Source organism: Polyergus mexicanus, unplaced genomic scaffold, assembly GCF_030449975.1.
Source record: "Polyergus mexicanus isolate NDT 795.1 unplaced genomic scaffold, iyPolMexi1.0 SCAF_17, whole genome shotgun sequence".
NCBI classification, from domain to species: domain Eukaryota; kingdom Metazoa; phylum Arthropoda; class Insecta; order Hymenoptera; family Formicidae; genus Polyergus; species Polyergus mexicanus.
This window is the reverse complement of record NW_027223337.1, coordinates 2,269,850-2,334,349: the sequence shown is the minus strand read 5'-3', so window position 1 is coordinate 2,334,349 and position 64,500 is coordinate 2,269,850. Positions and strand designations below refer to the sequence as shown.

Below are 64,500 nucleotides of genomic sequence, written 5' to 3'. Positions count from 1 at the left end.
GTGTACGGCGAAATGAAGCCGGTATTGTCAATTTGGATAACGTCGATGGTTCCGGTACTCATTGGGTTGCGTATGCAAAGAAGGGAGATCGTGTAGTATATTTCAATAGTAATATATTGCAAATATAGAATACGATCACACGGCCTATCAAAATTATAATCAAAGTATTTGTGGACAATTGTGTCATCGATTTCTTCAAACGGTCGATGATCGATATGAATTTAAAGCTTGACAATTCACCCTTCGCGACTCAGTATTCGTTTGACAGTTTTCCAGCATGTCACTCACACTTACGTTGACCGGCAAGAGTAGCGCGCTTGCTATAAGCTACTTCTCGGCTATAGATTTAAACGATGGCGATTACAAGCTTGGTTTAACGGACTTTGAAACGTATCATACGATATCGAACGTGAATTCTTGGAATAATAAATTTTATTTTGATAACGACGATAAGGAAATTACGATTCCCGAGGGATCGTACGAATTGCACGCTATAAATGAATATCTCCGACGTGCAATTTTACAACATCGACGCGTGGTTGATACCAACGATATTGTTGATGGCGAAGAACACGATGAATATCCAATAATGCTTCGCGCTAATCATAATACGCTAAAAAGTGTATTCAAATGTGTCTATAGAATAAATTTTAGTAAACCGGGCAATGTTGGATCGTTGTTGGGATTCTCGTCGAATCGTATATTACAGCCTCGGAATGGCACGAATCGGATGTACGGATAAATATTATTAGCGCAAATATTATTCGTATAGAATGCAGCGTAACCACTGGCGCGTACAGCAATGACAAACGTGTACACATGATACATGAATTTTCACCGAGCGTGCCGATATGATATCGGAAACGCCAGCACAGATCATGTATCTACCGATCGTCGCACGGAGCATTACTGATTTAACGATACGCATTGTTGATCAAGAAGGACATTTGCTCGATTTTCGAGGAGAGGAAATTACCGTAAGATTGCATATACGGCGGCGGCAAAAATAAAGCGTTTGACAAATGAAATGTTTGTGTTGAACGAAAGCACGGAGCACGCGAGAGACAATATCTTTGCGAGGGACAATATTTTTGCGAGAAGGCGAGTGACTGCTGTATCGGGTGACAATAATCAGATATCTGGTTACGCTAAAAAGAAGCTCAGCGCGTTGAATCGCGAGTTTTTAAAATCATTGGGATTCGTCGTACGAAATACTTAACAATGTGATTGACATCTTGAATATCGGAGGTGAGCCGATCTTTGACGACCGTATCATAAGATTGAGACTCATACGTACAATCCATACGCCAACACAACGCTTGGATATAGCGACGAGATACGGATACCGATACAACATCAAAATTTGTACACGTTACCATGTGAAAGTTTTCTATACATCGAAGGAAAGTTGATGGTGCGTAAAGTAGCTGAAGAGGGAAGAGTGGTATTGGGAAACAATTGTGTCGCGTTTATGTTTGATGAACTTCGATATGAACTCGACGGTGTGGAGATTGACCGCAACAGAAACGTTGGAATAACTTCCACGATTAAAAACTATATCTCTCTAACAACCGAGAAAGGTAAAATCTTGGGGAATACTACCGCCTATTGTCTTATTTTGCACGATCGCGTTGTCGAATATTGCCCATTGACCAATGTAGTTCGTAAAATTACCTAAATCAGCAAATATCTCCTCCAATGTCAAAATATATAAAGATTGAGATTTTGACGATCGGCAACAGTCGTACATCGTTCTTGCAATCGTACGGTAGTATTATCAGCATGATCGCGCCAACGTTTGTGGATCTGCAGGGATTCATTACCGGGAGAAACTTTGTCGTGAAGGAAGTAGCGATATTGAGAAATGGATCTGTTCTCTCTCATTACTTTTTTGCAAGTCCCGTACCATGGCGTGCGCTTACAAAATCTAAAAGATGCCAAGCTTCATGGTTAATCGGACATCACCATGGACTTCAATAGGAGGATGGAAACGTTTCATACAGCCTCGCTAGGCGTTTGATTACGAGAGCTGTGATGGGCGCGACGGAAGAGGAAGATGGAGCATCTCCTTTCGTGTACGTTAAAGGATGCGAAAAACGAGAATGGCTGGTCGATATACTTGACGATGATGCGAGAAACGACGTTATTATTGAGACCTTGGATGCGGACTATGAAGATATCACTTTGTTAAATAAGCTAGATGTTACTAATACTATACGCTGTGAAAAACATTTAAAAAATTGCGCTTTACAAAATGTATTTAAAATATTCAATTGGTGGACGAATCATCATAAAGATTCATCCAAACATTATTTAGAATAAACTATTGTTAAAATCTGTTTTATTCTCTTTTATTCTTCCCTTTTCCTCTTTCATATCCCAGTACGTGAGTATTAAATTTCTGTACGTGATGTTAGATAGCGGCGTCAGCTAGTTAATTAAAATATAGATGTTACATTTCAGTACATGGACATAGACTTTAAATATTTCAATTGTGTATAAATAATTGTTTTGTCGTTCAATAACCGTTCGATAGCCGTTCAAAGCCGTTCGATAGCTGTTCAAAGCCGTTCGATAGTCGTTCAAAGCCGTTCGATAGTCTTTCAAAGCCGTTCGATAGTCTTTCAAAGCCGTTCAAAAGTCGTTCAAAGCCGTTCGATAGTCGTTCAAAGCTATTCAATAGCCGTTCATAGCCGTTCGATTGCCATTCGATAGTGGTTTACATATTATAATAATATATTATTGATATTTAAAACACTTTAGATATTTGTTCGTGGAAACATGCTAACTTTTGTCTTCTTATCATGTACAGAAGGTAAGCGTTTTTCGTAAGTGATACATCTCCCATTCTAAAATGTTTGAGACAATGTCTATCCCGGTATGTTCGTCACAAAGTGTTTGACAGCGAACAGAGAAGAAGTCTATTAAGTGTGTTCCAAGTGAAGTTTGAAAAATGCCATCATTGATTGAAGCCGTGTTGTGTCGGGGTCGCTGAAACGCGTCATGGTGGGCGGAGGACCTGGCGATGGGGCTGTTGAGAGCTCTGTTGAATTTGGTGGTTTTCCAAAGAGTAAGTAGCATTTTTTATTTTATATCATATTAATTATTTATAATATATTATTATTCAATTTTAATTTAATTTATAGTATCAATATACGCGCGATATCCAGATTCCCGGATTCGTGAATATCAAACAGCGGCGATTTGTGAGAACGCTGCGACGGCACGAGCGCGAGTTCCGCGAGGACGTGTGGGAGGATAACGGCCCCGACGATCTTCATTTAGACCTAAGACGTCTCTTCGGGCTCGAACCTTACGAGGAGGACGTAGAGGAATCGTGGGACGAGCTTCCGAACAAGAGGTCAAAGAATTAATTGTAAGTATCTTTTTAAGATTCGTAATATATTAAATATTAAAAATTAAATTTATATTAATATAATGTTTTTCTGTTTTAGAAGGAGCGCCGCCTATATATATATTTTTTTATTATTATTATTATGTTTTATTATTATATTATTATTATTATTTTTTTAACACACACACACACACATTGTATTATAAACACAAGTATTGAATAAACTTATTATTATTATTATATTAAATAAATATGTCGATTATTTCTGCACCTTCTTCTTTCCTTTTCCGACATGCATGCAAACGCTCTCTCTCTCTCTCTCTCTCTCTCTCTCTCTCTCTCTCTCTCTCTCTCTCTCTCTCTCTCTCTCTCTCTCTCTCTCTCTCTCTCTCTCTCTCTCTCTCTCTCTCTCTCTCTCTCTCTCTCTCTCTCTCTCTCTCTCTCTCTCTCTCTCTCTTTCTCTCTCTCTCTCTCTCTCTCTCTCTCTCTCTCTCTCTCTCTCTCCCAAGTGCATGCCTCGCGCTATCCTTTTCCCACATGCATGCAATATCTTCGCGCCATCTTTTTCCAACGTGCATGCAAACGCTATCCTTGTCTTACGCTCATATAGAAGCCTGGCGCTATCCTTCTCCCACGCCCGTAGAATATCATTAGCGCTATCTTTCTCACACCTCGCGGACGCCTCGCGCTATCTCCCCCCTCTCCACGGCCCCCGCGCCTACCGTTCCGCTGCGGTCCCCCTCCCTCTCTCCGCGGCCCCCGCGCCTACCGTTCCGCCGCGGTCCCCCTTCCCTTTCTCCGCGGACCCTGCACCAACCTTTCCGCCGCGGACCCCGCGCCAACCGTTCCGCCGCGGACCCCGCGCCTACCGTACCGCCGCGGTCCCCCCGCGTTACGTCATCCTTCACCCCCCCTCAGAGGACCTGAGTTAGAACTCTCATAGCTATACTACTCACAGCTTTAATTTTTTTTAAATTTATATATACTGCATATAAAAAAGTACTCGAGTAAAATACTCGAAGATTAAACATTATATTAAACATTTCATATTTTACATACTGAGAAAAAAAATAATTTGATTGTAAAAAATATTATTTTATTCAAGAAATCTATTTATTCGGTGAATTTTAATAACATTTTTGTTTATAGTTAAATCTTTAAGTTTCTTAAGTAAAATATATTTATTTAGTAAATATATTTAATATTGAATATATTCTTCTTATCAAAAACAATATCTAAATTATAAAAAATATTATTTAAGTGAAAAGAAATTATACAAAGATAAAAAATAAATATTGTTAGAACAAATCAAACAATTTTTGTTAATAATATACTGAAAGAATAAAAATATATATATTATCCCAGTGAGAAAACACAAGTCGAAAACACGGCTATTAGATGTCTATAGATGTTTATAGATGTCTAATAGACATCTAATACACGTTTTTTTGATCGGTATTTCTCACTAGGATGCCAGTACTTTTATATATTTAAATAAAAAAATATATATTAATTAAAGCAGTATTGTTTTACTGTAATAATATATTTTCTTATAACTCTGGTATAAATATGTAGTATCAAAAGACTGTAAATTTATTTTTAAATTGGAGAAATAATATTTGCAATTGTAAATATATTTACAAAGTATTGGGGTTTAACTTAATAAAATAAATAATAAATTTTGGAAATAGTTACAAATTTCATTCATACAACTCGAGATATATAATTTATATGAGAATTAAACTCCTACTTTTTGTGCTTCAAACAAACAGTTTACAAATATTTTATCGTACTGAATTCAATCAGTTTAATATTCTGAATCTGGTGTTGAGCTTATATCAGATATAATCAGAAATTAAACTGATTGAACACTACTACGCTTTAAATGTTATATTACTAGCCAAACCTTGCAGACTTTATATTCATTTGTAGGAATGCGAGAAAATATATCATGTAACGAAGAAATTAGTAAATCGTTCACATATTTAAATGAAATTAATTGATTTTTAATAAGAAAAAAATCTAATTTTCTAAAATACATATTTGATTAAATATTATATATTGATTAGTATTATGTATTTAGGATGGCTTTAGATAATAAATGGCCGCACACCCGTATACATTCACGCGCTTATATACTTGTATGCTACATGCACACACGCTGACATTTGACGTACACATGCGCACCTATGTATATTCTTCATTGATGCGAATTCACAAATATCTTATACATCCAAGCGCTCACATCCATAGATTATACACTCACACACTTGTTATACACCACACACTCACATCTTAAAACTCAATAGATTTTTATCGATCACTGGATGCCCTAAGGTCGGAGTGATATTTTTAGAATCATTGCTTTTATTAATATTGGAAATTGAAGTTTCAAAAGGATCATTGGTCGTCTTATTCCCTCGGGCTTCAATGACATCGCCTGGGATCATGGATCCTTCAAGCACATCCACAAAGTCAAAATCTAGTAATTCAAAGAACGGATTTTTACATTATATTCGTGTTTAGTAGTATTGAAGTAGTATAGTTTTAGTAGTATTCAAAATAGGTAAGTAGGTTTTACCCCTAAAAGGATGTCTGACTGTGCTTTTTTACCGACAGAATACGAATATTAGTTAAAATGCAAAATCTTTTTGATAATTATAGATAGCAACAAATCCTTTTCCACAATTAAAGTATACATAATAACAGAGTGCGGAGTTTACAATTTCATATGAAAAGTGAAAAAAAAATGAAAAAATTACGGTTTTGTTATTGGATTCTGTCATCACATTTACTTAATATAATAAATTTGTAATCTGAATGTGCCTAATCAGTAAACCCGCACTCGGCATTTCATCAAAGAGTATAAGTGAACTTAAAGAAATGAGTTTAGAAGCTTTATAAAAAAGAGTTTTACGATGCAAGACTTTCGTGCATATGTGTGTGTGCGCGATCAAGGCTCAATGGTAAAACAGAGCAGTAGATTAGTTGCGTGATGTCGCGATAGACGGAGCTGTAATCTCACATGACAAGGACAGATATAATCGTTTCATCTTTGTCTCTTTCATGGATGTGAGAGTAATATACATGTACGCACTAACATTATTGCAGTATCTTTTCTCTCTCGATCATACGCTCTGTCTCTTTCTAATCACTCGCTCGCTATCTATTACGTATCGCGTATCGTTTAACTTCATGCTTCTCGCATATTCACTTACGCATTCACTCGCGCTTCTCTCTCTCTCTCTCTCTCTCTCTCTCTCTCTCTCTCTCTCTTTCTGCTTGTTCATTATTATATTCTTTTATTCATTTATTCCCATTATTATATTCTTTTATTTGCTCAACTGTTATTCTTTCTATTCTCGCCTCCCTACATGAAAATAAATAAATTTATTTATTTATTTTTATTTTATAAAGCATAAATGAGATACATAACAATAAGTTATTTTCTTTTTCTATTTAAATATAATTAAATACAACACATGTACATACAAAAATACACATAATTAATTACTTTTTCTATTTATAATACACAATATCTCATTTATATTCTATAAAATAAAGATGAATAAATTAATGATTAAACTAATAATTATTATTATGTAGGAAGGCGAGAATAAAAAGAATAAAAGTCGAATAAATAAGAAAATATACTAATGGAAAAGAAAGAATACAATAAAAAGAACGAGCAAAGAAAGAGAGAGAGAGAGAGAGAGAGAGAGAGAGAGAGAGAGAGAGAGAGAGAGAGAGAGAGAGAGAGAGAGAGAGAGAGAGAGAGAGAGAGAGCGTGAATGAAGGTGTAAACGAATGTACGAGGAGCATGATATATATATATATATATATATATATATATATATATATGTATACATATAATCTTTATGACAATTTATTATTATTTATAGTTATATTTAGTAATATATTGTATAAATGAGAAAAGAAAATTTGATATATTTTATCCTCTTATGTTACCAAACATTTGCATATTTGTATAAGCTTGCCTATATTTATAAAAAATAAACTTTTTTTAAAGCAAAAATTTAGAAATTTAATTACCCAGACAGCACAAGGATGTCCTTAGGACGTCCAAAGGGCATCCAGGACATATATGTAGGATATCCTCAGGATATCCCATTGTAATCCTCAGATCTCCTCTGGATGTCCTGAGGAAGAGTAAATGATAGCCGTATATTAACCTCTGGAGAATCCAGGGAGATCCTGTGGAACATCCTAAGGATTTTTATAGGATGTGTTAGGGATATTTTTCGTATGTTTCAAGGAACAAATTTTAAAATTTAAATATAAATTAAAATTATGTTTTGTTATTTACTGCCAATATTAAAAATCTATTAAAAATAGTTTACCGTTCTTTAATATTTGAGGCTTTCGTGCTGTACATGAATATTTTAGGTTTGGCTCCCGGGTTTGAGTTGTGTAATATTTTCTAAACGATCCAATATCTGAATTCCCTATGTTGGGATTGCATCAGAAATTGAACTGATAGAAAATAATTACATTTGTAATTTGCTGTCAGTTGCTCTTTGCAAGCTTTATATAATTCTCATGACCAAATCTCAAATACGAGTTCGCGAGTCGCATAGCGGTAAACAAACGAACTAGCGGTTGAATACTATTGTTTGTAAAGTTTTTGGAATGTTGCGAACAGTAACATTTCTCATGAAATATTAAATAAATAATAATTTTGGATATATGAAAATGTGCGCATCAAATTCAATTATTAATATTAAACGAAATTAATGTTAACAATTAATTGCACATGTATATATCCTCTGGAAATCTAAAAGACATCCATTATAATGGACAGGGCAGATATATCCTACGGACATCCAGGGGTTATCCACTGGACATTTATAGGACATTAATACTTATTATAATACTTGAGATTTCTAAATTATATTAAATAGCCGACACAACTAAAAATAATTATGTATGCATATTAAATTTTTATAAATATATTTATAATAATATCTTAAAACATCCTACAAATGTCCTGAACCGTCCTGGACATATTCAGGATGATCCTGAGGATGTTTTGTGCTGTCTGGGTATTGTCGTAGAATATTTATGAATAATGGTTTTATATAGCGAATTAATTTTAATCAATATGAACATAATTTTTTTATTTGGTTAGAGAATATTCGTTTATAAAGATGCGCATTTGTTTTTATTATTACGCGATATTTGTAGCATGCATGTATGTAAGTTTGTATGTATGTATATATCGGGGAATAAGTCGACTGTACCATGCACACACACATGCAGGCAGGCACACGCGATCATATCAGTGCGCGGCAGTACTCAATCGCGCGTATTGTGTACATACGCGTAACAAGAGATTACCGCAGAAATACGCTCAACTGTTATAACGCGTTATAACGCGTTGAATTTAAAAAATGAGTGTTATGTTTTTGTAGTGTGGTTTTAATAGTGCGTCCACATAATGGGACGAAAATATAATTTTCGAGAGATGCTTGCCCATCTTTGCCCGCAGATTTTCTTTGAAAAAAATAAGGATCAAAAGATTAGTATATTTCATAATTTTAGAAGGAATTGTTTTAATGTATACTATATGTTGCTAAATATTATTTAATTTTATTTCCGTCCAGTCTACACAAAAATATAAATATGATAATGTAATATTATATAAAAATATAATATTCCAAATTTATTTTTTTAAATTATATCTTTAAAGAGCAATTCCTAAATAGAAAACAACATAAAGACTTTTGTATAAAAAATTGAAATATAAAATTGATCTTCAAATAGAATTTAGAATGAATACTCTATACACATAAACATATACATTATATATGATGCACGTTTAATACTCATATAGTATTTTTATTATAAATAAATGGACAGATGTGGGCAAAAAAAAGAGGAAGAGAATCAGAGAGAGATAGAGAGAGAAACAGAGAAAGAATAGGAATGAGTAAGCGAAGAAATAGCTGTAAAACAATATATCGATTGATAATTCACATTAGTCATTAAACATTAATGAGCATAAAGTATTGCTACCGAGAAAGATATAAATATTTCCTTTTTTTTCTTACTTTTGGCACTTGTACAGACACTTGCTCAGGTACACTTATATCTTCTTTCTCACTTTGCCCATTCTTCTTTGTCCATCTCGTTCTTATCCGAGCATACTATATGTGTGTTATATATTATCTATATGTATGTATATGTTTGTGTATATGTAATAGTATATAATAACTTCAAATTTATTAAAATATCATTAATCTTTTGCTTATTTGTATATTTCGCTGAAAATTATATTTACGTTGCAATAGTAATTGTGTCACAGTAGTTAGTTAGCCAGAGGCAATACGTGAGATGGTTGTTGAAAGAAATATTTCTCACCAAATACGTTTTGCATGTGCGGTTTAGTTAAAGAATATATCCCAGAAGCGATCAATTCGTGAGCTGGTTGTCAAAAGAAATATTTCCCATCAAAAACATTTTACATGTACGCTTTGATTGAAGAATGTATTCCAGAAGCGATCAATTCATGAACTGGTTGTTGAAAGAAATATTTCCCATCAAATGCGTTTTGCATGTGCGCTTTGGTTGAAGAATATATCCCAGAAGCGATCAGTTCGTGAACTGGTTGTCTCTCTTTCTCTCACTCACTCACTGACTCTTACCTTGTATGTAGAGATTCGTTGCCCTCATACGACTCAATAAGTAATATTTCCGTGTGATACAACAAGTAACTAGCAAACTTTTTTTTACTCACAAATTGTACCACTTATTAAACTTTTACGAATTAATCCACGCACTTTATCGATAAACTGAATTTCTTAAAAAAAACGATGTTATTATATTTTCATATTTTATAGTTTCATGTTTTCTAACTATCGGATTTACAATGTCGGAGGATCTTTAGCCGATCACAGGACACATGATAGCATCCGCGTCGATCACGCGTAATGAGATACATTCAGTCGTTCGGCAGCCGGCAGTCCGCAACGCTAATACCGACATAACTTGCTTGTTGTCGTCGCGCAGTCTCCGTATCGAATAACGCGTTTCTTTCTTCGAGTTATTTTAATAATTAATCGGTAGATTATGATTAATCGTTATAATCGTTAATAAATTCAATTTATCGATAAAGTGCGTAGATTAATTCGTGAAAGTTCGATAAGTGGTACAATTTGTGAATGAAAAAAAAGTTTGGTAGTTACTCGTTGTGTCACACGGAAGTATTACTTATTGAGTCGTATGAGGGCAACGAATTACTACATAAAAGGTAAGAATCAGTGAGAGAGAGAGAGAGAGAGAGAGAGAGAGTGCGTGTGTGCGATCAGCTGTTTGCTACACGCGATGGGTGTAAAAGAGAAAGACAGAGAGAGACAGAAAAAGAGTGCGTGTGCGCGATCAGCTGTTTGCTACACGCGAGGATGTAAAAGAGAAAGACAGAGGAAGAGAGAGAGAGAGAGTGAGGGAGGGAGGGTGGGAGGGAGGGAGGGAGGAGAGGGGGAGGGAGGGAGGGGAAGAGAGAGGGGGAGAGAGAGGAGGGAGAGAGAGAGAGAGGGAGGGAGGGGGGAGAGAGAGAGAGAGAGAAAGAGAGAGATTTTTGATTGATTGATTGATTGATCTTTATTAGCTTTCTCAGCTATTTGTAATACAAATCTAGTTTACATTAATTACAATATACTCCTTTATCATTCGCTTAAACGGCACAATTCTTTCATTCCGTTTTATTTCAGCTGGCAAGGCGTTATACATTTTCACTCCTTCGTAAAACATACTCTTTTGCGCACTCCTTGTTCTGCGATATTTTATTGCAATATCCCCAGCTTGTCGTGTTTGCCTTTCACTCTCATTTTCCACAATTTCTAATTTATTTCTTAATTGCTCCGGTAACATATTCCTTAAAATCTTAAAAATAAATATACACACATTATAATATAGCCTCTGTTTTATGGACATAAACTGCAACGCTTGCAGCATACGCTCCACTTTGGTATGTTTATCACATTGCAATATGATCCTCATGGCCCGGTTTTGTGCTTTTTGCAATTAACTCAGCTGTGTTTCTCCCATATCAATTAACAGCGTCGCACAATACTCAAAGTGAGGTTCTATAATTGTCTTATATACAATACATCTAGTGTATGACGATATATAATTATCTATTCTATTAAAAAAACTCGTTTTTTTCCCTATTTTCTTTAGCATATAATCACAGTGGTCCTTAAATCGTAGTCTATCGTCAATAATTATGCTTAGGTATTTTATTATTTCCACACGTTCAATCTCAATTCCATCCAAACATTTCAATGTTATATTATCTCGCAGTTCTTTGCTTATACTTCTAACAATCATATATTTCGTTTTTCCTGCATTCATTTTTAACTTATTTATATTAATCCACTCTTCTACTATAGTAAATGCCATATTCATTTTGCCCTCTAATTCCGCGCTGCTTTCTCTAGTTACATATATTAACGTATCATCCGCAAACATTTTTATACTACATCCTTCTGGACAGATTTTTATTATATCATTTATATATATTGTACTATAAATAATAAAGGTCCTAATACAGATCCTTGCGGTACTCCATATTCTGTGGTCATTAATTTAGACCATTTATTGTTAAATTGAACCTGCTGTGTTCTATCCTTTAAATATGATCTTAACCATTCTATAACCATTCCCCTAATTCCATATTGATATAATTTCTCTAATAATCTTTCTCTATCTATTGTTCCAAAGGCTCGCTTAAGATCCATGAAAATTACCCCTACCATTTTTGCCTCACTAACTATCAATTTCCATTCATCAATGAATGTTGTTTGAATCGCTGTTTCACACGAATACTGTTTTCTAAAGCCCGACTGATGTTCTGTTATAATACAATTATTTTCCAAACACGTTTCAATTTTCTTTTTAACTACTAATTCTAACATTTTTTCAAATATTGGTAACATATTTATAGGCCTCAATTCACTTGCTTTTCTAGCTTTCTCTATTTTTGAAATCGGTATTATTGTAGACGTTTTCCAACCTTTTGGACAGCAACCTTCCTTCAAAGAATTATTTATTATATCAACAAATTGCTCTTTTATTACGCAAAATGCTGCCTTTAATATATCGCTAGTTATTCCCTCCTCTGTACCTTTCTTTTTCGGTAGTCCCATAACAATTTCCTGTAAATGCTCTATACTAATCATTTCAAAATTTTCCATAATTCCCTCGTTTTCAATAACATAAATAATTCTTTTACATGCATTTCCAGTTTTACTCCCATTTATAGATTTTACTATACTATTAATACTTTGTATATAATATAAATTAAATTTATCTGCTATATTGCATCCTTTAGTGCTGTCTAATATTTCAAAATCTATATTCTCTATTTCCCTGTTACCTCCTGGTTCGCCTCTAATTATTTCTTTTAGTGTTTTCCATGTAGATGTCGGATTTTCTTTCTTAAGATCTATCATATTTTCATAATATTCTTTCTTCTTTGTCTTAATTTATTTAACTACTGTATTTCTTTCAATTTTAAATTGCAACCAATTTTGTTCCGTGTCATCATACAATGCCTTCTTATATGCCTCATCCCTTTTGGCCGCTGCTTCTCTTATTTCATCCGAAAACCACTTTTTCCCTTCCCATATTCTCGGAATTCTAAAATTTTTTCTAGGTGCTGTAGCGTCCAACGCATTTACTATACTATCAACAAATTTCTTCGCTCTCACACTGATATTCATATCTTGGTTTTTCTCTAATTTATTTTCCACTAATTTAATAAATTCATCTATATTGAATTCTCTATAATTCCTAACACTAAGTTCTCTGTATTTATTATCAAATTTATTCACATTCAGTTCAACTTTTAGCCACGCATGGTCCGTTATTTTAGGTTCATGCATTACCTGCACTTCTATTTTATTATTAGCAAAAATTAAATCTATAATTGTTTTACTATCTTTCGTAATTCTCGTCGGTTTATTTACATATTGTTTCATGCCTAAGCTCAACATTGTCGTTTGTAACTTCCTTGTATAAAACGAATCTAACATAATATCTATATTAAAGTCTCCTATTACCATACATTCTCCCCGTATTATTAACTCTTCTATTATATCCTCCAGAAATCTCATGAAATCACCATGCGATGCACTCGGTGAATGATATATTACCATTATTATTCCTCTATACAATTTGTCTTTCACCTCAATCGCAGCACACCAACAATTCGATTCTAATTTTTTTACTAATACTATTTCATATTTAACATCATTCCTTATATATAAAACAACCCCTTCTATATTTCTATTTTCAGCATCGCATCTAATTATACTATAATCTGGCACGTTCACTTCACTGTCTTCAATTTCAGCGGTCAATCTTGTCTCTGATAACGCTATGAATGCCGGATTTACTTTCTTCATAATCTGATGTTGTATCTCATCTTTATGCGCCATCAAACTTTGCGCGTTTGTATACAATATTATTTCCGCTTCCTTCTGTAGTTGCTATTTCGCATCTTCCCAGCCGGCTCTCCTCTTCTCCTCCTGTATCGCCCTTTTAAATGTTGGACATTCTGGCCTAAGGGCTTCGTGTTCATCAATTATCTTCAGGTTGTATGTTCGAATTTTAAACATACAATTTACACATTTTTTCTTTGTTGCCGTACATTCAATCGCTTTATGATTTCCCGCACATTTGTGGCATGTTTCATCTCGCGTACAGTTTTTTGCAATATGATAGTATCCCCAGCATTTAAAGCATCTTTTAACATTAATGTGATTGAATATAGGACATTTTCTCCATCCTACATTTAGTTTCCCTTTTTTTTTTACATCAATTCATGCGTTTCTTCATCTACTTCAATTATTATCGAACCTTCTTCTTTTTCTTTTCTTCTAAGTTGATTATTATCATTTCTTTTTTCTTTAACTATTTTCTTCACTATTCGCATTTGGAATCCATCATTTATTGCATCAATTCTATTCTGCTTCTTGATTGTAGTTATTAAGTCATCATCATCCAATCTCATTTCTTTTTCGCTTACATTGATAATTTTTATTTTAGGCTTCATCTGCGGTGATTCCGTAACTTTGAAATTTTCTCCTAGTTTGTCCTGCACTGTGGCTTTCAACGTTTTCATTTCTTCTCCAGTTTCACAACCCATGATCACTGTTCCCTTGCTTCCTTTTTTTAGCTTCGTTATTCCCATCGCCATGTTTTTGATATCTACCTTTTCTTTTATCAATTTTTTTGTAACTTCACTCTCTTGTTGAATCTTGGGTTTGATAATTATAACATTCTCTTTCTTTTTCTCTTTAACCGCTTCACTATAGCTTCTTTGTATTCCTCCTGTTGATCCACTTACTTCTCCCTGTATCATTCTTTTCAGCTCTTCTAGCAGTTCCTGCTTAACATTTCCCAATTCTTCACGAACTATTTCCTTGACCATCATTTTAATTTCCTTCTTACATGCTGTTTCATCCTTTATTTCTTTTACAACTTTTACCAGCCAATCTATTTTTACGTCAATAGTCGATGATCCACTCGCTCCTGATATTCTATTTCCACTACTTGGCGTCGTAAACGAACCTGTAGATCCTAGCCTGTCCCTGCCGCCCCCTGCCACTGCCGATGCCTTCTTCATGTCTGCTTCACTTTCAATTGTAAATCTGTCAAATGGGCCAGAACACGGTACCAATTCTTGATTTTTATCGTAAATCCTATGCTTGCTTACACATCCTGGATGATAAAACAGCTTAATACGATTCACCTGATAGCAAGACTTGCATGTCACCACCTGATTTTTTATTGTCTTTTTACATGCCGAGCATCGATATTCAGCATATTCATCGTCCATGCCGATAATTATCGGCCGAAACCGCTAATATCAGCGTAAGCGATCAGTCACCTCTGTTCCATTGTCACACGTCAGCACTTTTGTGTCCACCTTTAATGTCTACCTGTCGTGTGAGACTTTGGTATCCCAGACAGGAAACGCACTTCTCACGCCCACAAATCAGCATATCCCGGCTAGATAACACTCATGGCTAATGCCAGTCTATGCCGCTATGACTTGAATAACTTTCTATCACTTCCTGTAACTATTTAACCGTTTAAAAGTTATTATTTTTGCGGAGCGATGTTTAACACGTCTTCTCCACGGAGAGAGGGGGGGGGGAGAGAGAGAGAGAGAGAGAATGTGTATGTGTGTGTATACGCATATACCTTCTCTCTCACACATAAATTCCATCGCATATAGCAAACAGTTGATCGCAGCGAGCGCCTCACGTTATTACCAACATCGGACGGAGAGTTGCGCCGCCCCTGCTTGCCTCGCGTACGCGACTCGTAATTCGTTAACTATATTTTGGCTTATAATTTAAAAACTAAGCTTCGGGAAAAATTTTGGCAAGGAAAAATCGTCTTAGAATAGTATCAAGTATATGACATTGTAAGGACAGAAGGTTGTTTTGAATGGGAGTGGTGCACTTGGACACAGTATAATTGGACACGGTGCAAATGGACACGTTACAAATGGACACGAGATTTTGCACACGGTTCAATTGGACACAGTGCATTTGGACACAGTAATTTTGGATACAGTAGCTTTTGGACACATAAGAAAATACGCATCGTTTACTTGGACACCGCTCAATTGGACACTGTTCATTTGGACACCGTTCGTTTGGACACAGAAAGATGCGCACCGTTCATTTGGACACCGTTCGTTTGGACACCGTTATTTGCCCACCGTTCGTTTGGACACCGTTCATTTGCCCACCGTTCGTTTGGACACCGTTCATTTGCCCACCGTTCGTTAGGACACCGTTCATTTGCCCACCGTTCGTTTGGACACCGTTCGTTTGGACACCAAAATTTGATTTAAATTATACGACGTAATCCACACCAAATTTTTGTTTTAAATAAGAAATAGGTTTGGGTTAGGTTATATCTTCCGGAAGTGGAGCCCCCCCGCAGGGGGGGCGGAACCCACTGTATCCATGCATGACATCCAAATATGCGAAAGGCTAAACAAAGTGCTAAAAGCAATGTAAAATTAATGACATCAGTATCAGAGATATATAAGTATGAATATATTTTATTTTGACAGATATTATAACCTTCGAATGTATCTCCTTTTCACGATTGCATATTTTCCATAGATTTACCAGTATAAAGTGTTATAAGAATACTGATTATATTTTCCCAAAATGATTTTTATTTCTCTCCATCTGTTACATATACAAACAAACAGTGCGCATGTTTCTGTGTACAAATGAACGGTGTCCAAACGAACGGTGGGCAAATGAACGGTGTCCAAACGAACGGTGGGCAAATGAACGGTGTCCAAACGAACAGTGGGCAAATGAACGGTGTCCAAACGAACGGTGGACAAATGAACGGTGTCCAAACGAACGGTGGGCGAATAATGTTGTCCAAACGAACGGTGTCCAAATGAACGGTGCGCATCTTTCTGTGTCCAAACGAACGGTGTCCAAATGAACAGTGTCCAATTGAGCGGTGTCCAAGTAAACGATGCGTATTTTCTTATGTGTCCAAAAGCTACTGTATCCAAAATTACTGTGTCCAAATGCACTGTGTCCAATTGAACCGAGTGCACAATCTCGTGTCCATTTGTAACGTGTCCATTTGCACCGTGTCCAATTGTACTGTGTCCAAGTGAAGGCCACTCGCGACGCGCGCTATTGGGAAAAGAAACGCAGATTTTCTTTTTAGCACACGTCCCAATAGCACACGGCGATATGTGCTATCGGGATGTGGATTATCGAGAAAAAGGAAGTCAAGTAATGTGCGCTATCAGGACATTATGTTTTTTTTATTGTGTGCTATTGGGATATTGCGCGTTTTATTTTGTGCGCTATCGGGATAATGCACCATTTACTTTGTGCGCTATCAGAATGTGTGCTAAAAAGATGTGAGCTGTCGAGAATTACGTTAATTTTCATGTGTGCTATCGGGACGTGGGCTATCGAGAAAAAGAAATTAAAATAATGTGCGGTATCAAGACAATGTGTTTTTTTATTGTGTGCTATCGGTATAATGCGCGTTTTACTTTGTGCACTATCGGGATAATGCGCAATTTACTTTGTGTGCTACGGGGATGATGTGCCATTTACTTTGTGCGCTATCGGGATGTGTGCTAAAGAGATGTGGGCTATCGGGAATTACGTTAAATTTTTTGTGTGCTATCCCGTTAAACTAAAACTCGCTTACATTGAGCCAGGATGGAAAAACATAACTATTATTTTTAATTACAGATGTGTTGGCAACGAATTACCATCCCAGAACAAAAAGGATCATTACCCTCATTAAACGCATATCACCATCTGCGTTTTGCATATTGTGCTAAGAACCTGGGCTATCTTCCCATACAGCACAGAATATTGGAATTACATTGCAGCAATGTTACAATCTTGCAAGTTGCAATATAATATTGCAGAAACATTACAGGAATATGTAATTGTAATATTTCATGTGAAATGTTACAACATTACAGAAAACAATATTCAGTATTCGCTATAGTTATTCGTTCATTTATCGCTATATGCGTCGATCTTACAATTCCTGTTAGATCCAACGCATCATTGTGGGATAAGACAGCGTCATTGTTCTGCTAAACGCTAGTTATCGAAATCGGTCATGTGATTGGTGACGTACATACTCACGCATGCGCATGGAAAGTTTCGTCTGAGAGACTTGTCCTTTCATGCTTTCATTTTCCGTTACTGTTTTGGAACTGTTCCGGTAGCGATATAAATTTTTTTTCTGGCATTCGGTTAATATAAAAAAAGTTATAATTTGATAAAAGTGATACTGTGGAGTACGTGTTTCGGAAATTTACATTATCTATATCTTAAAATACAAATAAAAATTATTAGAAATAGTGCAAGAAAAGAAGTTTATTTCCCTAGTACGTAGCAATCAGTAAGTATATTTGATTCACAGAATTGTATCTATCCTCGATTATAACTGTATTCTATATATATATTACTTTTTTATTTATTGTGACAATTATTTCTTTCAGCTTTGCTCACTATACTTTCATTTAAAATATATCCAGTACATATTATAATATTGCATTGCAGAGGTATATGCACGCGTACGTACTGCGAAAAAGAAAAAATATTTAATCTAGAGAGTATCCAAATAAAGAAACATGTTGGGATGGGATGGTTTTCCCGTGGAATGCAGGAGTGCAACGGCCGACGGGAACACCCGTCAATGGCAGGGAACTCCCTACCACTGGATGATCGCCGTTGCACTTAGATGGACGGATTTGTTTGAGGTGTCGAGAACTCTCGACGGAGGTTGAGTACGTCCAACCCCGTTTCCTCTCTGTGCGTAAAGTTGGATGGATCGCTTTTAGAGATGTCGCAAACTCTCGGCAAAGGCTGGGTATTCCCAACCCCGTTTTCTCTCTCTTTAAGCGTGTCAGGATCGTTCGGGATTGTTATTTAATCTTAATAAGTTGTTATTAAATAACGCTTTTCGTGCTTTCCCTCCTCGTCTCTTCGTCTGTATCGCCACATCGATGCCGTTTTTATAAGAGTTCGTCTGTGTGGCGATGCTCGATTTTTCGGGTGTCCTTCGCAGAGATGATATCAGTGGTGGAGGGAACCACGGGATCGGAGGCATGAAACTCCTTGTTCGTTCAATGTCTGGAGTGATCGGTCGATCCCTCTTGATTGTTATTGGCGGCCGAGCGCCGGAGGCTGGAGGCGACTGAGTTCTGGAGGTCCGAGTTGGCTGCGCGCCGAAGGCTGGAAGCGACTGAGCGCCTGCGGCTGGAGGCGACTGAGCGCCTGCGGCTGGAAGCGACCGAGCGCTGGAAGCCGGAGACAGCCGAGCGCCTGAGGCTGGAGGCGGCTGAGCGCCTGTGGCTGGAGGCGGCCGCGCGCCTGTGGCTAGAGGCGACTGAGCGCCTGATCTTCTTCGTTTGGCCGAGGTTAAGCTCAACAGTGTTGGGCGAGTCTTGCGCCGTCGAGTTATCTCGGCCAAAGTTGGCAGCGTGCTAGCGCTCTGGTGTTGTGACGTCTTGACTGGTGGTGCGGCGACTGGCGCCGTTATTTATTCCAACGTTTAATAGCGACTTGCGCTTAGAAGGTTGGCGACTGGCGCCAAGAACTATCTTCGTGACTTTCTCCGCAGGTGGTCTGACCTATATTTCGGCCGGACGGCTTTCCACTTGCAAGTTGGCCCGGGCGCCTTGCGTCGCCTAGCAGTGCCGCCCGAAACTACACGCGGATGGGCGAGCGCTTTCGAGAAACGCTGATATTCGAGCGCTTTCGAGAAACGCTTATATTTCGCGAATATCGCGCTGCCGTAATTTTGTGGTTGCCGTAGGCCACCACACACTTATAAGAATTTTCAAACCGGTTATTCTATTTTAAATAATATTCCGGGAATTTTCCTATAAGTAACACTCCGTTAGACTACATACATCTTATATGTTTGGACGTTGTTAAAATTTAATACTGTTCAGAAAATTTCGCGCCTTTTACGCAATCTCCTCAACAGCATCTCACTCACTCTGGTCCTTCTCTTTAGTGTTCTCTCTTTCTTGCTTTTCTCTCTTGTACGCGACCTTAAGCCAATCCCGAAGCCTGTCCTATCAATCTAACCAGCATCGCGCCATGCTATCACCCAATCATAAGCACGCTCTCAAGACCTTATCCGCGCTCCTGCGTCGATATCGACCCTTCCGGAGTTTCTCGATCATTCCGTGAATACCCGTCTCTAGCAACAAGTGGCTGTTCACACCGGCCTACGTCCCGGATTAATTAGCGGTTCTTTGTTCGGATCAATTATATAATTCATCGGTTCGGTTCTTAGCGTGATTCATTATTGTTAATCATCATCAATCTGCATCGAAAATTTCTCATTTGGTAATGAACGAATATTATTAGTAACAAAGACAAATAACGGGTTATTGGTGCAAGTCATTGGTTCGAATACTAACAGTCTTCCTCTCTTCGAAAATCTAGTATTGCTCTCGGATTTATCTTATCATGCTGTGAGTACCAGTCTTTCGTGACGCACGTCGCGTTTGGAACAGTTTACAAAAGCTCTCGGAGTTCGGTTTTGTGATTCGGATCGGATCTAGTGATCAATCTCCCGGTGTTCTCAAGGTTTTCGGGGACCACAAGGAATTTATTAATCGAAAATCGATCATCGAAATACGTTTGAGTGAGAATATTTGCGAAGTGCGGCTCGGACCAGAGTGAGTGCGCGTGGATTCTAACTGTTCTTCCCGACACCCCCCGAAACCAGAAACTCCTCGGGTACTTTATCAAACAAATACTATTATGGATAAAAGGACCGCTTTCTATACGTTTAAGCAGGACAATTAATAAAATATATTTGTTAATTTTGTTGAGATGTACTACACCAAGTGATTTTGTCAGAAAACCTAGATCTCTAAAAGATATTAAGCAGTGGAAAGCTGTCGAATTTAGGAACTTTCTTTTATATGTAGGACCTGTCGTATTGAGATATACATTAAAGAAAGACATGTATTATCATTTTCTTACACTTCATACAGCTATCACAAATCTTGTTCGTCCACATTTATGCCAAAAAGAGTTTATAGATTATGCTGAAGTTTTACTAAGAAATTTTGTTCTATCTTTTGAAATATTGTACGGTAAACAATATATATCATATAATGTCCATAATCTTTTACATTTATGTTCCGATATGAGAATATTTGGTCCATTAGACAACTTTAGTGCCTTCCGTTTTGAAAACTATATGATGACCATTAAAAGACGATTAAGAAAGAATGAAAAGCCATTGCAACAATTAATTAAAAGATATAGTGAAAATGAAAATCTTAATTTTCTATTACCAAAGCCTATTTATAATAATCAACCTTTATATTCGCTAAAATATGTGCACAATAATGGACCAATATCTCATGATTGTGATAATGTTCAATTACAATATTTACAATTATCAACTGAAAAATTCAATATAAATTGTAAAAATAACAATAATTGTTGTCTTTTATAAAACGGACATTATATTATTATTTTAAGCATAATAAAAAAAAATGAAGATATTTTTGTGATTGGAAAAGATGGTACATATGTAAAAAATCTATATGAATTAACTTGTAAATCTAGCGAATTTGGTATCAAAATTGTGACAATCAATAGCGAAGAAATTTTTTCCTATCCAATTAAAGATGTGATACATAAAGCATGGAAAATTCCTTTTACGAATCAAACAAATATATTTGCCATATTTCCCTTAAATCATACAATATAAATTTATTATACATATAATGCTTTAGACATGTTTTCAATACTTTTTAATATATACACAAGTATTTTGCATCCCCCACATTTGATTCTTCAGAAAAATGGATTATAAGGTATTTATAATAGCGGAATTCAATGATGGTCTACAATTGATATCAGCATTATGGTATAATGCAGATAAAAAATCATGCATTTGGCCCAGTCATTTTAAAAGTAAATTTCGAATTAATAAAGCCATAATAACAGGAGAGATGCTACAAAATAATTCAGAATGGGACGAATTAGCGATTAAGAGAATTTTTAGTAAAGCAGGTAAAAAAGTTGTTATATTTGAAATTTAAAGTGGATAAAAGAAGTATTTGCACATTAAAGTACAGTGCCAAAAGTATTGGTTTAATTTTGTTGAAATAATTTTGCCCAAACACAAAATGTATTGCTGCATAATAATGATTTATTCAATATATACTAATACAAATAATAAAAACAATATTTTAGTAAGATACTTTATAATAATATCTTTCTGCTTTGTCTAATATTATTTCAAACAAGATGGGACGTGTAAATGCATTTTAATCTATATATATATATATATATATATATATATATATATATATATATATATATGCTACAAGTTATTATTTGTTAATTGTAATTTATTTTATAATATTGTTTTAAATGATTAAGGTACTTATGAAGAAGGAATGGGCAAATTAGTGCTTGCGAAAGACACATCAAATATTGATATGTCTTCTGATGAATTACGCGAACAAACGAAAAAAGAAAGACGTATGAAAGCGAAAAAGATAATCTCATCGTCTTCAGACGAAGATCTATGTTTAAACAAAGATGAAAACAATTATGTGAGATCAAATAAAATCCTGCCTGATTATTCACAAATTGGAAATTTTATATCATCTAATAAATTGCAATTTAACCAATCGGTACATAATAATTCTACAAGTACATTATGCAAAAAAACTTATACATTGAGTAGTAATGGCGGTGAGTAGTGATTATAATTTATAAGAACTACATATAATGTTTAAGAAAAATAATTATTAACTTTTTTACTCTTTATATAAAGATATTAACATTCCAGTTTCCACAAACATGGGAAGAAATCTTACAAAAAAACCTAATGGAGATAGCGACATCGAAAATATTTATACGCGCGGTATGTTTTACAAATATTTATAATTTTTAGATATTTTATGAATAAAGTAATATATTTACTAAGAGATAACTAAATTTATTATATGATCCTACATAGTAAATAGTAGCATTATTTGCAATAATTAATAAATTAATGTATATTTTTTTAGAATATAAGAAATTAGTTCTAGGAAAATTGAATAAAGTCCTATATAAACTTAATACTATTGAAAATAAATTTAATATATTCGAGCAAAAAATGCAACCATCCAATTGTTTGAATCAAAAAAATGATATCCAATTGCCTATATCTACGTTCCAGGAGTTAATAGATTTTGAGGAGCAATTGCACGAAATGGAATTCAAACAACAAGTGGTATGATATTATATATATTTTAATTATTTCCTTTTAGAATACTTCTAATACTTGAAATTTAAATAAAGATATACAGTAAAGTTTTTTTATATTACAATATTTTCTTTTATTTTTTTATTTATTATTTTTATTTTTTATTTTATTTTTTGAGTTGTTATATATTATAATTTATGTCTTTGCTGCATATTAATAGTAATAATTAAAAAGTAATATTCTCTATAAGAACGGATGAAAAGAGAACTTACGGAAGAGAACGGCTGCTTTAATTTTATATTTTAAATAAATTATATAAATTACTAGTGTAGTCTACTAATAGTTTAATATTCATCTAATAATTTACTGATAATTAATTTAATTAAATTATATGAAATCTACATTAGACTGATATTTATTAACTTCTATATTTTTCAGCTTAATATGTTTAAACTCGTGGGTGGACATATTGAGCATGTTATGATACGTAATATACTAAAAAAAGCCCTAACAAATACTTTCGCACAAAATTTTAGCTCGGCTGGAAAAAAAGGGAAGAAAAGCTTCCAAAACTTGAGTCTTTCACAAATAATTATACGTAAGTTTATTATTAATATAACTTTAAATTGAATTAAATAAAATTAATGATTTATCTAAACATGCGTATTTATATTGTAATGCTTCGAATAATTTTTTGTCATATAGAAGCTCTTCGTAAAACTTATGAACATATGACTGATAATGAGAATCCGTTTCAAAGTGGCTTGCTCAAGCTACTTTAAGGGTTCAGAGAGCCAAGCATGTATTTATATGATTTTAATTTGATTATATTTTATATATACTTTTGGTAATTATGACTTTTAATTCTTATTCGATGATTTTTAATTTTTTGCAGATAAAGTCAAATGAATTAATAACAAAGACTCATATCAGTAAAAATAATATAATTTTAAGCTAAAGATAAGCATTGTTATTTTTTCTATTAAAGAATATAGATAGATATTAACGTTACAATATATATTTTATAATATATTTTCAATATTTACGTACAAATATGTGATTTTAATAGATCTCCAGAGATAATATATTTTTTTTATTAATTAAGGATATAGATAACACTTTATTTAATGTTATATTTTATTTTTGTTTTTCTATGCATTTGTACGTATTATATTACTTACAAATATATGTGATAGATATATGTGATTTAATGGATCTCTCAAATTTTTTAATAAAGATATGTAATTTGTAACGGCGGGTCCGTTACTACAGACCATGTACCGGCCAAATATATAAATATATACACCCGCACGACTCGCTTATTGCACCCGGCTCTGCCTGACCCGCTGCCGCCGTCTTGCTTGCCGCACGCATGCGGTCTCACTTTCGATATGCGCTGTCTCTTTCGGCATGCGCTCTCGCTCACCAGCACGCGCTATCTCTCTCGCGGGGTCCCCTTGCGGCACCAACTCTCACCGCCGGACCGACGGCATACAGTGGGGGCCATAGGCCGGGTATATAAGCCCGGCCGGCCGAAACATCGAGACCAGATCCTATCCCGACCTGCTCCTGATACCGATCTCACCACTACCGACTGCCTCTTAAGGCTGAGGCTGATCTCAGCTCCGTCGGGTTGTACCGACACCCGACACGCTCTACCTGGAGTCGAGGCTGTCCTCGACCCCGCCGAGTTGCACCGGCTCCCGCCTCTACCTGAGGCCAAAGCTGTACTTGGCTCTGTCGGGCTGAACCGACTTCCGTTGCTCAGACAGTGCTCGACGTGACACTCGAGCCTGCCGGCAATACCTAGCCGCCTACCATGACAGTAGCTTATAAGTGCATGTACAGACCGCGCTGTAGATATTTGCCGCATGATATATATAAGTCCGATAGCTATAACCGCGATAGTCGATAAGCCGCCTGTAGATATCACACCGTAATCTTAAGCCCGTTAACTATAAGTCCGCTAGTTCTAAGTCCGCTAGAAATAAGCCTGTTAATGATAAGTCCGCTAGAAATAAGCCTGCTAGTCCTAAGAGCCTGCTAGTTATAACCGCGCCGTAATCTTAAGCTCGCCTGTTAATAGAACCGCCGTAGAAATTAAGCCGCGTCCACTTTGCACTACCGTCGCATGCCGCCTTGCGTTTCTCGCCGCTTACCGCTTCGCGCCCGCCGCTTTGCACGTCCGCTGCACATCGCCCCGCGCCTGACACCCGCTTTTTGCCTACCGCATGCTCAACATCGCCTGGCCCTGCACGCTGCTTTGTATATATTTGCTCCTAACTAAAATAAACTATCTTTTCTACCTATACTGTGTTCTCGTAAGCTTGAGTCTCCCCTTCTCATGTAACGCGGTCACCTCGCTCGACGCTCGGATCGGCTCGTCGGTGTCCGAGTTCGAATGCCGTTTACAAATTAATTCTAATTATATATATAATACTTATATATTCATACCTACCCTACCTATATTTATATTTAAAAAAGTTCTCATAAAAGCGAAATGAAAACCATCTGTATATATTATATATTATTATAAATATATTTGCACGGTAATGCATTGCATTATTACAAGTATGTTACATAGTAAGATTACTGCAATGTTACATTGCAATATTACAAAAAGCGAATATCTTAACGTTGCCGCAATCTTATAGCAATAGTGCAGCAATGTTTCGTAACCAATTTGCAATATTGCAATGTTTCAATGAAATTATTCTGCAATATGTCTGCAACCTTTCTGTGCTATATGGATTAAGACGGATTACGCTGTCCAACAGTCTTTTGCGAATATTGTTCAAATTCTGCGTTAACACTACGAGCCCTGCGCGAATGTAACGATTGTATTCTGGAACATTTACAATTTATAACTATAGTAGAGGAAACCGGAGAAGATATTAACGATTACGAGAATCCAATAATAATACCTATTAGCGGTGAACAAATACATTTTTCTTAAAATGTGCATAATTAAATCCCTTAAACGTAAAATACATCCTTTATTAAAATATTTTCCAATACGACATAAAATGTGTACGGATAATATGTTACCAGAACAAAGAAAGCAATGATAAAATTTGTATATTTTGTTATGCACCTAGAGCCTAGAAAACTAGAAATTTATAAATTAGCAACAAGCCACGGATTTTTAGATGAAAATCCGAATCTTTGTAAATGCTTGAATTGTGGAAATGAAATAATATACACATGTTCAATTTTGCGATGCGATAGATGCTTTAGCTCATACGTTCGATTCATGAATAACTATAGAGAACATTATTCTAATGATATCGCATTAATAATGTTTGACTAGTGTCTTTCCAGGATTGGGAAAGTTACTTTATAAAAGTAACTCGTTACCGTTACCGTTATTTTTTCTAAAAAGTAACTCGTTACCGTTACAGTTACTAAAAAGTAACGAGTCGTTACAATTTCCGTTACTTTTTTACAATACAAACTAATAAATTATTTTGCATAAGAAAAACTTTTAAAAAATTGCAAGCAAGATTTCATTCAAGGTTTATTACAAAATAAATGATTAAATTTTATCGAAATTCTTTATTAATTTTTAATAAAATTTGTTGCTCCATAGTATCATCATTTAAATGCCCTCTTTGTGGTGTTAATACAGAGCCACCGATGCTAAACATTCTTTCTACAGATGCACTGCTTGGTAGAGCTGTATTATATTTAATAAAAAGTTTTTTAAGTTTTGGATAGTCGTTTAACATTTCTATATTACAATTATTTGATTTTAAAAACCGTTGCAATTCTTCTTGTTCAGATTCATTTTGCACCGTTTTTTGCTCAAAAATGAAAAAATCATCGTGATCGTCAGATTTTCCAGCTTTTGAAGAATTTTCAGTTGATCGGATTCCCAATAAATCCTCCAAGTAATTTTCAGCACGTTTTCTTTTTTCTCCGGTTAACCAGTTTAACTTAAATTTTGGATGTAAACATGCTGCTATTATTAATTCTTTTGTTTCAAATATTGTAAGAAATCTAAAATCAAATATAGTAAATTAAGCGACATTGTTTGTTTTATTGAAATTAATACTTTTGAATTAATAGTTTAAAATAAAATAATATTTTTCGATTAAATCCTTATTTAAAATTAAATAACATATGTATTAATCAAATTAATAAGTTACCTTTTATTTAAACCTTGCTGAATAGCTTCAACTAATGAATGGCAATCTATAAGGTCAGATTTATTGAGATTTTCTAATTTTCGTTGCAAGGTACTTAGAACTGGTAGTAAATGAGAGCTCTGCTTTTCCGAAAAGATAAAGCTCTCATTGGATATCGCGCGTCGCGTCATCGCACTGGTCTGCAAGAGCCATAAGTTGATCAATCACATTCAAGCATTTTTACAACATAATAAGAATGCTAATTGGTCGATTTGCTTACGGCTTTACGGTTAAGATAAAAATTTTATCACGCACAATAGCAAGAATAATATTTTAAATAAATCAAAAAATTTGAAAAAAGTAACGATAAAAGTAAATTCGTTACTCGTTACCGAAAAATGTAACGAAGTTACTTTTTTCGTTACAAATAAAATTTGTAACGCCATTACCGTTACAGTTACCGAAAAAAAGTAACTGTAACGGTAACGGCGTTACAAGTAACGCGTTACTTCCCAACCCTGTGTCTTTCCATTTATGAAGATGAACCCCAGCTTGCATCGCCTGTAGAATTAAAATCTTAACACTTTAGTATCTCAATACTTTATTTATATTTCTTTTAATATTTTAGCTTTACTCGTTATATAATCCACAATCTCACATATAATCATTAGTATTACTTTCAGATAATAAAATTGAGATTGTTAATGTCTAGTCTTTTATATAAAAAAGAAACTGTAGATTCTAAGTATATACTTACGTTCCTTTTAATAGTTTGTAGGTATTTCTCTTGTTAAAACGACTGATATTGTACATATATATATATATATATATATATATATATATATATATATAACTGGCAAAATTTAATTTTTTTACTAGTTATATTTAATCCTAATTTTATTTAATGAAAAACAATATAATCTATAGAACTTATCACTAACAGTAAATAAGGAACATGAGATTTTTGTAAACTCGTGTATTCATATATAAAAAATATATATACAAAAATGTAAAAAGAGAAAATAATAAAATATATATATATATACAGGGTGTCCTAGACTACCCATACACCCCTTTTCTTTCAAAAACTAAGCATTTTAGAGAAAAATTGTTTTGAACAAAAATTGTAAGGTTTTGAGGGGAATATAAAATGGTGTCATTGGTTTGACTTTGGATGGCATCGTTAAGGTCAAGTCAAGGACACCTTTAATTTCTTAAATGGAACTCCCTATTTTTCATTACATATACCCAGCAAGCAAAATGATGCAAACTTTGCGCAAAGTTTGCAGCAAACTCGAGCATGCCTTTACAGCAAAATTGTGACAAGGTGTGTCCACAAAAAGCTTAGCTTTTGCTGGCAAGTGTTGTCGCAATAGTGTGACGCACATTTTACGCAAATAATAGAGCAAACCTTGCGGTGCACGGCATGACACCAAATTTGTGGCAAGAACAGGACAAACCTTGCTGTGCACGGAATGACAACAAATTTATGGCAAAAATAGGGCAAGCCTTGCCAGGCACGGCATGACAACAAATTTGTGGCAAGAATAGAGCAAACCTTGCCGTACACGGGATGACAGCAAATTTGTGACAAGAATAGAGCAAACCTTGCCGTGTACGGTATGATAGCAAATTTGTGATAATTCTCTGTATAGGATGATTCAGAAACTTTGCGACAAACTCTGAGGAACGATAAATCTCGCAGAAAGGAATATTTTTTGTGAAGCAATCCATCATGTTTTCTGACGCGTCGTTTAAGAATATGCGACCGAGCAGACAAGAGTCTTAGGTGGCATTTATTATAATTATGAGATGATGATAATATATGAATAATTGAAAATGAATTCATAATATAATGAATATATGAATTTTATATATATATATATATATATATATATATATATATATATATATATATATATTTACATTTTAAGTAAACAATAAACGGATGATTTAAACTTTTTTAGACATTTATCTGCCCGATCTAAGAAAGACGATCAGTCCAATATCTTAATTCTCTATGTTTGGGATTGTATCAGTAATTGAACTGATAGAAATAATTATATTTTTAATCTTCTGTCAGTTGCTTTTTGCAAGCTTTATATACTTCTCATAACTAAAAATCAAATACGAGATGGATGCATATAGGGCGTCGCATAACGATGAACAAACGAATTATCGGCTGAATACTATATTTTTGTAAAGTTTGTAATAAAGTAAAGTTGTAAATTTGCTGTCATACCATGCATGGCAAAGTTTGCTCTGTTATTTGCGTGAATTTTGCATCTCGTTGTGCCAGAGTATACTTTGTTCTGTTCTTTTCGTAAATATGTTATCATATTGTGTACAATAAGGTTTGCTCTATTCTTGTCGTAAATTTGCTATTATAGCATGTATAACAAAATTTGCTACTAATTGATGTAAAGTTTGTGTTACACCATAAATAGCATCATACGTGCTCTTCTTTGCGTAAAATTTACGAGCAAGCCTTTTTCTATTATTTACAGCATCGTAAGACAAAAAATTTTGCTTCAATTTGCTTCAAACTTTTTGACAAACCAAAACAAGACAAATGTTTGCTAGACAATTGTCAAAATTAAAGCACATCTTGTCGCAAAGCATTGGCAAAACATGATTTTAACATTCTTGGCTATCTGGGATTCTTGTAGTTTATCTCGAGAGCTTTCCAAAACACTATAATAAAATATGTTTTGATTAAATACTTTTTGAGTTATTTAATATTTTAATCTGACATATTTTGATATAAAAAATAAAATATTTCGTAAAATATTCAGTTTTCAATAATCTTACCGTTATACTTTTATATATATATATATATTGTGCTTATCGAAGGAACAATATTGAGACACAAAGGGGAATATGTAAAAACTTATGCAATTTCTCTCTGTTCTTATCTCTCCGCTGAATCCAAAAATTACATCCAGAAATGAAGATATTTACTACAGAATTAATGACTTTAAAAGATAAAATTGCTAAAGACGCAGAAAAAGAAAAGCATCTATTTTTACTTAATTACTTACTTTTATCATTTGCATTTATTAGCACCTATATTTACTTAATTACTTACTTTTATCATTTGTTTTTGTATCTTTTGATGGATTTCTAGTATTTTCAACTACACCTAACATTTTGCGATATAGGTGCTTATCTTTTTCTACATATTTAGCAATTTTATCGTTTAAGGTCATTAATTCTGTAGTAAATATCTTCATTTTTGGATGTAATTTTTGAAATCAGTGGAAAGAGAGAAAGAGATTGTATAAGCTTTTGCATATTCCCCTTTGTGTCTCAATATTGTTTCTACAATACGTACAATATATATACACACATATTTGCATTGCTCCTATGATACGCATAATATGTATACACATATTTGAATTTTCTACATATAAAATATAAATCAAGAATATATGAAACTTATTTAAAAAGATTAAAGATAGTAAATAAAAACAAGATTAGGATTTTTGCAATAGCTTTTCTAAGTAACGCTTTAACATTTTGTAGTCAGCACCTTCATGTTTCACATTTTCTAAAACTGCACCGTAAGCTTCTGTTTTAATCAACGCAGCTGCCAAATTATTATAAACTTTTATACGTTCCTATAATAAAATCTGCATTTTAGTATCATTAATCAATTCTTCCTCCTCATTTTGATTCAAATTTGAATTACTTTTTGTTGATGATAGATATTTTAATGTTCACTGATAACATTATATTGCAAAAGGCAGTTCTATCCAAATAATCAATTTCCACGTTTTTCATTGTTTTAAAAAATTCAACCATTATATCAAAAAAAGTTAAATAGATTAACAATAAGTCTTGTCCCTAGAGAATTTAGTCTAAGAAATTTAATAACCTTTATTATATAATTTATAATCAAAATTATTACCTTATTTCTCTTCTTTGACTAATGCTTAACATTTCTATTTCAAGCTCTATGACGCTGTAACTGTGACGCTTTCAATTCAACTGTATATAATGTAATATTTTTGATAGAATTCCCAAGATTTATTTTGCTATATTAACGTAGATATGCAACTCATTGTTTAGCCATTTGTAAGTAACCTAAAAATATTAATTATGCATTAAATACATTTATATATAAAATATAATAAATAAACATTTACATTTTCAGAACCAAAAATAGCGAGTAATTCCAGATGTCTGATGAATTCGCAAAATGTTTGTATACACTATAGAAGTGCTTCGATATGGTTTTATCATTATTATTCTAAAGCCAAATAATAAAAATATGTATTCAATACTGTGGTTTCTATGATATTTTTGATAGACTTCTCACAAGATTTATATTGCTATATTAATATAAACTCATTTCTTTTAGCCATAAGTTAACTTAAAAATATTAATTATGCGTTAATTACATTTATATATAAAGTACAAATAAACATTATATACATGAATGCGCATTCGCGCGTATAATTACCAGCTTATCGTTATCAAAAACATGGCCAGCCAAAATCTCCAAATATTCCTTCGATTCATTCATAATCATTTTCCAATAATGTATTTATCACAAATATGTTATAATTGATAATGCACAGATTCACTCCACTGTAAGTATTCGCTCAGTTTTATTAATGTAACCTATAACCAAACTTTGCTCGATATGACATCGATTAAAAGAAATTACTTCTCTTCCTTACACTATTAATAGTGTATAAATTTAATATTTTCTTTTCACTTTATCACTTCTCTTCGTTGTCGCATTATTCTGCGATACTCTTATCACTTTTCGTTCCATTATTCCATATATACTATAATTCATTTTTTATGTTGTCCGCGCGATATATACTCTCATAACTTTACATTATTATCTTATACATACACAACATTGTCTCTCAAGGCATGTTTGCATACTTAAGCGAATAATCGTACATGAATGCTGCAAACGCACCTTGAGGGACAAAATCACATTGCGTGGTGCGTGCGAGCATACGTACGTGAGCGACTGAATCTGAACCTGAAAGAAAAATGAGAAAAAGTGTCACATTTCTGGTATACGATTAACATTCCTCAGGATTGACTGCACCAATCTTATTCAAACTGGTCGCAATCGAAAGCTTGCATCCACATTGTATCAGAAAAGCGCAGTCAGATTTTTGATTAATGGCTTGATTTCTGAGGAATTTTAATCGAAAATTTATTAGATGTAAAACTCCGGATAAGCTACTTGGTAGCGTCGCGGCCCCTGTACATAGGCAAACCGTTGACAAGATAGAACGAATTTTTTAATATACTTGGCGTCGCGACGCTGCCGCGTCGCTTGATTAGTTTCCGATTAACTTAACAATTGCGTTTTTTCCAATGATACTTGGTTTCCATTGTGCTAAGTCTGCTTAATTGTGAACAATATGAGATAGGCTAGATTTTGGTTTTTTCTTAAATATTATATTGATGAATGCCCAAAAAAAGGGTCGAAACGTTTGTAAATCGATTAGTCTTTTATTGTAATAAATCACAAATATTGTACGCGCACTATCTCCCGCGCTCACTCTTAATTGCCACTCGACCATATTATTATTTATTTTGTCTAAAATATTAAGGTAACATTATTGCAAAATAAATAATTTTATGAGAGATTTTATTTCATAGTTTATGTACAATTATGTCGAAGTAAAGTAATAAAATAAAATATCTCGTAAACTATTAAATTTTTTGCCATTATACCCCTATAACTTTCTATGTAGAATATTGCAAGGAAACGATTTATGTAAAAGAATTGAGATGTTTCCATTTAAAAAAACAAGATTGACATTGAAATCTCCGAAGCGCCTCCACCCAAGGTTAAACTAATGGCACCATCTTATGACTCCCCTTAGAACCGAACAACTTTTGTCTGAAACATTTCTTTCTATCTTGCTTTATTTTTTAGATATTTAGGTGTCTCAATATAAATGTCCCACTCTGTATATTAAAAACCACTCGCACACACTTACCATGGTCAATGGTTATCCATTCCCTCAGTTATCCGCATCTAAATTCCATGGTTCCTCCATTTCTATTATGACGGGGTACGGCTCCATGCCGAATAAACACTTCAAATTAAAAATATCATCTCTCTCTCGAATCACCCTACAAGTCTTGAAGATTTTCGCGCTCATAGCGGCGCAACGCCTTGACCCACTGACGATTTTCAATATTTATAAAGGCGGTAATCCCTATATCACTGAAATATTAAAAAGAGAGACAGGAAAAATGAACAATGATTTGAATACAAAAATAAATATATATTGGTATATATATCAATACATAGAAGTCATTTCTGAAACAAAATATATTAACATATACAAATATATTAGATAAGGAGAAATTAATGATATGTAACGTGTGTAATACATATACAAGATGGGACATTTATATTGAGTCACCTAAATATCTAAAAAATAAAGCAAGATAGAAAGAAATGTTTTTAATATACATATATCTTTCTATATATATATATATATATATATATATATATATATATACATTATGATAAAATCAAAAAAGGTAATATGAGCAATATTATAGGTTTGTATTCAAAATGTGTATGCGACACAAACAGATGTCTGTGTAAAGTCGTTGCTTCTATGAGACGATAAAACAGAAATAGAGTAGAAATCCAACATATTTTCTGTCTCTACATTTTTAATACAATGCGAAAAGCTTGTATTTTATTGCTCTTTCCAAAGTATGCACGTATCCTTGACTCCATTACTCTAACATAATGATATCGGTAATGTAATTATAAAGCGTTGTTAATATACTGACACTTTTAGTTACACTTAGATGAGAGCGTTCAGCCGTCGGAGTTCGCCCGTCGCTCCACCGGAAATAAGTTGGTGCTGGAAGTTCTTATTTTTTAATAATTAATAGCTCAAACGATTGCTCCTTAATTGCTCCATCAGAATCCACAATTGCTCCCCTTTTAAAATTAATAGTTATTAAAATATTTACAAAAGACGTAAAATTTATCATTTTCACTAGAAAATATATTTCCAATAGTTTTCTGCAATTATATCCAGCATGAAACGATTGCTCCTTAATTGCTCCATATTGCTCCATCATTAGTTTCATGATTTATTGCATTCTTTATAGAAAATTAATAAATTAATCATTTCCCAAGCGACGCCGTCACCACCTATTAGCTGCCTATCGGACCTATATGGCTCAGCAGCCAACGGCGAGAATATTCAAACATAATATAACAGCTCTACTGTTTATAATTATATCTCAAAAAGTTTAATCAACGTTTCTTATTGATTTTTTGATAGAATAATTGCACTTCGCTTGCTCTATTATGATATCCGCGATCGCTCGACTTGTATAATTAATCTTTTTATGATATATTAGCAAAAGAACCAATCATTTTCTTGTAAAAACATATTTTCCATAGTCTACTGCAAATATATCCAACATAAAACGATTGCTCCTTAATTGCTTTATATTTAAAATCGCCTTAAGCCCGTATCAGACTACGCATTGAAGATTGAGATTCAAGATTCAAGATTGAAATTTGACCAATCAGAACAAAAAAATTTTAATCCTTTTTGTTCTGATTAGTCAAATTCTAATCTTTGATCTTCAATCTTTCATTTTCCATGCGTAGTCTGATACGAGCTTTAAGTGTGGTCTTGGCTCGTCGTTATGCCCGTAAATGCCGTAAGCTCGTATCAGACTACGTATTGAAGATTGAAATTTGAACAATCAGGATAAAAGAAACTAAAATATCCTGGTCCTGATTAATTAAATTTCAATCTCAATGCATAAGTCTGATACGAGCTTAAGGCATTTGCTGGTCTTTCTTGAGCAATGCATATAGTTTTTGATGTCATATGCGTACTCTTTTGAAGTAATTAACATTAGCGATTAGCTATCGAATAGAGAATTTCTAGAGTCTCTATCGAGATATCAAGAATTCTCCATCTGATTGCCAATTAATATATCCGACACAATCATTTTATCGTATAAATGTAATATCAGCCTTAAAGCTCGAATCAGACATTGAAGATTAAGATCGAAGATTGAAGATTGTGATCAATCAAGACAAAGAAATTTTAGTTCCTCTCTCTCTCTCTCTCTCTCTCTCTCTCTCTCTCTCTCTCTCTCTCTCTCTCTCTCTCTCTCTCTCTCTCTCTCTCTCTCTCTCTCTCTCTCTCTCCCTCTCTCTCTCTCTCTCTCTCTTTTATTCTAATTAATCAAATTCAAATCTTTAATCTTTAATTTTCAATCCATAGTCTGATACGGACTTAAGACCATCGCACGTAAAAATTTTAGCAATAATCGTAAAGCCGTAAGCAAATTGACCAATCACAGTTCAAACATTCTTATTACATTTTAGAATGCTTGATTATGATTGGTTGATTGGCCTTACGATTACGATTAAAACTTTTGAACGTGCAATGGTCTTTACAACGCGTAAAGCCCGTATCAAACTATGCATTGAAGATTGAGATTCAAGATTGAAATTTGACCAATCAGGACAAAAAAATTTTAATCCCTTTTGTTCTGAATAGTCAAATTTTAATCTTTAATCTTTAATCTTCAATTTTCAATGCATAGTCTGATCCCATACAGCACCGAAAGATTGCAGAAACGTTGCATAGATCTTGCATTGAAACATTGTAATATTGCATGGAAATTGCGAAATGTTTCTGCAATGTTACTGCAAGTCTGCGGCAACGTTGAAATGTCCGCCCTTAGAAATATTACAATGTAATATTACAGTAATATTACGATGCAATGTATTTGTAATATTGAAATGCGTTGCTACAAATCTGCAGAACGCTTTAAATTTGATAGATAAACTTTGAAAATATATAAAGACATCCAAGAGAAATAAGAAAAAAAGATTGTGAATTTACGCAATTACGAGTTTTTTCCCTCTTGGATGTCTTTATATATTCTCGAAGTTTATTTATTAAAATCTGAAATATCGTGCATATTAAAAAATTATTATCAAATTTTTGGTTTTATATAGGAATGGAAACTATTTAACAATTTCCTGTTATCTAATTAACATCGCTATTTTATAAATAATTTACAAGTTTAAAAAAATAGTAATGATTAAATAATTTCATTCATAAAAGTTAAAATTTTCCTTATATAGATATTAGACTCTATTTTACATCTTAAATAAACAATTAACGAATAATTTTAACTTTTTTGGATATTTATATATCCGATTACTGAACAATCAGTTCAATATCTGAATTCCCTGTGTTGGGATTGTATCGGATAAATTAAACTGATAAAAATAGTTACATCTTTAATCTTATTAGCCGCTCTTTGCAAACTTTATGTAATCATCGTGACTGAAACTTAAATGCGGGATAGATAACGCAACGCGCGCCGCATAGCGGTAAATAAACGAACTAGCGATTACCGAAAACTGTTTTTTGTAATGTTTTTGAAATGTTGCTGTAACATTCTCATAAAATATTACAATTATATGTTCCAATAATGTCTCAACAATATTACATTGCAACTTGCAAGATTGTAATATTACTGCAATGTAATTGCAATGTTCTGTGCTGTATGGGATACGGGCATAATGACGAGCCAAGACCACACTTAAAGCCCATATCAGACTACGCATTGAAAATGAAAGATTGAAGATTAAAGACTGGAATTTGACTAATCAGAACAAAAAGATTTAAAATTTTTGTATTCTGGTTGGTCAAATTTCAATCTTGAATCTGGAATTTCAATCTTCAATGCGTAGTCTGATACAGACTTAAGACGATCTTAAATATGAAGCAATTAAGGAATAATTGTTTTATGTTGGAAAAATATATTTTTACAAGAAAATGATTGATTTTTTTTGCTAATATATCATAAAAAGATTAATTATACAAGTCGAGCGATCGCGGATATCATAATAGAGCAAGCGAAGTGCAATTATTCTATCAAAAAATCAATAAGAAACGTTGATTAAACTTTTTGAGATATAATTATAAACAATAGAGCTGTTATATTATGTTTGAATATTCTCGCCGTTGGCTGCTGAGCCATATAGTTCCGATAGCCGGCTGATAGGTGGCGACGGCATCGCTTGGGAAATGATTAATTTGTTAATTTTCTATAAAAAATGCAATAAATCATAAAAATAATGATGGAGCAATATGGAGCAATTAAGGAGCAATCGTTTCATGCTGAATATAGTTGCAGAAAACTATTGGAAATATATTTTTTAGTGAAAATGATAAATTTGTCTTTTGTAAATATTTCAAAAACTATTAATTTTAAAAGGGGAACAATTGTGGATTCTGACGGAGCAATTAAGGAGCAATCGTTTGAGCTATTAATTATTAAAAAATATGAGCTTCCAGCGCCAACTTATTTCCGGTCGTCGCTCCGGCATCTTCTTAATGAGTATTAATTGGATGATCGTCCGTGGTTGGTTATTTGATGTTGTATTACATGAGTTGCGGTTAATTTTCCTTCGGGAATATGAAATCGATCCTGATTGTTTTTTATTAATTTTATCACGTTTTCTTGTTCTTTTTATTTAAGTGTTCTAATCGCAGAAAATCTATAATTTTTGTAAATCTATCTTCTTTCGTTTCTTCGGATATTATTAAACAGTTATGCATCTCTTCTTTTCCTTTGATATTCTTTTTCGTATAAATTTGTCTATAATTTGCTGAGATTTATGCAATAAAGCAGTTGAAATTTTCGAAGACGGTTTATTTTTACATTTGATTATTTTTACGTTTTGATTATTTTTGATACTTAAATCTTTAATATTTAATGTATATTTTTGTGCTTCTTTAAGGAGATCTTTTATTGTAACATGAGAGGATTTATTATTATTATTATTATTTTCCGATGATAATCAAATCACTTAATATCCAGCGGGGTTAAGAAATTTTTTTTTCTGTGGGATTAGATTGTGTCGAATTGCGTAATGAGGTTTGGTAATTTCTCTCTTCGCAATCGACAGAGCTAGAATTTTCTGTCAAAGTTTGGAAACTTTCCTCCAAAATTCTAGAATTAATTCTTTCTAGAGAGGTTTGATAACTTTCCGCTCCATCGGTTTTAGAATTATTTTCCTTTCGTTTTTAATCTTTATTTTGTCTTCACTTATATTTTTATTCTCACTTTTATTTTTCTCTTGATTTAATATTTCGTCTTTGTTTTCGTAATTGATTTTCTCAATAATAATAAATCTTTGACCATCTTTATTTTTATTTTGGGTTTCTTCAAAAATAATATCATCATTGCTTTCATGATTGTCTCTCTTTATCTTAATGCTGATTTTTTCGATGCTCATGAATTTTTCTGAACTTGGAAAATTCTCGCGATTATTGAATGTCTTTCAATTCATGATTATCAAATAGTTCATCTAGTGATTTCAAGTGCAATGTTGGTACTCTAATTTCCATTTCTTCGTTTATAATATTCAAATAAACTTTTCCGGAATCGGAATAAAAAGAATAACTTTCTACTATAGTATCTCCCAAATAAATTCCATGTTCTATTTTCAATTTTGGTATATTATGTCCTATCTTTATCTCAGGGTTTCCTACCCTTACGGAGAATAATGACTCGGATCTTGGTGAAACTACTATGGTTTCCGAAGAAAAAAAAGATACGTTAATTCCAAAGATATCCAGATGCTCTTCTGCGTAGTCAATTTTCGAAAAAATTTGTTTAAAGAAATCATTTCCTAATATTCTAGATTGTGGAATCGCTAGATACAATGTGAAAGGACACAGGCGGTTCAAAAAGAATCAAAGTAATTTCTCCCAGAGTATAAACAGGATAATTATTTATATCGTTTAATTTTAAAATATTGGCGAAATTTACTTTATTATTTTTAGGTACAAAATTTTCTTTTATTATATTCGGTCCTGATCCTGTCTAGCATAAGAGTTATGTGAGTTATTTTGTCAAGATTGACCTGTACGGTTGGCGACCATGTTTAGTGAGGCTTGCTGTCACGAGCCGTACATCTGGTTTCTGTCGGTCTACTTGACCTCCCGTGGAGCAGACGAGTATGAAGTCCGCTCGGGCCCTTGTTGCACACCTCGAGGGCTCGTTGTAATTTCCCTGGTCTTTCTATTTTCGGCGATTATTGCTCGCAAGTCTGAACTGACAATTTTCGAGGAAATGGCCTTCATCTTTACAATATTGACAGAATAGATTATTTTTAGATGCTGAATTTGAATTTGTTCTTGAGCGACAATCTTTGGCGACTTGTCCGATTCTGTCGACAAATAATTTTTTGGTTATTTTACAAATTACGTTCTTCATTTTGTTTTTTCCAGCAGTTATTGACTGAGTGGCCAGGTTTGTCACACTACTGACAGATTAAGGATGTTTTATTAATTTGGTTGTTATTATTATTTTGTCGACATGTTTTTGCATTATGTCCCGTTTTGGAAAATAATAATTGGCAAATAATAGTTCTTTCTTGAACTACATTTACTGGTTGTTGCGATTGAGGATCGCACAAACAGCATCTATCAGCACTATGTCCTTGTTTTTTGCAAATTTGACATATTAAAATTTCGGTTTCCAACCCCGTTTTATTAAAATTTTATAGGTGAGGCTGTGTGAGTTTTCGGCAATTATTTGCTATATGCCCATTTTTAAAACAGATTTGACAATTTTCCCGTCCCCGGTTAATGGTTTGTGTCATATTTTTACCTGCGTCGGCTCTTTTTCCTACTCCATAAATCCGTCATTGTCCGAAACTTTTTTTCTATCCTTAAAGTATCGGCAACCGTATTTTGTATATCCAAATTCTTTGCGATTCTTTGTTCGATTTCAGGTTTTAATCCTCTTATAAAACATTTACACATATCCTTTTCTAAAGAAGTTTTAATTTGTTAATCGGGCAAGGTGTTTTCGAGTCCTTTATAACCCTTCATATTTTAACTCGACTTGCATAAGTGATTACATCTTCTCCATTTTTCTGATAGATGCAACCCAATTCTCCTTGTAATTAGTAAACATTTTTAGAGGGTCCGTAAACTTGTTTTAAATAAGACGTTAATTCAGATTTACATTTTCGAAATTTCTGTCTTGTATGGTTCAACGAGCTTCACCAACGATTCTAGTTCTTATTATTTTAGTGAATTGCGATTCAGCTTTTCTAGGTAACATAGATTTTACTTAATCGCATCCTTCTATAAAGTAGTTTAACAGAATATTGTTCTTATCAAAGAAGGGAACGGCTTCAACCGCGCATTTTAAGGTTGCAAACGGATTATTAGCCATTATTTCAGATTCGTCTAAATCGCTCCCTAGGTTTTCAACAGTAATATGATTGCGTTAACTTATTTAATAATAGTAACGTCTTGAGAACCAGAATCTGGCTCGGACGTATTAGTGGTCTTGGCGAAAGTTTTTTCTAGGGTTTCGAATAAATCAAAATAAATTTGTCTACCGATTGATTTAGCAGGTAATGTCGGTGTAGATGTATGTATTGTAGTTGATTTGGATTTGGATTTAGATTTCAATTTATTTTTTTCTAGAGCGAGTTTATAAAATCTTTCTATTTCTTCTTTATCGCTTTCTCCTCTAGTACTCCAACTCATTTCCGTTTTTTGAAATCGTACATAACAATCCCGGACGAGCCCCCAAAATTTCTTACGTATTATGGAAACAAGAATCAGCGGGAGGGCGTAACCTGCTTCCCTCTAGACAAACGCTAGATGATGCGTGCCTTAGAGTTGAATGAACAGACTAGGGCCCCAGATAGATCAACGACTGGAAGGGTCGCTCTTACTCTATTGAAAGGCCGTTCGCTCGGCGGTCCCTTTTTGGTAAAGGAACTGAATTCTTATTACTTGGGACGGGACCTTGTGCGATTCCGGATAACAGGAAGAAGGTCGGATTAATAAATTACTCGAATTTAAAATTTAACGTTACATTTATTCAAAGAAATGAAAATGAATGATTTTTTAAAAGAATAAAATTTAATACTGAAACATTTAGTTCGATTTATGAAATCTCATTTATAAAATATTTAAATTAAAATATTTAAATATTTAAATATTTATATTACATAATACATTCTCTTAAATTCTAATGTGTAATTGTGCGTATTCGTGTGCGTATGTGCAGGTAAAGGAAAATTATATTTTCGCGGGTGCTACAATAAATACGGAGGACATCAACTGGATTTAAACGGGGGAGCTAACATTTAAATTCCGGTTGGAAATTTACAATATATGATTTAAAAACTAATATAAATTATAAAAAGAAAGAAAAAAATTGAAAGTAGGGAGAAAAGGGTAGGAGTATTATTGGAGATTTTGGAGTTGTACTGTGGAGGGGGAAGGGAATTTCATCCGGAAAACCTCGATAGGGACGGCGAAAGGAAATCGGAAATCTGGGACAAAAAATGGAATTATCGAACCAGGTGAAATGGTACGAAGGATGAGATAGAATTGGTCAAGGTCCACTATATTCGGACCGACGCGATAATCCTCGTCTGTAAGAGGGACTGGGTAAGGAGAAAACTGATTTAGGAGATATCTGTACCAGCTTTCCATATCCTGGTCTTCAAAAAGAAACTCCGACTCTCCTTCGGGATCGGAAGATTCCGGTTTAAAATCTCGCGGTTCCTCTTTGAGACCGGGACACTCTTCTACGAAGTCCTGGAGAGCCTCTTCGAAAGCACGCGACACTTGTAGGAGGCAGTGATGCCAATTTCGAGACGCCGCCACAGCCACAGCGTGTGGAGGGAATAGCGCACACAAGCGTGAATCATATACATGTAATGCGTAGAATGCTCTGCGCATTGCATCTATACGGTTTATACTTGTGTATACGCGTATACACACACACACACACACACACATTTTCTCTCTCTCTCTCCCTCTCTCTCTCTCTCTCTCTCTCTCTCTCACCCATTGTGTGTAGCAAACAGCTGATCGCACACGCTCTCTCTCTCTCTCTCTCTCTCTCTCTCTGTTTTTGTCTCTGCCTCTCTCTCTCTCTCTGTCTTTTTCTTTTATACCCATCGCATGTAGCAAACAGCTGATCGCACGCACGCAATCTCTTTCTCTCTTTTTTACACCCATCGCGTGTAGCAAACAGCTGATCGCACACACGCACTCTCTCTCTCTCACTTACTAACTTCCTTGTATGTAGGAATTCGTTGCCCTCATACGACTCAATAAGTAATATTTCCGTATGATACAACGAGTAACTAGCAAACTTTTTTTCACTCACAAATTGTACCACTTATCAAACTTTTATGAATTAATCCACGCACTTTATCGATAAACTGAATTTATTGACGATTATAACGGTTAATCACAATCTAGCCATTACTACCGATTAATTATTAAAATAACTCGAAGAAAGAAACGCTTTATTCGATGCGGAGACTGCATAAAGGCAACAAGCAGGTTAAGTCCGTACTAGCGTTGCCGGCTGCCGGACTAAATGTATCGCATTACGCATGATTGACGCGGACGCTATCATGTGTCCTGTGATCGGCTAAAGCCTCTGACATTGTAAATTCGATAGTTTCGAAAATATAAAACTATAAAATATGAAAATATAATGACGTATAATAACATCGTTTTTTTTAATAATTTAACTTATTACTCGTTTTGTCTTTTTTTGCAAGCAAGACATGAGAAAAATTATTTTTGTCTCTGCGAAGGTGTTCCACGTAGAAATGCGTTGGTCGCTCTAGAAAGAGTGGATTGTCCTTGGTCGCTCTGAAAGAGCAGATTGGTTTAAAGTCGAAAAAATTTTATAATAGATGCTCAAAATGACCACCATCTATCCTAACGCAAGCTCTCATGCGTTTTAATAAATTTTTTTTGACGTTCTCCATTATTTCTTCGTCAATATTCCAAATTGCATGTCGCAATCTTGTATGTAGATCATCGACATCCTCGGGAAGCGTTTTGTAAATAACTTCCTTACAATATCCCCATAAAAAAAATCTAATGGGTTGAAATCCGGTGATCTTGCAGGCCAACGTATTGGGCCATACCTATCCATCCAACGTCCAGGAAACTGCTCGTTTAAATGGGATCGTCTCGATTGCGCACATTACCGATCGGACACAGACCCAATCGGACACAGACTCGATCGGATACAGACCCAATCGGACACAATTCCGGTCGGACACATATAGTTGCAATCGGACACAGGCTCAATCGGACACAGCCCCGATCGGACACAGTATATCAAAAATATATAGTTTTGGGTTAGGTTATATCTTCCGGAAGTGGAGCCCCCCGTAGGGGGGCGGAACATACTGCCTGCACGCATATACTTTTTAATGCGTAGTAAGTTTCCACATAGGTTTACAACTTTCCACGCGAAGGGGGAGGAGGATTTTGATGGCGCGGGGGAATGACGTCACGCGGGCGGGGGAGCTTATCGCGGGAGCATAAACAGCGCGGTGTATTACAAAGGGCGAGTGCCGATGTCCGGCTGCTCGAGAATTTATAAACATTATAAACAAATATTGTCTCACACTGCACTATTGCACGTGCGGCATTATTGAATTTCGTAGAAAGATGATAAAGTTAGCGCCGATGTCCGGCTGCTATAATTTATTATAAACAAAATAAAACCATCGCGGCGGTCTCTTCATTTTTTCCAGGAAGAGCCGCTCGCGCACTATTGCGCGTAACATTAGAATTAGATGATAAGATGAGCGCCGATGTCCTGCTGCTATAATTTATTATAAACAAGATAGAACCATCGCGGTACCATAACGCGATAGATGAAAAATATATAATGAAGAACGAAGGGTGTCAAAAACTCAGTATGCGATTTGAAAGCTTGCGGTCCGTATATCGATTGAAAGAGGTACGGCGGATACTTGTAAATTTTGTGATTGAGATATATGACGCGATAAGTGGCCGGTCCTGCTCCAATTGCAGATTTCCGGCGTATCAGATCTTTCCATGCAATATGTGCCCAATTTGCACACAGTAAAAAAACATTGGCATAAAAAGTGTGAAAAAATAATAATAATAATAAAAAAACATGGAAAACACCGAGCAAACCGAACGCGACCTGTTGGAGCTGTCGCGTCGAGTCGCTACCTTGGGCGAATATCTCGCGTAGGCGCAGCGATGCGAGGAATTTATCAAACAGCTCGAAGAACACAGTCATGTCAAGCGTCCGCGACTCTCGATCGGAGTTCGACAATCTTTGGTGGCTAGAATCGCGCGACTCGAGGGTGCGAGGGCTCGATTAGAGAAACGGTTTATACACAGCGGTGGTGATTACAGTGGTGACAATACCGCGGAAAGACTCGTTTGGCGAGAGATCGATACCGCGTTCGAAAACCGTATACTGACCGGTGCGGTTAGAAATCATAATCACATCGAGCCTCGCCAATTTCTCGAGGACGCTAAAGACATCGTACTCGAACACATGCAAAAAGTTATGGAAAGACATAATAACGTGAAAGTGAACACTGTGTTCAACGGTGAATTCGTGTCGGGTGATAAGAGCGCAAATAAAAGTGTAAATACCAGAAACTATGAACTCTTTCGCACGTCTGATTTACACGAGTGGTACAAGCGACGCCTCATCGAGCCCACGCTTACCTCGCTCGAAAAATTTCAAGAACACGACAGCGGGTGGGCTTTGACGCAAATTCTCGATTTAACTGTAAATATAAATAAATATAATCCAATACGCGCGGGGTGCCACATTAAATTACCGCGAGAAATAATAATGAAGAGAGCGGTAATAAACGTGCAATCCAAAGACAATGCGTGTTTCGCGTGGGCAGTGGTCGCCGCTCTATATCCAGCTGAAAGAAACGCGGAACTGGAATCTTCGTATCCACATTATACGACAGTGCTAAATCTCCAAGACATTGAGTTTCCGATGACATTAAGTCAAATTAAAAAATTTGAACTTCACAACAACATTTCGATAAATGTATACAACATCGAGGAAGAAAACAACATTGTCCCGATACGTCTTTCGATGCAAAAGAAGAACAGACACGTCAACTTGCTGTACATGCAAGATTCGCAAGACGTCGGACATTTTGCGTGGATCAAGAATTTATCCCGGCTCGTGAGCTCACAATTGAGTTGTGGCAAACGAAGACAATATATCTGCGATCGGTACGTATATTTAATAAAAATGCAATATATAAAATATACGAAAGAAAAATTAAATATTTCTATTTTTTTTACAGATGTTTACACTATTTTGGATCGGAGGACAAGTTGCAGTCGCACATTGTAGATTGCCGAGAAATGAACGAGTGCGCCATCCGGTTACCGAGCGATAAAGACAAGTGGCTCGCGTTCAACAACTACAACAGAAAGGAGCGACTTCCCTTCGTCGTATACGCCGACTTGGAGTGCGTGCTGAGGAAGATCGACGGTGATCCGATGGCGTCTACACGATTCAGCATCATCAAGTATTTAGCGTAGCTTATTATGTACATTGTTCGTACGACGAATCGTTATCTGCGTTTTATTCTCGCCGTAGTACCAATTGCGTTTCGTGGTTCGTGAAAAAATTAAAAAATTTAGCGCAACGCGTAAAGATTATTTTAACCACGAATGTCCCCATGATAAATTTAACGCGAGATGAGCGGGAAAAGTTTCACAGCGCGACACACTGTCACATTTGCGAAAAACCGTTCGCGCAAGACGACACGCGCGTACGCGATCATTGCCATCTTACCGGGCGGTATCGAGGTTCCGCGCATTGCAATTTAAATTATAAAGACTCTTTTTGCATTCCCATAGTATTTCACAATTTATCCGGTTACGGTTCACATTTTATCATCGGGAAAATAGCTACCGCGTTCGAAGGCTCGATCAACGTACTACCGATAACGAAAGAAAAGTATATTTCATTCACGAAACACGTTAAAGATATCGCCGAAAGATCAGATTGGCGAAGCGATATAAAGTTACGGTTTATCGATTCGTACAAATTTCTCAGTACTAGTCTCGAAAAATTGGCATCGTTTCTAAATAATGATAAACTTCAAATTTTTAAATCGAAATTTCAAAATTTATCGATCGAAGAGTTCAATTTATTGACGCGAAAAGGAGTCTTTCCATACGAATACATTGATTGTGTCGATAGGTTGCACGATACGTGTTTACCGCCGCGCGAATCATTTTATAGTTCCTTGACTGGTGACACCGTATCCGAGAGCGACTACGCGCACACCGAAAATGTGTGGGAGCGGTTCTCCGTTCGAACGCTGGGCGAATACAGCGACTTGTATTTAAAAACGGATGTCTTGTTATTGGCCGACGTTTTTGAAAATTTTCGCAACAAATGTATCGAGAGTTACGGGCTCGACCCCGCGTATTACTATACTCTCCCCGGATACACGTGGGATGCAATGCTAAAACATACAACTATTACATTCGAATTACTTACTGATATCGATATGGTTATGTTTATCGAACGGGGAATACGCGGTGGCCTGAGCCAATGTTCCGGCAGATACGCGCGAGCCAATAACAAGTACATGCCGTCTTACGACCCATCGAAACCATCGTCGTACATGATGTATTTCGATGTAAACAACTTGTACGGTTGGGCGATGTGTCAACCGTTGCCTTATGCCGATTTTCGACGACATCTCTGACTTTGACGTTAGCGCGATCGCTTCGGATTCGCCTACAGGTTATATTCTCGAGGTCGATCTGGAGTATCCGCAACATCTTCATGACGCGCACGCTGATCTACCGTTCTGTCCAACGCGCGATAAGCCGCCCGGCAAGCGGCAGGACAAGCTCCTCGCGACTTTATACGATAAGAAGCGTTACGTCATACACTATAGCAACCTGCAGCAATGCACGCGTCACGGCCTTCGCATCGCAAAGATACATCGCGTATTACAATTCGCTCAATCCGCATGGCTCCGCGATTACATCGAACTCAACACCCGGTTTAGAACGCGCGCGACAAACGATTTCGAGAAAAATTTGTACAAGTTAATGAACAACGCGGTATTCGGTAAAACTATGGAAAACGTGCGCAATCACGTCGATGTAAAATTATTAACAAAGTGGGACGGGCGATACGGCGCGGAGGCGATGATCGCAAAACCAAATTTTCATAGCAGGAGCGTCTTTTCGGAAAATTTGGTCACCGTTGAACTGCGCAACCTCGAGGTGAAATTCAATAAACCGATCTATGTCGGTATGTATACACTTGATATATCGAAAGTGTGTTTATACGAATTTCACCACGAGTACATGTTATCGTTATATCGCAAAAATTGTAAAATAATGTACACCGATATAGACAGTTTGATTTATCACATCGAGTGCGAAGATGTGTACGAGAATATGAAACGCGATATCGCTAGATTCGACACGAGCGATTATCCGGCTAACAACGCGTACGATATACCGCTCGAGAACAAGAAAGTGCCGGGTTTGATGAAGGACCAGAATAACGGTGCGATCATGACTGAATTTGTTGGGCTTAGAGCAAAAATGTACGCGTTACGAGTAAATAGTAAAAAGGATACAAAAATGGTTAAAGGTGTCAAGCATAACGTCGTAGCGAGAACGATAACGTTCGACGATTACACGCGGTATCTGCGCGATGAAATTGAAATGACTCGACAACAATCCTGCATAAGATCAAAATTGCACGAAGTGTACACAATCAGCGAGTCAAAAATTGCCTTGAGTCCGTACGACGACAAGCGATATATCGTACCTGACCGACACCCTACCGTGGGGACATTACCGGATACCCTTATAATGTAATGTAATGTAATGTAATATAATGTAGTGTAATGTAATGTATGCATGTATGTACGCATGTATGTACGCATGTATGTACGCATGTATGTACGCATGTATGTACGCATGTATGTACGCATGTATGTACGCATGTATGTACGCATGTATGTACGTATGTATGTACGCATGTATGTACGCATGTATGTACGCATGTATGTATGTAATGTATGTATGTATGTATGTATGTATAAGTAAAACAAAAGAAATATATATTTTTATCTTTCTTTTTTTCTTTTTTATATTTCATATTTTATATGCTGTATACATCTTACATATATTTTTTATATTTCAGATACTTTATATGTATTTATATATTTACATATTCTTTATATGTTAAAAATAAAATACAGTTTGTACGAATTAAACCACATTGTCCTTGTGTATCCAAGAGTTATGCGATCCATCGAATCCCAACCATTTGACGTAAACCTCGTCACCTCTCCTGCGCAGTACTTTCTCCACGAGATACACGTCCGGATAAGTCGCGCGACGCAACTCGTACTCGTAGAACGCTCCAGGGACAGATTTTTTGCGATAGTCCTCGAGTAGATAGGTTACGGGATTAGTACGTTGCACTTTAACGATCTTAAACACTTCGGTGGTCCAGTTTGGCATGTAACCCTTCTCGAAGATCGTCTTGTACTTGCTAACGCGTACCGGGTCACCTACTTTGAACTTTGCCGGACCCGCGATCTTTATCGCGCTGTACACAGTATCCAAGAGTCTTTCGGCGATCGCGGGGGTAACGTCGACGGGTCGCATGCCGATCGTTCGATGCTTGCGCGCGTTGTAATCCGATACGAGTCGCGGCAACGCGTCGACCAACTTGTAAGTTCCGTTGAGCGTAAACATCTTCCACATATCGTTCTTTAACGTACGATTGAATCGTTCGACGACCGATGCCTTCAACACCGAATACGTGGAATAATGATTGATACCGTGTTTCTTCACGAGACGTTGCACGTTGGCGTTGTAAAATTCCTTCCCCATATCGGTTTGCATATTTTTCGGACGCCTCGCTATTTCGAATTATCTTTGCGATAGCATCAGCCGTTTCGCTTCCGCCTTTATTCTTGAGCGGTACGGCCCACGCATACTTGCTCAACACATCGATGACGGTGAGTATGTAGTAGTAACCTCTGTTGAAACGAGAGTACGGACGCATCTCGACGATGTCAGCTTGCCACAGGTCGTCGTAACCCCGCACTACGACGCGTCTTCGGGGAAAATTTCTTCTCGCCGAAGCATGCAGTTCCTCGACGAATCGTAGCTTCTCGATATTTTTACGTCCGTTGGATTTTAACGATGTCATGTTTTTAGCGGTGCGGTTAGTCGGCGCGTAATAATACGTGTAAAGAAATTACATTATAATTTATATCTCTAACTTTTAACCACTCAATAACCGTTTATTCCCATTCATCGTCTTTCAATAGTGGTTCTTTGTCATCCGTCATTCGTCGCCGTTCGATAGCCGTTCGTAGCCGTTCCTGACCTGTTCGGTAGCCGTTCCTAATTCGTTCGCAGCCGTTCCTGAGCCGTTCCTGAGCCTTTAGATAACCGTCCGACAACCGTTCCTGAACCGTTCGATCGTCCTTCAACCGTTCGTAGCCGTTCGTGAACCGTCCGTAGCTGTCCGTGAACCGTTTGTTGTCGTCCATTGTCGTTCGTTGACGTTTCGTTGACGTTTCGTTGTCATTCGTTGACGTTTCGTTAGCGTTCGTTGACGTTTCGTTAACGTCTCGTCGTTGTTTTGTTGTCGTTTGTTGACGTTTTGTTAGCGTTCGTTGACGTTTCGTTAGCGTTCGTTAGCGTTTCTAATCTAGCGATATTCGCACGCCGAAGCTCGTTTACCACAATCTGTAACGCTCGCACGTCTTTCTCTAACGCTGCAAGCTTCTCGTCTAACTTTTTCAGTTGATTTCTCAACGTTTTAACGCTTTGATCCACGTACAGTTTATTGATGGCGTCGGTATCAGCCACAGGTTGCGCTACACGACGAATCTTGCGCGACCTCGCGTCAAAGTTCGTAACGGTGCGACACAGAGCGTTATCGCGCACGAAATTTCTCATTAATCTGTTCCATCGACGATACGGAATGGCGTTCGTCGCGTCTTTACTCTGCTCGGATATTCCAAATTTGTTGATGTGCATCATCGATGTGAGTGACGTCGGTAGATCGATTGATTAGTTTTGTCGAGATACCGCTTAATTTATAATAATACCGGCTTTGCGAAGTTCCTCGATGATCGATAGGATCTCGTTGTCGCGGCCGTTGTGACCCGCTTGGTGCGGAGCGTCGAGCAATCGTAAATGATCCACCAGCTCGTTGGGATCATCCCAGTGCATGTAGTCGATCTTGTTGTCGGTTAGCGTCATTGCGCAAAGCGCGAATAATCCCTTTCCAGATTTTGTTTTTTTGGGTTTGATCGGTATCAGCTTTGCAATTATTTCTTTGTATTTGTATCCCCTGTTGCCTATTAATCGACCCTGCGCATCGTGATTGCGTTTATGCGCGTTCGTCGTCAACAGCATACTCTTGTACGTTTGCTTGTCGTCCTCCGTATAGATGACGTCATCGGGGACTTTTTTGAAGATCAACTCGTAAAGACCAGGTGTGCCGACGTATCGTACGCTGTCGATAATTATGTTATCCGCGTTGTCCACGTCAAAACGTTTATTACCGAACATCATTCCATCGTTGTCGAAATAAACACCGTACACAGTGTCAATACCGCTCTCTCGATCGCCGCTCAGGACAGGCCAGACGTACCTCCGACCCAGCGGACCTAACTGATCTCGCAACGTTTCTCGACCCTCCAGTGTTTGCAACTGATTTCGGACGGATGTCACGAGCGAGTCGTCCGTGGTTTCGAAAACATCCTCGTTCGCGAGTAATTCGGACATCGTAGGTTGTACGGTTCTCATTGACGCGGACGGTGTAGAGGTTATCGGCGGTACATCCTGTGGAGGGTCCGATCGTTTCGATTTATGCGGTGCTGGTGAGCGATTCGACCTGACGTTGGATCGTTGTCTCTTTTGCGGTGTCGCATCATCTTTCTCGCGCTTCGGGATGGATAACGCTTCGATCCCCGCGTCGATGTTACTCCCCGGCTCGTTCTTCACCGCGATCGAGCTAGAGTTGTCGACGATCTTTTGTAGCGGCTCGATGAGAGGCCTAAAGCGCCTGTCAAGCGCGATGTTTCTTGCGAATCGATTCACTAGTTTTCGCAATTGCCCTCGCAATCTTCTCGCGCTCGCGAATATCCTCACTCTTATCAATCGCAGCCATCGCGGAAAAGCAAAAATGTCAATCTCTCTCTCTTACATTTCACCTCCGACGAAGTATCGGCAACGACTAATCGTTTTGCGGTATCGCGAACACGTTAAATCCTTTTCTGTATCGACCACCGTTGAGCGAGCTGTCCTTGTCTATCACTACAAATCCATACTTGCATTGCCAACAATCGCGACACAACCTGCAAAATTCATCGTACGGCATGTCGGTATTTACGTGATCGTTGTACACGTGTTTCAAGTTGGTACCATCCTGTTTGAACAGGATCAGAAGGTTCGCGTTGTCGCGTATCAGATGTTTAGGTATTCTCGCGTACGTCTGACAGAGATAAAAGCAGTCGACGCTCGAGTGTCGACCCATTGCAAAGTACTCTCTTATCGTATCTTGCTTATCGCACGCCACGTCGTCAAAGATAAAAATGGAATTCGGAAGCGCCTCGCTCGGTGAAATAACGTCACCATTATTAGAGAATGTAAAATAACCAATTTCATCGATTGATAATAGCAAATTTTCCAAGTATCGATATTTCGGATGTTGAAGTGATTCCGAATATACGTACACATTCTCGAAATGTACACCGTGTGGACTTTCTATCAAACTTATCAACACGTTAGTCTTACCGCAATTCGAAGGATCGCAAATGATATCGCGTATAGTAGTCGCCAGCATGTTTCCATGCTTGCGTATTTCTTTCTCGGACATTACTTGTTTTATCGTCAAAATTTATCACTTTGATTATCGTCGCTTGTCGCGCGAACCGCATGTTTGCTCTCGCGAATCTCAAATCAGATTTTGGAAAATGAGCCATCGGGGCCCTATTTATAGAGACGCACCAAATCGAAACCGCTCAATCTCAAAAATATTTTTCTTCTATCGGTTGACAGTGATATTCTCGAGCTTACCACCGAGCAGTTACAGATTATCTTCAAGATTGTTTTACTGCGAGACTTTGGTAGCTACGTGGAACAATTGTGGGACAAGCTTCCCGAACATATAAAAGCTGACTCAGAGGTTCAACAGTGTCGTCGATGCACGCAACATTATAATTTGTCGTGGCAGCAAACACATTTCGACGGTCCAACACCGTTAATAAAAAATTGTGACAAATGCCAGCAAAAATTATAAGAGGTAGCGGTTTGTTAAATCGTGCGATAAACGTACTTCCTATCGAATTACATATTCCAGGCTATTGGTTTTGCGGACCGGGAACTCATTTAGAAACACGATTGGCTACAGGCGATTGGGGTATCAATCCATTGGATGCCGCGTGTCGCGAGCACGACATAGCTTATTCCCAAAGCAACGATCTTGGTCAACGACACGTTGCGGATAATATACTCGCCACGAAAGCGCGAACGCGTATTACCGCGAGAGATTCGACTCTTGGCGAAAGAGCAGCCGCTACAGCTGTTTGGGCGGCTATGGAAGCAAAGACAAAATACGGTATGGGGCTGAAAACAAAAAAATCATCGATGAAGAAAGAGATTGCGAAAAAACGAATACTTCCTATAGCGAAGCGCGATGGTATCTTACCAATTTTACCATTATTGGGAGTTCTCGGTTCGTTGGCTGGCGGAGCAGCGGGAATCGCGAAGGCGGTGAACGATAGCAAGGCGACTCAACGTCAGCTCGAAGAAATGCAGCGTCATAATCGCGCTATGGAAGGTCACGTATTTTATCTCGCTCCATACAAGCGTGGACGAGGGTTCTCAACAGCGGTCAAGAAAAAAAAATGTCAAAATAAAAATGCCTGCCGGTGTAACAACCAATGTACAATTGGAACAACTTGCAAGACATATGCGTATACAATTTTTTAGAGGTGTTTTCATGCGCAATAATTTACCGATAAACGGTGTACGGCGAAATGAGAGCGGTATTGTCAATTTGGATAACGTCGATGGTTCCGGTACTCATTGGGTTGCGTATGCAAAGAGGGGAGATCGTGTAGTATATTTCGATAGTTTTAAAAATCTGCGACCGCCCAAGGAATTAGTGCGATATTTTGGACAGAATGTTGCAAATATGGAATACAATCACACGGCCTATCAAAATTATAATCAAAGTATTTGTGGACAATTGTGTCTTGGATTTCTTCAAACGGTCAATGATCGATATGAATTTAAAGCCTAACAATTCACCGTCGCGACTCAGTATTCGTTTGACAGTTTTCCAGCATGTCACTCACACTTACGTTGACCGGCAAGAGTAGCACGCTTGCTATAAGCTACTTTCCGGCTATAGATTTAAACGATGGCGATTACGAGCTTGGTTTAACGGACTTTGAAACGTATCATACGATATCGAACGTGAATTCTTGGAATAATAAATTTTATTTTGATAACGACGATAAGGAAATTACGATTCCCGAGAGATCGTACGAATTACACGCTATAAACAAATATCTCCGACGTGCAATTTTACGACATCGACGCGTGGTTGATACCAACGATATTGTTGATGGCGAAAAACACGATGAATATCCAATAATGCTTCGCGCTAATCATAATACGCTAAAAAGTGAAATCAAATGTGTCTATATAATAAATTTTAGTAAACCGGGCAACGTTGAATCGTTGTTGGGATTCTCGTCGAATCGTATATTACAGCCTCGGAAATGGCACGAATCGGATGTACGGATAAATATTATTAGCGTAAATATTATTCGTATAGAATGCAGCGTAACCACTGGCGCGTACAGCAATGACAAGCGCGTACACACGATACATGAATTTTCACCGAGCGTGCCTCCAGGATATAAGATATCGGAAACGCCAGCACAGATCATTTATCTACCGATCGTCGCACGGAGCATTACTGATTTAATGATACGCATTGTTGATCAAGAAGGACATTTGCTCGATTTTCGAGGAGAGGAAATTACCGTAAGATTGCATATACGGCGGCGGCAAAAATAAAGCGTTTGACAAATGAAATGCTTGTGTTGAACGAAAGCACAGAGCACGCGAGAGACAATATCTTTGCGAGGGACAATATTTTTGCGAGAAGGCGAGTGACTGCGGTATCGGGTGACAATAATCAGATATCTGGTTACGCTAAAAAGAAGCTCAGCGCGTTGAATCGCGAGTTTTTAAAATCATTGGAATTCGTCGTACGAAATACTTAACAATATGATTGACATATTGAATATCGGAGGTGAGCCGATCTTTGACGACCGTATCATAAGATTGAGACTCATACGTACAATCCATACGCCAACACAACGCTTGGATATAGCGACGAGATACGGATACCGATACAACATCAAGATTTGTACACGTTACCATGTGAAAGTTTTCTATCCGTCGAAGGAAAGTTGATGGTGCGTAAAGTAGCTGAAGAGGGAAGAGTGGTATTGGGAAACAATTGTGTCGCGTTTATGTTTGATGAACTTCGATATGAACTTGACGGTGTGGAGATTGACCGCAACAGAAACGTTGGAATAACTTCCACGATTAAAAACTATATCTCTCTAACAACCGAGAAAGGTAAAATCTTGGGGAATGCTGCGTGGAATATGTCACATAATGCTGTTGAATCTTACTTCAGTTTTTGCGTGCCTCTAAACATACTATTGGGTTTTTGCGAAGATTATAAGCGAATTGTGATCAACGCTCGTCACGAAATAATTCTGATACGTTCGCGCAACGATAACAATTGCATATTTGGACATGCTCCGGCTGAAGCTGATATCGAATTATCCAAGATACAATGGCGTATGCCACGTGTAATATTGAGCGAGGTCAATAAACTATCCTTGCTGCGCGCGTTGGAAAGTGGGCGATACTTGAATATCAGTTTTCGCTCTTGGGATCTATACGAATTTCCTCTATTGCATAATACGACCAAGCATTCGTGGACCGTGAGAGCCGCCTCTCAGCTGGAGAAGCCGCGATACATGATCTTTACGCTGCAGACTGGTAGAAAAAATGCTGTGTCAAAAGATATTACTACATTCGACGACTGCAAATTGACCAATGTTAAACTCTATCTAAACTCGGAATTTTATCCTTACGATGATTTGAATTTAGATTTCGATAAAAATAGATTCGCCCTCTTGTTCGATATGTACTCTCGTTTTCGCAAATTTTATTACGGATGTGATAATGATGATGTGCTATTAAACATTTCAAAATTTCTACATTGCGGTCCTCTCGCGGTTATCGATTGCTCGCGACAAAACGAGTCTGTCAAAAATTCCCCCGTGGACGTGAGATTAGAGTTTGAGTGCAAGGAGGATATACCGACAAATACTACCGCCTATTGTCACATCTTGCACGATCGCGTTGTCGAATATTGCCCATTGACCAACGTAGTTCGTACAATTACCTAAATCAGCAAATATCTCCTCCAATGTCAAAATATAAAAAGATTGAGATTTTGACGATCGGCAACATTCGTACATCGTTCTTGCAATTGTACGGTAATATTATCAACTTGATCGCGCCAACATTTGTGGATCTGCAGGGATTTATTATCGGGAGAAACTTTGTCGTGAAGGAAGTAGCGATATTGAGAAATGGATCTGTTCTCTCTCATTACTTTTTTGCAAGTCCCGTACCATGGCGTGCGCTTACAAAATCTGAGAGATGCCAAGCTTCATGGTTAATCGGACATCGCCATGGATTTCAATGGGAGGATGGAAACGTTCCATACAGCTTCGCTAGGCGTTTGATTACGAGAGCTATGATGGGCGCGACGGAAGAGGAAGATGGAGCATCGTGTACGTTAAAGGATGCGAAAAACGAGAATGGCTGGTCAATATACTTGACGATGATGCGAGAAACGACGTTATTATTGAGACCTTGGATGCGGACTATGAAGATATCACTTCGTTAAATAAGCTAGATGTTATTAATACTATGCGCTGTGAAAAACATTTGAAAAATTGCGCTTTACAAAATGTATTTAAAATATTCAATTGGTGGACGAATCATCATAAAGATTCACCCAAACATTATTTAGAATAAACTATTGTTGAAATATATTTTATTCTCTTTTATTCTTCCCTTTTCCTCTTTCATATCCCAGTACGCGAGTATTAAATTTCAGTACGTGACGTTAGATAGCGGCGTCAGCTAGTTAATTAAAATATAGATGTTACATTTCAGTACATGACATTAATATTTGAATGGTGTATAAATAATTGTTTTGTCGTTTAATTGTCGTTTGTTAGCCGTTCAATAGTCGTTCAATAGTCGTTCAATAGTCGTTTATAGCCATTCGATTGCCGTTTGATAGCCGTTCAATAACCGTTCAAAGCCGTTCGATAGCCATTCAATAGTCGTTCAAAGCCGTTCGATAACCGTTCAAAGCCGTTCGATAGCCGTTCAATACCTGTTCGATAGCCGTTCAATAGCCGTTCGATAACTGTTCAAAGCCGTTCGATAGCCGTTCGATAGTCGTTCATAGCCGTTCAAAGCCGTTCAAAAGCCGTTCAATAGCTGTTCGATAGCCGTTCAATAACCGTTCGATAGTCGTTCAAAGCCGTTCGATAGCCGTTTGATAGTCGTTCAAAGCCGTTCGATAGTCGTTTAAAGCCGTTCAAAAGCCGTTCAATAGCTGTTCGATAGCCGTTCAAAAGCCGTTCGATAGTCGTTCAAAGTTGTTCAAAACCGTTCAAAGCCGTTCGATAGGCGTTTAAAGCTGTTCAATAGCCGTTCGATAGTCGTTCAAAGCTGTTCGATAGCCGTTCAATAGCCGTTCATAGCCATTCGATTGCCGTTCGATAGTGGTTTACATATTATAATAATATATTATTCATATTTAAAAGACTTTAGATGTTTCGTGGAAACATGGTAACCTTTGTTTTCTTATCAAGAGCTGAGAGTAAGCGTTTTTCGTAAGTGATACATCTCCTACTCTAAAATGTTTGAGACAATGCACACATACACACACACACACATACATTGTAATATACACACAATTATAATAAACTTTTTATTATTATAATTAAAGTATCGATTATTTCTGCATCTTCTTCTTTCCTTTTCCTACATGCATGCCTCGCGCTATCCCTCTCCCACACATTGCTAACGCCTCGCGCCATCCTTTTCCCACGTGCATGCAAACGCTATCCTTGCTTACGCTCATATGGACGTCTCGCGCTATCCTTCTCCCACGCCCATAGAATATCATTAGCGCTATCCTTCTCTTACACATTACAGACGCTTCGCGCTATCTCTCTAACACCTACTCGCGGCATCGTACCTTCGCGTTCCCTCTTCCCCGCGGACCCCGCGCCTACCGTTCCGCCGCGGTCCCCCTCCCCCTCTCCGCGAATCCCGCGCCTACCGTTCCACCGCAGTCGCCCCGCGTGACGTCACCCCCTCCCCTCCCCGTGGCGTCACCCCCCCCGTGACGTCATACTCCCCGCGCCGGTTTCCCCTCGCCCCCCCCCTCAGAGAACCCTGCTTTAGAATCCGCATAATATCACTACTCTTACATTCCTGTAATCTCTGAATTGTTTAAAAAAGCCACAAAAGATTTTGCCACAAAAATATCATATACCGGAATAAACAAACTCAGCAAATTTATTAAGGTGCATAAAGATGCATTACCAAAAGAACTACATAACAACGTAGTTTACAAAATCTCATGTTTAGACTGTGATGCGTCTTATGTAGGTCAAACCGGCAGACTTTTAAAAATAAGAATGTGTGAACATAAGAGGCATATTAATAGAAATACCACACAGCATTCAGTGATTACTGACCACAGGTTATCTAATCACGAATTTGATTGAGATCTTGGATGAGGAGCCGATTTTCCAACCAAGCCCGACTCCATATTCTACGTTCCGATTCTTTTTGTTTTATTGCGTCTATGAGCAGAAACATAGCGATTGCATGCCGTCTTCGACGAATAATCTTTAGCACAATAACGTTTATGTTTGCTAAACCTAGGAGGGTCTTCTACCAAGCGACAAAATCAGCAGTGCGCTCCATCTGAAGCCAAGCCAGCAGCGCTGTCGGCACGACTCCAAACAGCGGAGGCTGCACGGCAACCAGCAGAAATATCCACCAAGCGATCCAGTAAGAAAATAAGCACCGTGTGCGGTATGCTTAAAACAAATGTAGATATTGCAGGATGTTCTGATCAAATTCTAGAATTATATACTGTCAATATTAACCATAAACGTTCTTACAATTTAGATTTGCATAAGATTTGTTAGAATTATTGAGATAGACATTCCGATATATTCTTAAGGCTAAGCGTACAGAGCCAAGCGTCTGAGGTGGCGGCATCTGCTTTAAAGCCACCTGCTTATAGTTTCTTAGAATCGAGCGTCGAGCTACTGACTGCGCGTGCATACGCGGAACTGTGTTATCTCCACGTACTGCGAATTGTATCTTTCAACACCCCGCGGCCTACACTTCAATCAGTGACTGCATTCCAATCCGCGCATTCGATCGAGTAGTCTCCGAGACACCGTACGTGTCAGATCACTTTTTGCTGTAGTGTATTTTATACTAATAAATCGGTAAAAGTGACGTTTAGAGAATGCAGCCCCGATGATCTTGACCTTGATATATATTGTCAAGATCATCCTCCTGAATGACCTTCAGAAGGTTTTACCCGTGTCTCGTTTTTTATTAAAAAGGTATTAATTAAAATATTATTTATTGAATGTGTGGAATAAATAAATGGACAGAGAAATTTGATATAAGAAATATAAATATTATAAATTATAAACTGGTAACATCCAAGAGGTTTTAGCCGCCGCTCGTCGTTTATAAAAAATTATTAACAAACAAAGACTTGTAAAAATCTACTTTAATTTTAATCCTTTTCATTCCAAGTCTATCTGGTAAAGCTTATGATTAATTTCAAAATAAGGCGATCAGTATGGCACGGGGCACTTTTAAACTCGAAATTGATGATCGATGTGATCGACATTATTGCAGTAAGAGTTAAATAGTTTTATAATGTACTATTTGTAATAAAATCTACAATATAATTGCTATTTTATATATTATATACAATATTTATTTGGGGAGGACATAATAATGTAATTTTATAAAAATAAAATGGATTTTAATTTTCTTGAGAGAATCTATAATATTTCTATAAATGCAAGACTGATTTTATCAAACAAATACTATTTCAAATTACAAACTCTCACAAACTGAACTGCTTTTATGTACTTGGCTAGTTAACTTGATTTCATATTTAGTTTTGATTTTTGATTTTTTAAAGATTTTTATTTTTTAGAGGAAAATCAATTTTTTAGTTTTTTATTTTGTATGAAAATTATTTTTCAAGGAAAAATTTTTTAAATGTTATTTTTTAGGGATAGATATTAAACTTTTTTTTCGTACAAGTTGGTACTATTTATATATTTGGTGTATTTTTTTTACCTTTGTGAGGTTTTTTTTTAGTCATAGTGTCTCGCATTAGTCTCTATGTACGTGATTTCTTGATCGCGATATTGAGTAAACGGAGATTTTAATTCCATCGTGTACAATACTCGCGGAATGAGATAATCCGCGAGATCCTGTTTCTACCTTTCATCAACATTGTTTCGTCAATGTTGCGTAAAACGGATGCCGATTTGCACGATTCCTCATCAACAAGGGAGCGATGAGGCCGACTCGGATCGGTATCGAGGATCATTTTAGGCATAGAATCGTATTTGCTCGCGGTTATGAGAAATGTGAAAGTCGCTTTGGCGACGTGGGTGTTGCCCCTCTCTTCTTTCCCCGATCTCACGCACCGATTTCTTGTCGCGAGAATCGTCTTGCGCGAGATGTTACGTCGAGTCTTCTTTCTCGAAAGGGAGAGCTCTTCATTGGTGCTAAATTCTTGGAAATACTAGTTATTTGCACCAAGAAAGACAGCTTTTATTGCGCTTTACGAGTAAGCTAGGCGTAAAATTTTTTAAATTATGAAATTAATTATATATAAAAATATAAAAAAACACAACAGACTTTTTTACGACACGAGAGGAACGCGCGAGAAGGATGACGAAGGAGACGAAGGGGCCGAGCGAGGAAAGCTGCGGCCACTTCTTTTCACTATTGTGCTCGTTCTCTCTTTTTCATTCGCGTAAACTGCGTTGCTCATTCTTCCCTTTTCGCTACCTTTCTCTTTTTCTTCATTTCTTTGTCGCGGAGAGAGGAACGAGATCCGCCGAGAACCTCGCAAAACAATCACGTACGCCAATTACGATCGTGCAGCATCATGGTAGCAGCGCTTGCCGCACTTCCTTATACATATTTTCGGCGGTTACCGCAACTAATACACCTATCAACGCACCGAATCGATCACGATCGATCGATCAGATGTCTCGTGCGTGACGCGCAAAACAATTATTAGAACAAGTTAAGAAATGAAGAAACTTTTTATATTATGTATTTTTTTAAACATAATCTTGAGAACTGTAAGAAGAGAGGGGAGAGAGAGATTTGATTGGTAATTTGCGAAGATCGAGGAAATAATTATTAAGAAAATACTCTGCCTTTTTTTTTCTTTCTATTGATGAGCCGATCTTGCTCACATCATCCTTATATCTCGTGACGAAACGTTACTAATTCGAGAAACGACAATAAAGTTCCTGATAACACCCTCAGTAATCCATCATATCCAGTTCCGCAATATGTGATACGCCAATAGTTGTTGTCTTCCAGCATATTTCGCCCGATCATCATGGATTCTCGAGCAAGCAAAAGCGGAAGAGATCGCGAGGGCGAAGAGCGCGATTAGTGAGGCTGTCCGAAGAAACAGGAGCAGGATAATTTCAATAGTGAGCTTAAATAATTTAAATAGCCCCTTAAGATTTCGAGAGAAATAACCGGAAATTCTATTATAAACTCGCAACTATTTAATAATTAATAATTATGTGTGGGTACGGGATTAATTAAATATAATTATATTATACAATAATTTTACAATATACATATGTAAGTCCAAAAGTATATAATATTCAATATTTTTGATAATCAACATTTACTGAAATTATTAGAGATATTCAATCTGAAACATAATTAACGTTGTAATGGTGTAAAAATTCACATATTTCCGTTAAAAAAAAAAGAAAAAGAAAGAAAAAAACTCTCGGAAGCACATAAATTCACCATTGAGTATTTTTAACACTACATTGGTTAGAAGGGAGACGAGAAAATCTGTCGACATTCTCCACCAATCGACGAGTCGATGACTCACTGTTCTCGCGTTTGCCCTCGGCATTTTTACCTTTTATGTAATTATCAGGAATGATTGCCGCTGACAAGTTCGAGCGGCCTGCCCATTCGTCCGATGTGGAATATCGTAGTTGTATCGTAAATATACCGCACATGAACACAGGAAGTACGAGCGTTCGTTCCCTAAGTACCCGTCTCTCGGACCCTCTTCGCGCAGCAAGGATCCTTGCATGCAGCCGCGCAGGATTGCGATGACCCGCGATTGATACCATCGCGCTGGACTATGTAAGTCGTGAGGATTTACATGTGTGCGTGTTTCCGTGTGCATGTTCGTTGCAAATACGCATGCAAATGCACGCGCGGCACTAATGCGACCACGTCCATTAGAATTGATCGGCAACATTAATACAAGTTAATGCCGACCTGCTCGCTGCCCGTTGGACTCTGCGTCTTGGCATTTCTATTTCTTTCTCTCTCTTTCTCTCTCTCTCTCTCTCTCTCTCTCTCTCTTTCTCTCTTCTACATACGCTTCATATATACGAACAAGTTTCCTCCAAGTTTTCTCTCTTGTTCTCCTCTAGTGTGTCTCCATGTCTCGTAATCTGCGATCTTGCAATTCCACGTCACGCCACGCCGTTTCGAAGTCGTCGTTCCGTTATAGGGAGTGAAAGAGAGAAAGAGAGAGAAAGAAGGCTCTGTCGGCCATCAATGTCTACTTTCGACAAGATATCTCGCCTCGTCCGTACCATCGTGTCGGGCAACGCAAGGTACTACTCGATGGCGAATCATGAATTCAACGTTCTGTCCGGACGAAGAAATGCCGGATGTCGTTAAAAACGAAACGGATCACGCTGATAGCGAAATAAACGTCATCGAGCATCCGGAAATTGCCGAAAAACCCGTCGTGCGTAATTGAGATGGAATATTCATTAATAAATGTATCATCAAAAAAATGCTTAAACGTGATTTCGCTGCTTAAAGTTACTTAAAAAGATAATTCAAGTGTGAATATACATATTTTATTTCTCCCTAAGTTTATTAATAAAATATTAAGAGAAATAAAATAGTGCAACAATGAATAATCGCTGGCTTTAACTTTAGTAATAATTATATTACTATAATTATTGTATTTATTACAATTATTGTATTTATTACTATAATTATTGTATTTATTCTCGACGATTTTAAGGATCATTGGTGTGATAATGGATGGGCAACCAATTAAATAATTGGTTATATTCTATCTGGAAATGTTCCATGTAGGGATGTTCGTTTCTCAATCGATCGCAGTATCGAAGGATGGATCGAGCGCTTAACCTTCACACTTAACTCCGCCGATTTTATTATATTACATATAATTTATGTGCACGCAGCTAGAGAGAGGCCCCCGTAATGTCAACTTATCTCTCCGACGGCGTAGCCTTATCTTCCTGTTTACTATTAGCAAAGTGCGCACGATAATGATACACGAGCAATTTAATCGTATCATTTTATTGCGCAATCTTCGACGATTCAACTTTCTCGCTCGCGCTAGAGCTCTTCGAGGTCACAACCCTCGGAATCGGTCATTATTTAACAAGCACCGTCGCTCGACGTTTCCAGCGATTATTCCAAGACGATTTAAGGGATAACTGAGGAAGAAGGCATATGCTTTTATTAATGTTCTACGATTTTTTAGATTTAAATATAAAAAATAAATAAAATTTATTTTTTTTCGGTATATAAGAATAGAATCAAATCAATCATTTTATTACAAATAATTATTTATTATTTATATTTTTTAGATAACTATATTTAATTAAATTAATATATATTTGATATAATCGTCACAAACTTTTATATATACAGGGTGTCCTAGACCACCCGTACACCCCTTTTCTTTAAAAAACTAAGCATTTTAGAGAAAAACGTTTTGAACAAAAATTGTATGGTTTTGAGAGGAACATAAGATGGTGTCATTGGTTTAACCTTGGATGGCATCGTTAAGGTCAAGTCAAGGACGACTTTAATTCCTTAAATGGAACCCCTATGTTTTATTGCATATTCTTATAGCTTATGTTGAGAGCTTTCCAAAACACTATAACAAAGTATCTTTTATTAAGTACTTTTTGAGTTATTTTGTATTTTAATCTGACATATTTTGATATAAAAAATTAAATACCTTGTAAAATATTTAATTTTCGATAATCTTACCGTAATACTTTTATGTACAGAATAATGAGACAAATCAATTAGTATAAAAAAATAATTGTTTTTAAGAAAATTATTTACAATGTATTTTTTTAAACAATTATTTTTTTTGCACTAATTGATTTGTCTCGATATTCTGTACATAAATGTATTATGGTAAGATTATCGAAAACTAAATATTTTACAAGATATTTAATGTTTTATATCAAAATATGTCAGATTAAAATATAAAATAACTCAAAAAGTACTTAATGAAAAAGTACTTTGTTATAGTGTTTTGGAAAGCTCTCGAGATAAATTATAAGAATATGTAATAAAAAATAGGGGGTTCTATTTAAGAAATTAAATATGTCCTTGACTTGACCTTAACGATGCCATCCAAGGTCAAACCAATGACACCATCTTCTGTTCCCCTCAGAACTATAAATTTTTGTTCGAAACGTTTTGTTCTAAAATGCTTAGTTTTTGAAAGAAAAGAGGTGTACGGGTAGTCTAGGACATCCTGTATATAAAAAATGAACGTGTGTAAGATATCCCCAAAAACAATTCGCAATCTCTTTCTTCAATATAATTGAAATTTTCATCGACTTTACAGTACTCGATTATTCGGGAAATAGAACGTGGAATGATTTGGATGCATTTTTGAGTGCATCGCGCACAGCATCATTTTTTCGCAGTTGCAATGTGCGCTCTAAAACGCGAGGTCATACACACCGCACGTGCGGACATAAATTTTCTCGCGTGCGTCGCGCATCCCGCGCTAGTCTACACGCGTGACCGAAGGTCGCCGAGGAATTCACGGCGGACGTCGACTGGTCGAGAAAGTAGAGGCCGCGCGAGG

At 36.4% G+C, this 64,500-nt stretch overlaps 3 protein-coding genes across 8 annotated transcripts; 1 reads left to right on the top strand and 2 right to left on the bottom strand.

The window, feature by feature from the left end:
- Positions 1 to 18,814: 18,814 nt before the first annotated feature.
- On the bottom strand, positions 18,815 to 20,920 carry LOC138940806 (mucin-7-like). The gene is made up of 2 exons (XM_070310018.1): positions 20,914 to 20,920; positions 18,815 to 19,437 (listed from the first exon to the last, which is right to left on the bottom strand). Exons 1-2 carry the CDS (start codon positions 20,918 to 20,920, stop codon positions 18,815 to 18,817), a joined length of 630 nt encoding a protein of 209 aa, XP_070166119.1.
- An 826-nt stretch (positions 20,921 to 21,746) lies between these two features.
- On the top strand, positions 21,747 to 23,928 carry LOC138940901 (uncharacterized). Its single transcript, XM_070310155.1, has 5 exons — positions 21,747 to 21,957; positions 22,330 to 22,644; positions 22,968 to 23,173; positions 23,585 to 23,744; positions 23,852 to 23,928. Exons 1-5 carry the CDS (start codon positions 21,747 to 21,749, stop codon positions 23,926 to 23,928), a joined length of 969 nt encoding a protein of 322 aa, XP_070166256.1.
- Positions 23,929 to 26,649: 2,721 nt separating this feature from the next.
- LOC138940745 (uncharacterized) lies at positions 26,650 to 32,263 on the bottom strand. Of its 6 annotated transcripts, none has more exons than XM_070309905.1 (6): positions 31,946 to 32,263; positions 31,739 to 31,866; positions 31,184 to 31,359; positions 30,806 to 30,893; positions 27,295 to 27,473; positions 26,650 to 27,145 (listed from the first exon to the last, which is right to left on the bottom strand). In XM_070309905.1, exons 4-6 carry the CDS (start codon positions 30,809 to 30,811, stop codon positions 26,689 to 26,691), a joined length of 642 nt encoding a protein of 213 aa, XP_070166006.1. In that variant the 5' UTR covers positions 30,812 to 30,893; positions 31,184 to 31,359; positions 31,739 to 31,866; positions 31,946 to 32,263; the 3' UTR covers positions 26,650 to 26,688. The 6 variants fall into 6 exon arrangements, 3 of the variants coding, with proteins under 3 accessions (XP_070166006.1, XP_070166007.1, XP_070166008.1); XM_070309906.1 differs by having other exon boundaries at positions 31,959 to 32,263; XR_011448042.1 differs by having other exon boundaries at positions 26,650 to 26,822; positions 31,739 to 32,263.
- Between the last annotated feature and the right edge of the window lie 32,237 nt (positions 32,264 to 64,500).

What these genes read in the sequence shown, in the direction of transcription:
- LOC138940745 (XM_070309905.1), bottom strand. An exon ending in CAGCAAGGTTTAAATAAAAG is followed by an intron (nt 27,146 to 27,294) that starts GTAACTTATTAA and finishes ATTTGATTTTAG; the next exon opens with ATTTCTTACAATATTTGAAA.
- LOC138940901 (XM_070310155.1), top strand. Translation starts at nt 21,747, where the DNA reads ATGGATTATAAGGTATTTATAATAGCGGAATTCAATGATGGTCTACAA. An exon ending in GAGAATTTTTAGTAAAGCAG is followed by an intron (nt 21,958 to 22,329) that starts GTAAAAAAGTTG and finishes TAAATGATTAAG; the next exon opens with GTACTTATGAAGAAGGAATG. An exon ending in TTATACATTGAGTAGTAATG is followed by an intron (nt 22,645 to 22,967) that starts GCGGTGAGTAGT and finishes ATATTTTTTTAG; the next exon opens with AATATAAGAAATTAGTTCTA.